The sequence below is a fragment of the Macrotis lagotis genome, chromosome 4 (assembly GCF_037893015.1).
Source record: "Macrotis lagotis isolate mMagLag1 chromosome 4, bilby.v1.9.chrom.fasta, whole genome shotgun sequence".
NCBI lineage: Eukaryota > Metazoa > Chordata > Mammalia > Peramelemorphia > Peramelidae > Macrotis > Macrotis lagotis.
Genome location: NC_133661.1, coordinates 142,395,026 through 142,467,114, shown reverse-complemented (window position 1 = coordinate 142,467,114; position 72,089 = coordinate 142,395,026). Strand labels below are relative to the sequence as shown.

At 37.7% G+C, this 72,089-nt stretch overlaps 1 long non-coding RNA gene across 1 annotated transcript; it reads right to left on the bottom strand.

Annotated features, from left to right (window-relative positions):
- Positions 1 to 13,964: 13,964 nt before the first annotated feature.
- Positions 13,965 to 62,415, bottom strand: LOC141520049 (uncharacterized). The gene is made up of 3 exons (XR_012477529.1): positions 62,345 to 62,415; positions 15,033 to 15,208; positions 13,965 to 14,056 (listed from the first exon to the last, which is right to left on the bottom strand). It is a non-coding gene; the product is annotated as an uncharacterized LOC141520049 (long non-coding RNA).
- Between the last annotated feature and the right edge of the window lie 9,674 nt (positions 62,416 to 72,089).

Sequence of the window (72,089 nt, the reverse complement as noted above, 5' to 3'; positions counted from 1 at the left end):
TTGTGTGAGGAACTAGGCCATCTGAGCAGTGTAATAATGAAATATTTATTATTGAAATAAAAATGTAATGCTGATTTAGATTTCAGTTTCATATCTTGACTCCATTTAAATGGAGTGGGAAAACTGTGTGTGGGTTTTATTATTTGTATTTATTTTCCCTGTTCCAAATATATGAACTAAGTAAAGAAAAATGTTGAGGGGCATTAAACATTTCTGCTTAAATGCCTTTCTAACCTCACAAGAGAAATCTGACTGATTTTCAAAGGCTTTTGTGTCTACCATTGATCTATCCATTGTTAAGTCAAAGGTAAGGAAAGGTATGAGGGAAGCAGAAGGAGAAAGTAATAGAGGTGTCAAAGGCTCTGGGTTCAAATACTAGACTCATTTTCTTACTAAATATATGATCTTAGGAGCCAAAGATCTTTTCAGGCAAGACCTTGAGAGTTGAAGGATTGAGCTAGATTTGTGATCCATAATTCTTTTTGTGTTGTAGATTCCTTTGGCAGTCTGGTGAAGGCTCTGAATCCCTTCTCAGATTAATATTTTTGATTGCATAAAATAGTAATTACTAACATTTAAATAGCACTTACTATGTGTCAGACACTGACTGCACTTTACAATCATTATCTCATTTGATCCTCACAATTCTGGGAAGTTGGTGCTTTTATTTTCCCCATTTACAAATCTTGAGGCACACAGAGGTTAAGTGACTTGCCCAAAGTCACTAGCTTCTAAGCATCTGTGGCCAGATTTGAACCCAGGTTTTTCCTGACTCCTAGTCCAGTACTCTATCCACTATATCCCCTAGCTCCTCTATATTTTGGATTATAAAGGATAATAATACTAAAATAATTATTAATTAAATATTATATTAATTATATTAAATAATTATTTAAAACTGTTTCTTAAACTAAACTATATTTTAATATACATATTTATATGTACACAAATAGTATACATTTTATATAAAATATTTTAAATAATAATATAATATATTTAAATATAGTTTTCAAAATTCTTAAGTTTCAAATTCATGGATTTCAGCTTTAAAGACCTCCCTGGCCTACATAATCTATAAGGTCCATTCCAGTTCTAAATCTATGATTTTATTCTCTTGAAGCCTAGCCTTACCACATGAGGGACATTATTGCAGAATTCTTTGGATGTTGGGGGGGGGGAGGTCCAACATTTTTGGCAGGAGAAATTATTTTGCTAACTCTCAGTGGCCCACTCAGCTCTCAGACTGAACTTATAACTGCTAATTGCTCTGGCTTAAAGCTCTCAAAAAACCAGCTGTTGAACATAGCAAATGGTATACTTCCCAGGTGTTCGCAAATTTTGTGCCCCCACCCAAATGAATCGATGCTATATTACAATTAACATGCTTGTAAAAGCCTTGGCTCCTGGGCTGTAGAACTCCTGGTTCCCTGCCATGTTGACATTTGTGATGAAAACTCACCAAAGACCTTCATTAACAAAGTTCAAGTTTCAAGTAGACCTCCTGGTCAAGTCAAAAGTAATTTGATTTATGGCAGGCTACCTTTTTCTTTAAAGTGCACGTTGGAGTTTAAGTACAAACTGGTTTTGTTCAAACATATCTATTTGTGTGAGTAAATCTGAAAATATGCAACCAAAATTTCACCCTCTGTTCAACATCAAATTGATTACTCTATCAAACATTCCAGTTATTAATGTTATATATAGGGAATGTCATGTATTGCTTCACTCTCAGGAATCTGCCAACACTACATACTAAAATGAAAGACTTCAAAGAGTCACACTTTATGACAAAGAATAATCAAGGCTTTAGAGATAGCAAACACCACAGTTTGCTGCAAATAAGAGAAACTGGACTCTGATTAATTTTTTCTTGAAGGGCTTTGACAATCAATAAATCATAGAACTTCAAAGTTAGGAGAGACCCAGAGGCCATTTAATTCAACTCATTCCTAGGCAAAAATCCCCTTTCCTATATCTATCAATCAATCAACAAGCACTTAGCACCCACTGTATCACTGTAGAGACCTGGCTTTTAGAATCAGAAACTGAATTCAAGGTAGGGAGTTGCTGGAACCAGATGACACGGGAGAGAGAGAGCACATTGTTAAATTTCAGCACAAGTATCTACTTCTCAGAGATGGGCAAACACTACAAATCAGGTCATGATTTATTATTCTGTTGATTGTCTAGACTTTAGAAAATGATGGAAAAATATTTATAACATAGATTAAATTTTTATGGTGTGTTGTGTGAAATTTTTTTTTTGAGAGGCTGTCTGTCCCCTGATTCAAGTTCTTCCTATGCTTTATACTAGTTGTACAACACTTGACAAGTCACTTAACCTCTTAGTTTCCTAAGAAACTAAGACAAGCAACTGTATAAAAAACTACAAATGGCAGAGAAGGTTCCCATCTGCATTTCTAGAGGAAGCCTCTCATTAAGTACTCCTTCCAAAGATGACATTACATCATGACATTAGATCTGGTCCAAAAAAAAAAAGATAAGTGCCTGCCACTAGAAATATAAAGACAAAAATGGAACACTCTCATCTGCCCTCAAGGAACTACTTCCCAACCCATGGTCGTTCAGCTTCTATTTGCAGACCTTTAGTGAGATAGAATCTCCCTGGTGCCTGAGGAATCTCATTCCCTTTTTCTGACACAGAGTATGAGGAGCATTTTCATTTCTAGGGTTCCCTAATTTGTTTGCCTCTCTGCACATTCTACTACTAATCTTTGTATTTTCCTTTGGAGCCAAGTAGAGTAAATCTAAATTTCTTCTGTATCCAAGTCTTTCTCATACTGAAAGACAGCTATTGAGTTTTCCCAAGTCTTATCATCCAGACTAATCATTCCAAGTCCCTGTCAACAAACTTATTATCTTCAATTGAACAATAATTTATTAAATGCCTACTGAGTACATTGTACTAGCTAAGTACTGAAGATATAAAGAGAGGAACAAAACATTCCCTGCACTCAAGGAATTTATATTTTCTAAGAAAAGGGGGGGAAAGATAGAAAACATGAAAAATGAGGAAACTGCTGAAAGGCATGGAAGGGGATAGAGAAGAAAAAGCATTTTATCTCATATTTCAGGAGTTTGAATCTTCTTGCCATCCTAGTCAACCTACTCTGTATCTTGTTCATGTCCTTCATAAAACAGGATGATCAGGTCTGGCTAGGGCAGAATACAATGAAATTGTCAATTCTTTCATTCTTAACACTGAACACTAGGATATTAGGGGTTTTGGTTCCTATATCACACTGTTGAGCCATTAAAACAGTTCTGAAACTTACTTGTACTATCATTTAGCCCATACCTCTCCATCTTTTCCCCCTGAGAAGAGTGTGAAAGCCTTTGTTAAATGCTTTGCCAAAAATCTTAGTAAATATGTCTACAGCAGTTCTCTGATATTTTTTGTTAAAAAAAAAAGAAAGAAAATGAAATTAGGGGGCGGAGCCAAGATGGTGATAATAAAGGATCAAGTCTTAGGCACTCTCTGATAAAACTCATAAGCTAAGGACTCTAACTAAACTTTCCAGAGACAGAACCCACAGAGGGACCCAATGAGGCAGTTCTCCTACTCAAGGTAACCTGGAAAAGAGCAGAAAGGCTCTGCTTCCCAGGTCGGAGGGGTAGCCTGCCAGAGGGGTGGCCCACCAGAGCAAAAGAACCTCAGCCTCCCGGAGGCAGCCCCAGGATGCTAGGAGCTGTGGCTCGCAGCAGCGGGGGAGTCTCCTGAGCTGCACCCCAGGGAGCAGCAGGCACAAAGTGGGGAAACAGTGGGAGACCTCTGCCAGAGCGAGCACATGGAGCCCAGCCTTCAGGGCACACAGCAAGCAACTTGGTCTTTCAGCAGCCCAGATCCAGGAAACAAAAGCAGGCGGAGCTGGTAAGCAGGAGCCCCCAGGGCATGAGCCCATTGAGCTGAGGGAGGGGAGTGAAGAGAGAGAGACTGCAGAGCTTTGTCCTTAGCCCCAGGAACAGGACTCTGGGGCTCTGACCACATTCAGATCCTGATTGCAGTCTAGGCCCCCGCGGAAGAGCAGCAGGCCCCCCCCCCCACCTCAGCCCCGTGGCAGAGGGGGACGCATATGGTCGTTCACAGACCAGGAGGGAGGACAGAGTCACACACACTGAGACCCTTGTGGGAGTGTCCCAAAAGATCAGGAAGCACCCCAAAACAGGTGCAAGCTGGGAAAAATGAGCAAGCAGAGAAAAAAAGAGGAACACAATTGAGAAATATTTTGCAAATGAGCCCAAGAAGGATCAAAATACTCAGTCTGAAGATGAGGAAGCACAAGCTCCTGCATGTAAAGACTCCAAGAAAAATAGAAATTGGGCTTAGGCTATGACAGAGCTCAAAAAAGACTTTGAAAATCAAATGAGGGAGTTGGAAGAAAAACTGGGAAAAGAAAGGAGAGAGATGCAGGAAAAACATGAAAATGAAGTCAGCAGCCTAGTCAAGGAAATCAAAAAATATGCTGAAGAAAATAGCAAGCTAAAAACCAGCTTAGGTCAAATGGATAAAACAGTTCAAAAAGTTATGGAAGAGAAGAAAGCTTTAAAAAGCAGAATGGGCCAGATGGAAAAAGAGATAAGAAAACTCTCTGAGGAGAACAAATCCTTCAGACAAAGAATAGAATTCAGGGAGATTGATGAATTTACCAGAAATCAGGAATCAATACTTCAAAATTAAAAAAATGAAAAATTAGAAGAAAATGTGAAATATCTCATTGAAAAAACAACTGATATGGAAAACAGACTTAGGAAAGATAATTTAAAAATTATTGGAATACCTGAAAGTCATGATCAGGAAAAGAGCCTTGACATCATTTTCAAAGAATTACTACAGGAAAATTGCCCTGATATCCTAGAAGCAGAGGGCAAAATAGAAATGGAGAGAATCCACCGATCCCCTCCCCCCCCCCGAGAAAGAGATCCCAAAAAACCAACCCCTAGGAATATCATAGCCAAGTTCCAGAACTCCCAAGTCAAAGAGAAAATATTACAAGCAGCCAGAAGGACACAATTCAAATACCGTGGAGCTTCAGTCAGGATCACACAGGACTTAGCAGCAACTACATTGGAAGCTCTTAGGGCTTGGAATACAATATACCGGAAGGCAAAAGAGCTTAGAATGCAGCCAAGAATGAACTACCCAGCAAGGCTGAATTTCCTCTTCCAGGGAAAAAGATGGTCTTTCAATGAAGCAGGGGAATTTCAAATGTTCCTTTTGGAATGGCCAGAGCTGAACAGAAGGTTTGATCTTCAGATACAGGACTCAGGTGAAGCATAGAGATTGGGGGAGAAGGGGAAAAATATGAGGGACTTAATGATGATGAACAGCATGTATTCCTGTATAGAAAAATGACACTGATAATAATCATATGAACCTTCTCAGCTAATAGAACAGGTAGAGGGAGCTTTTATAGTTGAAGCACAGGAGAAAGCTGAATTCGAAGATAAAATATGGTGTAAAAATGTAGTTAATGGAAAAAAAAGGGAAATGTAATGGGAGAAAGAAAAAGGAGAGGGGGAATAGGCCAAGATATTTCATATAATAAGACTTTTCTTTATTATAATGAGCTATTGCAATGATATGGAAGGGGGGAAGGCAAGGGAGAATGAGGGAAACTTCGCTCTCATCAGAGGTAGCTAGGAGAGGAAACAGCATATATACTCAGTGGGGTATAGGCATTTGGAGTAAGGAGAGGGGATGTGAGTGATGGAGGAGAGGATGGACCATGGCGGGGAGAGTGTTCAGATATAACACATTTTCTTTTTTATTTATTGCAAGGGGCTGGGATTGGATGGCCTGTCCAGGACCACAGGGCCAGGTGGGTTCTGGGCCTAAGGGGTGGTATGGGGACTGGGGGCTTCTTGGCCCCAGGGCCAGGGATCTGTCTGCTGCACCACTCAACTACCCTACAGCAGAGTCAGAGTGAAAGGAGAGAGAAAATATAGTACATGGTAGTGGAGAAATACCAAAGGACTGACTTGCGATCAGCAATGGCACATTGGAAAAATATGGAAGTAACTTTTGCCATGGACTAATCATAAAGAATGTGATCCACGCACAACAGAGTTATTGGTGTTAGAACAAAGACTGAAGCACATTTTTTAATATTATTATTATTTTGGGGGGGGGTGCAGGGCAAATGGGACTGGGTGGCCTGCCTGGGGCCGCATAGCAGGGTGATCCTTGGGTGTCTGAGACCAGATTGGGACCTGGGTGCTCCTGGCTCAAGGGCCAATGCTCTGTCCACCACCCAGCCACCCCTACTATTATTACTATTTTATTTTATTTTGGGTCTTTTTATTTCTTTTTTTTGTTTCTGCAGGGCAGTGGGGATCAGGTGGCTTGCATGTCACACGGCTGGGTGATTGTTGGGTGTACGGGGCTGGATGTGGGCTCTGGTGCTCGTGGTTCCAGGGCTGGTGCTCCGTTCATTGCGCCACCTGGCCATACCTACAATTATTACTATTATTTTTTTATTTTAATTTTTTTTCTCTCCCCTTTATTGCTGAAGCAAGTCTATATTTATGGGGGGAGGGGGTATCTCATTTACTCTTAAACAAGAATATTTTACTAATGTAAAAATAACATTAATTGTACAAAATGAGAATAAATATTAAATTTAAAAAAAAGAAAATGAAATTAGTGTGGTACGACTTGTTCATGAGTTTTAAAAATTCAGTTTTATTTCATTTTTAACCCCAAATCTATCCCTTTCTATCCCTTTCACCCTACCCTCCTACTGAGAGCAAGAAAAACAGAACCCATTGCAACCATGTATGGCCAAGCAAAACAAATTTCCATATTAGTTATGTCTAAAAAAAAAAGTGTCTTCATCTACATTCTAGGCAGCATGTTTCATCCTGAGTGTTCTGGAAGTGTAGTAGTCATTATATTGATCAGTGTTCCTAAGCATTTCACAGTTGCTTGTCTTTACAATATTGTCATTGTTCAAATAAATTGTTCTCCTGGATCTGTTTATTAAATTTTCATCTGTCAATCGATGTAATTTTCCAGGTTTTTTTTTTCTAAAACCATTCCCTTCACCATTTCTTACAATGTATTAGTATTATATCACATTCCTATATCATAACTGCCTAGTTATTCATTCTCCAATTGAGTCACTGTTTCTGATTCTTAGCCTCCTCAAAAAGTGTTGCTGCAAATTTGTTTACATGATCACCAATAGGTGATAAATCCATTGGACTCTTAGTGACTAATGCCTTTATTTGTAGATGTTTATAATCCAACCCTTTTGTAATATGTCCTAAAAGTTTTCCAGGAATTGAAATCAAGCTCATTGGATGTGGGGTCCAGTATATGTGAGGCATCTAGTTGTACAGTGGACAGAGTACCAGGCCTGGAGTCAGGTAGACCTGAGTCCAAATTTTTGCATCATTTGTCTCATCTATAAAATGAGTTGGAGGGCATGGGGGTGGAGCCAAGATGGCGACATGAATGGATCGAGTCTTAGGAGCTCTCTGATAAAAACTCATAAGCTAAGGACTCTAACTAAACTTTTGAGAGACAGAACCCACAAAGGGACCCAGTGAGGCAGTTCTCCTACTCAAGGTAACCTGGAAAAGAGCAGAAAGGCTCTGCTCCCCGGGGTTGGAGGGGCAGCCCGCCAGAGCGAAAGAACTTCAGCTTCCTGGAGGCAGCACCAGGGTGCTGGGAGCCGTGGCTCACAGCAGTGGGGGAGTATCCTGAGCTGCACCCCAGGGAGGACCGGCACAAAGTGGGGGAACAGCGGGGGACCTCTGCCAGAGCGAGCACATGGAGCCCAGTCCTCAGGGCACACAGGGAGCAGCTTGGTTTTTCTGCAGCCCAGACCAGGAAACAGAAGCAGGGGAGCTGGTAAGCAGGAGCCCCCAGGGCATGAGCCCATTGAGCTGAGGGAGGGGAGTGAAGAGAAACTGCTAGCTCTGTCCTCTGCCTCTGGAACAGGACTCTGGGGCTCTGAACACATTCAGATCCTGATTGCAGTCTAGGACCCCCTGTAGAACATCAGGGGCCCCCCACTTCGGCCCCGTGGCAGAGGGGGGGCGCTTATGGTCATTCACAGACCAGGAGGGAGGACAGAGCTTCACACACTGAGACCCTTGTGGGAGTGTTCCAAAAGTTCAGGAAGCACCCCAAAACCAGGCTTAGGCTGGGAAAATGAGCAAGCTCAGAAAGAAGACCATTGAGAAATATTTTGCAAATGAGCCCAAGAAGGATCAAAATACTCAGTCTGAAGATGAGGAAGCACAAGCTCCTGCATGTAAAGACTCCAAGAAAAATAGAAATTGGGCTTAGGCTATGACAGAGCTCAAAAAAGACTTTGAAAATCAAATGAGGGAGTTGGAAGAAAAACTGGGAAAAGAAAGGAGAGAGATGCAGGAAAAACATGAAAATTAAGTCAGCAGCCTAGTCAAGGAAATAAAAAAAAATGCTAAAGAAAATAGCATGCTAAAAACCAGCTTAGGTCAAATAGATAAAACAGTTCAAAAAGTTATTGAGGAGAAGAATGCTTTAAAAAGCAAAATTGTCCAGATTGGAAAAGAGATAAGAAAACTCTCTGAGGAGAACAAATCCTTCAGACAAAGAATAGAATTCAGGGAGATTGATGAATTTACCAGAAATCAGGAATCAATACTTCAAAACTAAAAAAATGAAAAATTAGAAGAAAATGTGAAATATCTCATTGAAAAAACAACTGATATGGAAAACAGACTTAGGAAAGATAATTTAAAAATTATTGGAATACCTGAAAGTCATGATCAGGAAAAGAGCCTTGACATCATTTTCAAAGAATTACTACAGGAAAATTGCCCTGATATCCTAGAAGCAGAGGGCAAAATAGAAATGGAGAGAATCCACCGATCCCCCCTCCCCCCCCCCCAGAAAGAGATCCCAAAAAAACAACCCCCAGGAATATTATAGCCAAGTTCCAGAACTCCCAAGTCAAAGAGAAAATATTATAAGCAGCCAGAAGGACACAGTTCAAATATCATGGAGCTTCAGTCAGGATCACACAGGACTTAGCAGCAACTACATTGGAAGCTCGTAGGGTTTGGAATACAATATACAGGAAGGCAAAAGAGCTTAGAATGCAGCCAAGAATGAACTACCCAGGAAGGCTGAATGTCCTCTTCCAGGGAAAAAGATGGACTTTCAATGAACCAGGGGAATTTCAAATGTTCCTTTTGGAATGGCCAGAGCTGAACAGAAGGTTTGATCTTCAGGTACAGGACTCAGGTGAAGCATGGAGATTGGAGGAGAGAGGGGCAATATGAGGGACTGAATGAGGATGAACTGCATGTATAGAAAAATGACACTGACAATATTCATATGAACCATCTCAGTTAATAGGACAGGAGAAAGCTGAATTCAAAGATAAAATATGGTGTAAAAATTGAGTCAATAGAAAAAAGGGAAATGTAATGGGAGAAAGAAAAAGGAGAGGGGGGAATAGTCCAAGATATTTCACATAATAAGATTTTTTTATTACAATGAGCTATTGCAATGATATGGAAGGGGGGAGGCAAGGGGGAATGAGGGAACCTTTGCTCTCATCAGAGATGGCTAGGAGAGGAAACAGCAAATATACTCAATGGGGTATAGCCATCTGGAGTAAGAAGGAGGGGGGAGCAGGGGGAAGGGGTGGGGATGTGAATAAAGGAGGAGAGGATGGACCATGGGGGGAGAATGGTCAGATATAACACATTTTCTTTTTTACTTCTTGCAAAGGGCTGGGATTGGATGACCTGCCCAGGACCATAGGGCCAGGTGGATTCTGGGCCTAAGGGGTGGTATGGGGGCTCAGGGCTTCTTGTCCCCAGGACCAGGGATCTGTCTGCTGCACCACTCAGCGACCCTACAGCAGAGTCAGAGTGAAAGGAGAGAGAAAATATAGTATATGGTAGTGGAGAAATAAGAAAGGAAGGAGTTGCGATCAGCAATGGCAACATTGGAAAAATATGGAAGTAACTTTTGTGATGGACTTATCATAAAGAATGAGATCCACCCATGACAGAGTTGTTGGTGTTGGAACAAAGACTGAAGCACATTTTTTGTTATTATTATTTGGGGGAGGGTGCAGGGCAAGTGGGGCTGGGTGGCCTGCCTGGGGCCACATAGCAGGGTGATCTTTGGGTGTCTGGGGCCGGATTCGGACCCAGGTGCTCCTGGCTCAAGGGCCAATGCTCTGTCTGCCACCCAGCCACCCCTACTATTATTACTATTTTATTTTGGGTCTTTTGTTTTTTTCTTCTTTTTGGTTTTTGCAGGGCAGTGGGGATCGGGTGGCTTGCATGTCACATGGCTGGGTGATTGTTGGGTTTACGAGGCTGGATATGGACTCAGGTGCTCATGGCTCCAGGGCTGGTGCTTTGTCCATTGCGCCACCTGGCCATACCTACAATTATTACTATTATTTTTTTATTTTAATTTTTTTCTCTCCCCTTTACTTTTTTCACCCAAACAAGTCTATCTATATTCATGGGGGGAGGGGTATTTTGTTTACTTGTAAACAAGAATATTTTATTAATGTAAAAAAACATTTGTACAAAATGAGAATAAAAAATAAATTAAAAAAATAAAATAAAATGAGTTGGAGAAAGAAAGGCAAACCATTCCAGTATCTTGACTAAGAAAAACCCAAATGGGTCACAAAGAGTCAGACATGACAGAAATAACTCAATAACAAGTATGTGAACATATGGATATTTTGATATTCTGACAACCTTTCTTGTGTTACTCTAGGGTAGATAAATCTGTCCACCTTTCTTAAGGGTTAGTCTGAACTTTACCCAACTGTATCACAGCTAAACCCTTGATGGCTGGCCTAGCTTCAAATTAGCCCTACTTTTGAGAAGAGTCCTTATGCCTCAGTCCATAACCATACCAGATCTTGCATGTATGAACAAATATACAGAATACTTAAAATTATAGAATCCTGGATGAGATCTAGCAGGTTATTTAGTCCAGCTTCTTCAATCAATAGTTTTCCTGACAGAAGAGACTTCTTATTATTTAGTCATGTCTAACTCTTCATGACCCCCTTTGGAGTTTTCTTGGCAAAGAGATTGGAATAGTTTGACATTTCCTTCTCCAGCTCATTTTATGAATGAGGAACCAAAGCAGAGTTAAATGACTTGTCCAGGGTCATACAGCTAATATGTATCAGAGGTTGAATTTTAACTTAGATCTTACTGAGTCCAAGCCTGGCCACCCTATCCACTGCTTTACCTAACAGCTCTTAGACTTCGACTTCTTAAATAAAATAGCCTTCTTAAATGCTTCCAATACCAGAGATCTCACCACTGTTATACAAATACCTATAATTGTTATAAAAAAATTTTTAATGTTAAATTTAAATCAGCTTTTTTAGCTACATCCAGTTGATTCTGGTTCTTTCCTCTTGACCACAAACAATAAGTCCCCTATTGACTTCAGATGGCAAACCACTCCATTATTTTTTTTCCAAAAAAACCCAAAAGGGGTCACAGAGTCAGACACAACTAAAGTAACTAAGTAACAATAAAAGGGTTGAGAGAAATTAAAATTTAAATTTCCATATTGGCAGATTTATGTATGTATATCTTCCATTGCTGTCATAGGTAAGTAATGCCATATCTCAAAAGGGATGAAGAAGGGGAAGAAATAAACAATTCCCACTGTGCCTATTATCTGTTGGGTACTGGGTAAATGCTTTATAAATATTTCATTTGATCTTCACAACAACCCTGTGAGGTAGGTGCTATAATTACCTTTATTTTTATAATTGAGGAAACTGAGGCAGACAAAGGTTAAGTGTCTTGCTCAGGAATAGACAGCCAAGTGTCTAAGGCTAGAATTGGACGCTGGTCTTCCTAACTCCAGGTCTAGCATTCTTTTCACTGTGCCACTCAAAAAAATCCCCACATAAACAATAGCAACTCTCATCATCCAGCCATGATCCATAATTGTCTTCTACCTACCTTAAAAATTATATTAACCTTCCAGCAATAATAGAAATGGGAAAATCCCAGAACTTAATTTCCCTTTATGACTGGGATCTTAACTCATTGGAGAAAATTTCCATGCCTTTCCCAGAAGGCTGTATGGTTTGCTACAGAAGGGGTAGGTGCTTCACTAGACAAGGTTTCTGATTAGTAGAGTTATTTCTATAAGGAAGATTTTTTTTAATAAATGGAGCTGCTAGAAGAGCCCATAGAGGGTCAATCAGAGATAAGAAGACTATAGGCTACAGAAAAAGTAAAAGTGTAGGTAAATGTAGTGAAAATGTCCTGATATTCCCAGCAACCCAATATTGCCTGTAGAATACTAATGATCTCACTGCCAAGGTGAGAAGCTTTTAGCCTTCCTTGAGATTTCAATTATTCTCCAGCCACCCCAAGATCCTTGAGGCAGACCGTACTGAATGAATCCTAAGTTTTTGTCACTATATAGAAATTATAAAACGACTTTGCTGAACAATTATTATAATGATTAAGCTATAATGCCTCTGGACCATATAGTGTATAGCCCCTTAGTGTATAGCTGTAGAGAAAAATTCCTCTATTTGATGCCATATTGTTATTTAAATTGATCTTATGCTTTAAATGCTTTTGCTACTGTTTTTTTGTAATTGGCATGCTCTATAAATAGAGATTATAGCATCAGTTGGGAATTACAGTTGGGGAATATAAACCTGATTCCTCAAAATAGACCATATTGAGAAAAGAAACAAGGGACTTCAGACCAGACAGAGTTTTGCTTCTGTGAGAAAAATATCTTTTTATTGACATATTTTGTTTCTTCTTTATTTTAATTTCCAAATATGTCCTTTTCTTTACCCAGTGAGTTATCCTTTATTTAGAAAAAGAATAGGAAAAACTCAAATTATTATGCTAGACAGTATATGCAATATTCTATCCAATTGCCCACTTTTGTAAATGAGCAAGAAAGGTAGATTTTCTTAGCTCTTTTCTAGGCAGATTGGATCATTGTAAATATGAAGAATTCTGTTTCCTTTTTTTCTTCTTTCCATTTATTTGCATTCATTGTATACATTGTTTTCCTTTCATCACCTCCTTCTGCATCAGTTCATAAAGGAGGCAACATGATATAATGGAGTGAGAGAACTCAGTGAGATTTAATACTTTCTTTGTAACCTCTTTGGTCCTATAATTTAAGGGGATTGGACTGAACAAATTCTGTTCAGTTCTTTGTCTATAATCCTAGGTCTTCCCAAGCTTTCCTAAATGCTTCCTATTCATTATTTCTTATAGTGTGGTAATACTCTGTAACATTCTTGTGCCACAATTGGCTTAGCCATTCCCCAAATATGTTGTTTCTAATTCTTTGTTACCACAAAACATGCTGCTTTGAATATTTTGGTGCAGATGGGACTTTTCCTTCTATTTTTGTTTGACCTTCTTGGGATTGCTGTCTGGTAGCAGGATCTCTGGGTCAAAGGGTATACATAAAAAAACTTTCTTGATGAACATATTGTATAGTAGATAATGCACTGTAAGGGTCTCTAATGCATCCTCTTTCCCTGGAAGATAGCCAGTCTCAACCCTAGTCTGTGCAGCTATCCATCAACTTTCAGATAGCCATAACCAAAATGGAAAGAGTACCAGACCTGGAGTCAGGAAAACTTATCTTCCTGAGTTCAAATCAGTCCTCAGACATTTATGAGCTTGGCAACCCTGATTGCCTCAGTTTCTTCATTGGTAAATGAGGTGGCAAACATCTCCAGTAACTTTGCCAAGGAAAACCCAAATTCACAAAAATCTAATACAACTTAAAAAAAATTGAACAAGAAGAGGAAAAGGCTCAAAGGCAAAATCATTGGTCAAGATTTATTACACAATTCTCCTTACCTGAATGAGGGTATAAAATTTGTCAGAAGCTTGGAAGAAGAGAGATCCAGGTTGCCTGGCTTCCAGCTTTGAGAGAGAAGTTCTCTCTTATTTTTATTAACATATTTTGTTTCTCCATTATTTTAATTCCAAATGTGTCCTTTTCTCTAGATTTTCTTCAGGGGCCTGAAGAGAGAGAAAGACTCTAGGAAGAAGTAAGAATGTAGAGAAATCAGTGCCTCAATCATGTCCCTAACCCCTCAGATTACCATGGTAGAAATTTTGGGGAATTTCCCCTTGGTGAGATCTGTCTCTCTGTCTCTGTATATCTGTCTATCTGTCTTTCTTTCTCACAGCACCAAAGGGAAAGCTCATTTAGTCTCCATTGCCTAGTATATTTCTATTTGCTATCAAAATGGATAATTGGAATCATTTCCTATTTGCTTTGTGTATTCTTTGTATAATTGATAAGTCAAGTCTTAGATATAAAACTTGGCTTACTCCTTTTCCATCAAGGAACAGTGATCTTGAGCTCAGTTCAAACCTAAAATTTATTTTCCTTATACTAATAATAGTTATGGGGGCTACGTAATATAATTCTAGGCTCTAATGAGAAGAAAATAGGCAGCCTTTGATTCTATCCTCCTGTTTTTCTGACAGGGATAAGTTTCTTCCTTGGAGAAGGGAGAATTGAGGATGCTCTAGAGATATATAATCATACCTCTTTGCAAGCCACATCTAGATAAATTCATGTGGACACATATAACCCACACAGACATCAGACATCTCATTTTTTCTGTTGTTGTTGAGTCATTTTTTCAGTCTTGTGTGACTCTGTGACCCCATTTGGGGTTTTGTTGCCAGAGATCCTGGAGTAGTTTGCCATTTCCTCTTCTAGCTCATTTTTACAGATGAAAAAACAGAGGCCAACAAGGTTAAGTGACTTGCCCAGGATCACATATGTGTCTGAGGTCAGATTTGAATTCAGGAAGATAAGTCTTCCTTACTCTAGACATGCTCTTTCTACTGTACCACCTAGTTGCCCACACATACCCTCATACAACAATGAAATGGCAGAAAACAGCCATCCCAGACCACAAGTGACACCTGATTCTGTTCTCATTACATTTCACCTAAAAAGAGCAATCACAACACTAGATGGGAAGGGGTTGCTTTCTCACCAGATAATAGAATGAAATTCCAAGAGACTTGTTTGTGATAGAGGCAATGAGAGACAGCAGTGGAATTCTTCAGAAGTCGTTTGTTTTCTTAGTTCCCCCTGACTATTTGGACCAACAATTGTTTTTGAAGATGCCTCGTGGTGAGGATCATGAGGGTTGTCTTGGGACTTCATTCCCTGAAAACCAAAAGAAAGGGATCATTTAAGAAGAGCAAGGAAAAAGGATAATTTTGGGGAGCTGTAAAAGAAAGTGAAAAATAAATTGAAAGCAAATATTCCTTGAAAAAATGATGTTGACAAGTCATGTTATTTGGGAGACCTACAGGGATACAGAGCATGGTCTATGTTGAGTTCCTTCTATGTCTTTTGAGGACTGCTTTTTACAGATAACAGCAGCTGGGAGCCATGATCTGAGCCTGCTCTAGGATCTGAGGCCCCATCAGTCCCTCCACACCCTCCAGGGAGGCTTCCTTCACAACAGAAGAACAATGCGAGTTATTGTTCCTCTTTTTGCATCCTCTGGTTTTCAATGTTTTTTGAATTTCTTTCAGTCTCCCTCTTCTCTCACAAAGTATAAAATAGACAGTCATGTTCTAATACATTCAAGATAAGAAAAAAAAGCATCATAGCCAAATGTGGGTGCACTCGTTCAACAACCATTTATTGAGTATCTACTGTGTGTATTGAATTATTTCAAGGTCTAAGAGGGATGCAAAAAAAGTATGACATATAGTTCCTGGTCTTAAGGAATTTGCACTTTGACTGAGAAGACAAACCCCCAAAATAGAAACAGATCTGGAAGGGATCTCAAAGGTCTAACCATCTCCCTTATTTTCTGGCCATTTTTGTATCATGGATCCCTTTGTCAATCTGGTAATGCTTCTTTGAGCAACACCCTACCCAACCCCCCCCCTTCTAAGAATAAAAATTGTAGATGCATACAATAAAATAAATTAGATTACAAAGAAAAACATACTAAAATTCAATTGTCAAAATATTTTAAAAAATAAAGTTTATGGACCTCAGGTCAAGGGCCCCTACTTATTAGTCAAGTTATAGATTTATTTTATATATTCACTGGAGAAAAACAAAAGGGGCTTACTATTGCAAATGATGATGTAAATAAGATTCAAGAAGAGAATTTAATTAAGAGGATAAATTGCTTTAAATCACTTTGGAAGTATCTAATTACATGCAAAAAAATGTAACAGTAAGAGGCTTGATTTTATATTGTAAAAGTTGGTCTCATTCTCAGGACCTGGGGTTCAAGTTCAGCCTATATATTCTAGTTGCATGTCCCTGAGCAAGTCACTTAACTTCCTGGTGCCCTAGGTAACTTTCTAAGATGATTTAATGGCTACAGTAGGTGATCTGCACCTATAGAGAAAATTCCCTCACTGGGAGTTCTCCACATTAGCAATTCTCTAAGTGTGATCCATAACACTCTTTGGGGTGAGCAGGGAGAAGGAAGGGGGTTCATAAAATGTAAACTCTTTTTATAATAATGCTATGATGTTTTAATTTCTAATATCATATATATTGATCAATATAACCCACATAAACAAAAGTTTTGGGGTTCCTCAATTTTAAGAGTAAAAAGGGGTTCTGAGACTTCATTTGAGAACAATTGATTTATAACAATGAAATCAGAGTTGGGGGAAAATTATTCTGCTAGATTACATTTAATACACCAATTTAATATCTGGTTATTTCAGCAGAATTAATAGAAGAAAATGGTTGGCTTAAGCAGTGTTTCTTATCTCTGTTTAATCCCCCTACTAGCTTGTAAATCCCTTGAAGGCAAACTGTTTGGTATAACTTTGTTTCTCTCTATGCAGATTTATACAAATTAAGAACACAAAAACTGTTTGTTTGCCTTAGATTTATGCTTTAGGGTTTGAGGCTCTGCCTGGAGGACACCTTCCAGGCTCTTTTATAACAAGTTGTTTCCCATCCAAACCTCAAGATCATCCAAGATTCCTTGAAAGACATATCAATAGAAATGGCCCAACTCAATGACAACAGCAGGTGAGGCATGGAACAAGAAATCTATGCCTAAAGTGAGGAAGACCTGAGTTCAAATCCAGACTCAGATACTTACTAGCTATAGTTACTTTAAAAAAATCACTGTTTGCCTTGATTTGCTCAGATGTAAATTAGGGACAAGAACAGTACCTACCTTCCAGGGCTGTTTCGAGGTTCAAATGAGATAATAATTGTATATACTTAGCAAAGGGCCTGGAATAAAATAGACACTATAAAAATACTTATCCCCTTTCCTTTCTTCTTTGAAGAGGGATTCCCTCTGGAGAAAATGCAATATCTTTGATGTGCTGATTGCATCAAGTTCCAGAACATTGCAGAACCTCCTAGAAAAAATCTGTAATCTTCCTAAGGAACCTGGCCTGCCTAGACACATAGAAAAGACAGAGTGGACAAAGAATATTTACATATATTTGTATGGATCTTTGTTTAGGGTATGTCCATATGTGTATATATTTATATACATATGTGTTATATCATATATGCATGTCCCACATAGTATATGTATGTATCAGACAATAAACAAGTGGATAGAGAGTTGGGCCTAGAGTTAAATTAGAGGAAGAGAATAGCCTGGAATACTTCAATTAATTTACAAAGGGTTTTTACTAACATCAAGATTCCCATGAAATAAAAGTAGTGTCTTTTCAATTTTAGTATTTTACTGGTATTATTCTGTGACTGAAAAACATGGAACACTACTTCCTCTGAAGAACTAAGAAATGAATACCATAGAGTGGAATGGAGAGATATATAATAAGGATGATCAGATTGTAACAAATAATCAGTGAGGAGCTCCAAAAAATGATAGGTATAAAATATGTCAGCAAGACATTGAAAGGATAGGAAGGGAAGATGGGCTGATCATGTAGGAAAATGAAGACTTGAAAGTCAGAGTATTCCACTGGTACTTTTATAATGTTAGAAGAAAGCAAGGAAGACCCCCAGGGCAATGGGGTGAACCCACTTTGGCAAATCTTTTAGGTTGAAGAGGATGAGAATCACACTGGGGTAGCAGACTTGGCTGGGTTGCAGTCTGCATTGTCCAGGGGAAATACTAGTTTGATAAGATCACAAGTATTTCAGTGTGGAGGAAAGAAAAGACAAGGGGAAAGACTGAAATGAGGTTAAATTAGGAGAGTAGACAATGAAGGCCTCTACCACATAAATGAATGTGTGAGTAGAAGAAAGGGGCAGAGCCAAGAAATATTACAGTGGTAGAGTTGACAAGGCTTGGCAACTATTTGGATGTGTGGGAGGTGAGGGAAATTCTGGAATTGAGGATGACTGTAGATGCATCATAGGGAGTTGACTGAAACACTGAAGGGTCAAGTTATCTCCCCAAGATTACATATCTGGTAAGAGTCAGAGGCACAATTTGAACCCAAATCTTGACTCCAAGTTCAGTTCTTAATCTTTGTTGCCTTATAATTTATTCTCAAGAATTTAGGTTGTAAAATTCCTAATTTGGTAGAGCTGTGGGGCTATGAATAGGTCACTGTAACCTTTCTGAAAGATCTGGGGCCTGGTGGGTCATGATTATTATTTTTTATAGCAAAGTCAGGGCAAAAAAGTATGGGGGCTGCCAAGTCAGAAACAATAGCTATTAATCAGGCCTGTGTAAAGAAATCTACAAAGTATCTGTTAAATGACCTGTAAAATTCAGAACCAGAGTGTGTATTTCCAATTAATCACCTTAGTCAGGATAAAGGGCATGGAGAACCTAGCCCCCACCCCCAGTTCTGTACAGTGAAGGACAGTAGAAACAATACCAGACTGGTGGTCAATAGATGGGGGTTTTACTTTTGACTTTGCAGCTAAGTGACTGAACTTCCACAAATAAGTTACCTAGCATTCTGGGCATAGGCTTATTATTTAAAAAGTTAGAGAGATAGACTGCCTGTATATCCTTGGACAAGTTACTTCTCTCTGGGCCTCAGTTTACTCATCTAGAAAATAAGAAAAATGGAGCTGATGACCTCCGAGATCCCTTGCAGTTTAACCTTGATCCTTCATAATCATCCTGCAGCATTTATCACTGTTAACCACTTTCTCCTCTCTGGGTTTTCATGACACTGATCTCTTGGTTCTCTTTTTTCCTCTCTGACCACTCCTCATTACATTACCTAAATGTGAGTCTGTCTGTCTGTCTCTCTCTGTCTCTTTGTCTGTCTCTCGCTTTCTCTTTCACACACACACACACACACACACACACACACACACACACACACACACACACAGTGTTTCTGTCTCACACCCTCTTCATAAGCACCATGGTTTTGTTCTGAACTGGACCTGACTCATGCCAGACCCTTAGTACTTTTAGAAAAAAAATAGGACACTTGCAAGTCATTCAATAGTCAAAAGATTTACTTAGGTATTGCAGGAAAAGATATTCAATAAGTATAGACACCGAGGACTCTCTGAATTGATTTAGCTGCGTGAAGGTTCCTTTCCTGAATCATCCATCATGATCTGTCAGCTACCGATCCATCAGAATGTCCTTGGTCCTCCTTAGGATTTTGTACTCAGGTGATAAAGAGTTAGTGTCAGCAGCAATTTTTGAAAAATAATATTTTATTTTTGCCCATTGCATGTTAAAACAAATTTTTAAACATCTTTTTAAAGTTTGAGTTCCAAATTCCATTTTCCCCTCCCTTCCATCTTTCCTCGCTGATACGGTTATGCTTGTACAATCATGTAAAACATGGTGTCAGCAATCTTGAGGAAGGTCTCAAATCCTGTTTAAAAAATTAGGCTAACTTGTATGGAGGGAAGGATTAAGATATTGTTCCTATAACCTCTTCCTTGTTGGTAGGTCCTTAAGGCCTCACAGAGGATCTTCCACCACTTTAAATAACTTTAGGGTTATTATTGGTCAATCCTAACCTCTGTTATTTGAGAATTCTGATATAGACAGCTTTGAAGGAAGGTGATAAAAATATAAAAAACAAAAGGAACAATTATGATATTTCCCCTGAAGGAATAACAGAATCTGGGAGAGTCTAGGTCTAAATAATCTCTTCTATGTGGATGATATCAGTTCTTTGTAGTTCATAAGGAGTCTCTCAATGTAAAAAAGGTGACCATAAGCAAGAGCAGCATGAGGAGTATCAGGGTTTCAGCAAAGATGTTGACATTGATTCTCATAAAAGATCAGAGAAAACTGTCTTATATCAATACTCCATCCACTCAATTAGTATTTCTTGGACCACTTGTCGTGACCTTCATGTAAGGGAGGAGAATCTTCGGGATAACTGCTCCCCTTTTTCCCCAAGGATTAGTTAGAAAATTTCACCTCAGGAGTAGAGTCAAGATGAAGCAGGAGGCAGGAATTCCCAGAAGTTCTTCTCAAAAAAACTCTAAATGCCTTAAAATGACTCTAACCAAATTCTAGAGGGGCAGAACTGACAGAAAGACTGGGTTAAACAAATTTCCAGCCCAAGACAACTTGGTAGATTCTCAGATAAGATCTATTCCACCAGCACTGGGGTTGGCAAGAGCAGCCTGGGGTCATAGCCTTGCTTCAGCAAACCAGTTCCAACCTTCTAGTAATAGCCTGAGGGTGCCTGGTCTCTAGGATCACCTGGGTCTGTGGCAATAGGAGCAATTTCCAGACCTCTCAGCCCAGGGATTGCTGAGGATGGTTTGGAAGGTTAGCCAAAGAACTCTGCCACACCAGAGTGAGCAGGACCTTTGGAGCCACCTAGCAGCTGCTTTCAGACTGCTCAGCCCACAGATGGTAGGAGAATGGGGAGAGACCCCCCAAAAAACTCCCAGAACTCCCAAGTCAAAGAGAAAATTTTATATATATATATATATATATATACATATATATATATATATATATATATATACATATATATATATGAAGGGCTCATAGGGCCTAGAATATGATATTCTGGAAGGTAAAAGAGCTTGGATTACAACCAAGAACTACCCAGAAAACCAAACACCCTATTTCAGGGGAAAAGATGGAAATTAAATAGGAGACATTCAAACTTTCCTTTTGAACTGACTAGAGCTGAACAGAAAGTTTGATCTTCAAACAGGGCTCAGGTGAAACTTAGAGAGGGTGGACAGGATGGGCAAATTATGAGCGAATTAATGATGTTGAACTGCTTGTATTCCTGTATGGGAAGATGATACTGATAACTCATATGAACCTTCTCATTTATTAGAGCAATTAGAAGGAGCATATATAGACAAGGAACAGGAGGAAGTTGAATGTAATGGTATAATATAAAGATGGAGTAAATGGGTGAAAAAGGAATGTACTGGGAGAAAGGGAAAGGAAAGGAAGAATGGGCTAAGATATTTTATGTAAAGGAAAAAGAAAAAGCTTTTTCAATGGAGTAGAAGTAGGGGAAGGTGAGGGGGAGTGAGTGAGTGAGCCTTCATTCTCATTGGAAATGGCTCAGACAGGAAATATGCATTCAATAGGTAATAGAAATCTAGCTTGCCCTAGAGAAAAAAATGAGAGGAAAGGGAGAGGAGAAAGGAGACAGGGGAAGAGGAGGGGGAAGGTGTAGATGATAGAAAAAAAGAGATCCTGGGAGAGGATAGTCAGATACACAGGGTGAAAGGAGAGAGAATGAGAGAGAGAGAGCAGTGTAAATGGAAGTGGGGAGGAACAGAATGGAGAGAAATAGCAACTGTGAGAAAAAGAATACTGAAGCAACTTCTCTGATGGATTTAGCATAAAGAATGCAACCCATCCCAGAGACAGCTGATGGCATCTGCACATAGATTAAAGAATATTTTTTCTCTTACTTTATTTCTCTTGAAGTCTCTTTAACTTTTTAGGGGGAAGGGCATTTATGTTTATTTTTCACAGCAAGATTATTGGAGTAATGTGAAAGTAAATAAATCATGAAAAAAAAAGAAAATTTCACCTTCCCCCATTGCCATAAAGCAAATCCTTTCCCAACAATTCCACCTCGATATCCCAAACTCTACCCTAGGAGGTGAAACTGTATGATGTTTTGTAGTAGAAAAAATTGAGAGACCAATTTTTTATGACAGTAAATGATGAACTACATTGGTCTTCCTTTTATACTGTACTTGCCAGGGCTCCCTCTTTTACTACTGCTAGGAGCTGAACTGCTATCTAATGAGGGGGAGGGGAGGTTGGGCTACATCTGCACCATTGTCCCCTGCCCAGCCCTGTTGGAGCTCACATCTGTGCCTGCTGTCCACTCAACCAGCATCAACTACTAACAGCACAGCTGAACCTGTCTGACCATGCCCCATTATATAGAAGAACTGTGGCTGCCGCTATCTTCTTATGCTCTGTAGAGACACTGGGGGCTGTTATTGTTGGGGTTTGATTCTGGCCTCCTGTTGAGGGAAAGCCGTGAACCAAAAACTCCACTAGGCTCAGTTCATGCGCTCTATTTCTTCCTATATGCAAACAATATTTGTTGCTGCTGGGGCTGTGGAAGAAAGGAAAACAGACAGAAACACAGAGAATGAGAATGACAGTTCAGGGCTCATGGCTGGATGTAAAAGTAGAAACTTTTTAAACACATGCAGCACTACTGCCTATCCTCACCTAATTAAATGAGGGCATAACTGGCATTTTTGTACATATTCCCAATTCCAGAAATGTCTCTGAGCTCCCAGGGAGAATTTAGCATTGTCCTTTCAAGGGTTTCTTCCAGTGGCTTGCACCAAAGAATCACCACAAAATCCTTGTGGCAAAATTGTGGTTGGTCTCTCAAATTCCAAATTAAAATAAACAAAATTGGAATAGTTTCTCCAGCAGTTGTTAGACAATCCTAAAATTCAAGGGATTTGCCTTGCTTTCTCTCATTGTTGAGGACTGCGGATTGCTGGTTCAGCTACATTTTCATTTCAAAAAAAATTCAAAATCAAACAGTTCACACAAATATGACTTTCTTAAAGCTTATTTTTTGGTGGTCTCTTCCTATTATTAGGTGATAATGATTGTTAGAATATAAAGGCACTGGTTCCAACTAGTATGTGTATGTGTATATAAGTATGAATACATAAATTTATGTGTTTATAGGAATATGTATAGATTTGTATGTACAAATACATTTATAAACATATTCTTTGTATTCCCAGTGTCTGTTACTCAGTGTTTGTTGATTGATTGGCCCTATTATCATTGTTGAACTCAAACTCAAATGTTCTTTTTGCTTTTGTGTTTCATCTGTTTGCACTACAACTATTATGAAATCTTTCCAATCATTTGTTATAGTACTCATAGATCTAGAGCCTGAGGATCCTTAAATATCATCTCATCCAACTTCTTCATTTTTAGAGTTGGGAAAACCAAGTTTTCCTAGTAACATTAAGTGACTTGATTAAGGTCACATAGATAGTAAAGAGCAGAGCTACATCTTTGGCTCCAAACCTGATGTTCCTGAAAGGGGATGGAGACATAGATTTGAGAAGTATTTGTATAAGCTTTTTGAATAGATATAATAGCTAAAGCTATGAAAGTCAATGAAATTTAAACAAGTTTAGTATTCTTTCTGGTTTGCCACAATGTCTTATTGGATCTAAACAAAAACTGTACAATAGAACTTGGGGTTTGGGGGCCTACAGAAAGGGACTATTACAAGCAGCCAGATTACTGGCCATGTCCTTGGACTGATTGATTGCTAGGTTTAACTCTCAAAGCTATGATTCTATTTCCTATCCATTAGCACTGATATAATGTTTTGGTACTTTATAGGACAGACAGCTGGTCACAGTTCTGCCTTAGATACACCTTCCCAAGCTGAGATTGCTCTCTTACAGACTTATGCCTTGCACTACATTTGGCTGCAACCTTTTTCCATGGTCTTTCTTAAAAGGAGGCAGGAGGAGAAGGAATTCCTTGTTGAAATCTGTTGCAATTTAAAATGCTGACATTTGGAGCTTCTTTGTCACCAATTTTCTCCCTTCCCCCTCATTTGTATTCATTTGATGCCTTTGGAGAAGAGAAAAAAATCAACACACCCAGAAGTTTTTCAACAACTGAGTTTTTCACATTGAAAGGTAGAGATACCAACTCCCAAAGGGGAAAAAAAAAACTAAGCATGAAAAAATAGAATTCCAAGTTGGACTTGCAGAAGAACTTTTGTCTATGAAACCAGCTGTGGGGCTCTGAGAAGTCTTGGGCTCATATCCACCTTGTTTTAGAAGTACTCCTTGCTTCATTCACTTTGTTCCTTCTTCACCAGGAGACTAGAGCTCAAAGTGTTGTTTGTTAAGGCTTCAAGAAGCCTTGGAAGGTTGGAAAGCTCCTCCCGACAAAAAAAAAAAAGTTTTCCAGGTGTTTTTGTAAAATCACTTTCAAAAAATATTTATTTTAAAAAATTATTTTGACCTAACTTTCTCCAGTCCTACACTACACCTTTTATTTCCAAAGGGCCATCCTTGGTGTGAAATCGGTCCCAGGAGAGCAATCGTTCAGGGTAACATTCCCATTTCCTGGCATCCTCAAAGCTGCTTTACATCAATAAAGGTAACGGTATACTTAACCTACTGTAAGTGATCACATACTCTTCCATGAACCATCCAACTCTTAGTAATATTTGTTTTCAAATAGAGAGGAATGGCAGAAGAATTTGGTCAGTTATTTGATAGACACTGCTGTACTTGAGTATTTCAAGTGCTGAGTGTACTATCCACAAACCCCTTCTTACTGGGAGGGGGGAAGCTCTCTTTAATCAGGTATGGTGGAGAGAGTCAGGAGATTTCAACTCAAGTCCCAGGATCTCTCATCATTTAATTGGGTGTTGGGCAAGTCAAGTAACCTCTCTAGATCTGTTTCTTTAACCATAAAAAAAGGAAATATTCAAGGTAGCTCTCAAAATTGTTTCAGAAATGGATATCTTCTTTGTCTGAAGGGGCTCAGATCATAAATATATTAATTCTGTGCACATTTCAGGAACAAGACAATGGCTCTCAGAATACTTGCTTATAATTTCTTTCCCCAATTTTAGCCGGATGTATATAGTTCTTCATTATTTGACATGCTGAGTTGCAATTTCAGTCTTGGTTTGCTCAGTACAATCTCTGTGTGTACATATGATTTGTCTCAGTTAACAGTTAAGCTTCTTTCAATTGTCTGGTTATCCTTTAATGATCATTCATTCAATCTCTTAATAACTATCAAGTAACATTGTTTAAGATATTGTGCTAAGTACAATGAAGGCTACAAAGGTATAAAAAATATAAAACACTTCTCTTCCTCCCACAAGGGAGGAGTTTAAATGATTATTGTAATATGATTCTGCTAAAAAGAGTACATTACTGGAATCATATTTTTCATTCTGGAAAAACTAGAGTTGCTACCCATGTTTTGGCAGTGCATTCACAAGTGAAGTGCTTTAGAAGTAGGAAGAAGACAAGAAAGACATTACATATTCTCTGACAACAAGCACATTAAGTCTCTTGGTTTAGGAACATAAATGGTAGAACCTAAAAGATAGGGTTTAGTTTTTGTTTCCCATATGATTTTACTGGGCCTACTTGTTCAGTTGTGCCTGACTCTTCATGAACCCATTTGTTTTTTTTTTTTTTTAATTTTTGAAAAATATACTGGAAAAAAAAGAAAAAGATACTATAGTAGTGTTCCATTTTCTTTTCCACCTCATTTTACAGATGAGAAAACTGAGGCAAATGGGGATTAAGTGACTTGCCCAGGGTCATATAACTAGTAAATATCTGAGGTCAGATTTGAAGTCAGAAAGAGGATAAAATGAGATAATATTTGCAAAGCATTTCATAAACCTTAAAGTGCCATATAAATGTTCAGTAGCTAGACCCACCTTATATTTTTCCATCTCTTGTTTCCTTTGGTTCTCAGGGGTGTGTGTTTGTGTGTGTCTGTGTCTCTGTGTGTCAGAGTCAGAGACTGAGACAGAGAGAGAGAGACAGAGAGATAGACAGACAGAGACAGAGAGAGAGACATAGACAGAGAGACAAAGACAGAGAGAGAGAGAGAGAGAGAGAGAGAGAGAGAGAGAGAGAGAGAGAGAGAGAGATTTTACTTTGGTTGGTTGGATATGAGATAAGAGTAATTTAGTGAGCAAAGCAGCTAGAAGATAGGCCTCAGGCTCTGGACAATCTGTGTTCAAGTCTCCACCTTGCGCACAGACACATACCACATGATTCTGGATAAATTAGTGCCCCCAGGAAATTCTAATACTAAAAGTGGCAGAACAGTTGCCTGGATCTGCATTAATTGAGAGAGTTTTTTCACCTGAGATTCTCTACACCAATTAAATCACAAATGTGTTTTCCTCACCCCCTACCACCAAAAATCAACAATAATTTTTTTTGAGCTCTTACTGAATGCAAAAGCACTGTACTGCTCTGGAATATCCGAAGTGATACTAAGCATGGTGCCTCAAGTTTTGTTGTTTTTTTTTTTCTTAGTTGGAGAAGTAGGCCAAATGGAGGAGAAGTTAATTAATAGAATAAGGTAGTGGGTGATAATTGTGTGATCTGAGCTATACAGATAATAAATTGTAGGAGGCAGAAAAGCTGTTGGCTATCAAGTAAAACCTTATTAATTCAGACGACTAATTTGGGCTGGTTTGTCTTTTCATTGCTTGTAAAAAAAAAGATTTTGCTAGAGCAAATTGAGTGTAAAAAATATAGCTTTGTAAATCTTTAAGCTCCTTGGGAAGTTTTCCAACATTTTAGAAGCATCTATTTTGCTTAATAATTGACAGACTAATCGCTAATTGCTAATCATTCATTAAATTTAGTTCCTTAAGGATTTCTATGAGATAACTCAATTTAAAATTTTAGATTATAGAATTCAAAACTGGAAGGGAGCTCAGTTTATTTTGTCAAATCCTTCACTTTTTATGTGAATATATAGTATATATTTTTACTGAGTCCCAAGGAATTATACAATCATAACTTTAGAACAGATGAGACCATGAGACAATCTAGTTAAGAGACTTGCTCAAGGTCACAAATGTATTAAGTTAAAGAGCTAAAATTTCCAAATTTTATCTACTTAAAATATCTCTAAATTCAACACTAATTCCTCTATGCCATGCTGCCTCATGGGAATTTATTAAATTCCTTTTATGTGATAGTAACTGTGCTAAGCAGTCTACAAATAGTAGCTCATTTGAGATTCATAATAACCCTACAAAGTAGGTGTCATTTTATAGTTGGGAAAACTGAAGCAAATAGGTTAAATGAACAACTTATCAAGGGGGTCAAGCAAGCTAGTAAATATCTGAGGCTGAATTTGAAGTCTTCTTCACTTTGGGAATGGAATAGAAGGTAGAGGCTAGGTGATGAAATATAAAGGCAAAAAATGAAAATCCTTGACCTTCAGTAATTTAGATTCTAAGTTGGCCTTAGAGAAATATGCCAGGTTTATGGAAGAAGTGACTCGCCTTGACCACAGTCATTCAGATGATCACTAGGAGTCAGGATCTGATTTTGTAGATAGTTCTTTTTTGGTCTTCACCATTGGACAAATATTTACTGTTGTTGATGTCTTTGCTGTTGTGTCATTTCAGTTGTTTCTGACTCTTCAGGACCCCTATTGGGGTTTTCTTGGCAGAGAGAGATACTGGAGTGGTTTGCCATTTTCTTCTCCATATCATTTTATAGATAAATAACCAAGACAAACAGAGTTAAGAACTTGTCCAGGGTCACATAGCTAGCAAGTATCTGAGATCACATTTGTACTCAGGTCCTCCTAGCTCTAAAACAGGCACTTTAATATATTCATATGCAAATCATTATATTAGGCACTGAAGCTCATAGATAAAACAGGACCTAGCAGCAATCTCCCAGGAGTTTATAATCTTATAGCAGGGGTAAGAAAAATATATAAACAAAAATAGTCTAAAAATTATACAATCATGCATAAATAGAAAAAATAAAAATGGAACTGTGAGAGATTTAGAAAGGAAGAGATCACATATGGCTGAGATAATTAATGGAGTTTCTGTGGAGGAGGTTCCATGGAGAAGGCTCCCATGAAGTGAGCAGTAAAGAGGTTTTTGGCAGGTGGAAAAAAGGTCATCCTCAGCATGGGGGAAGGAATGAATATTAGCTTGGGGACCAAAAAGAAAAAAGGCAGATTAATGTAAATGATCTTGCTTGGCTGGACAAAAGGGTAAACAAAGAGGAATATATTAACATGTCATAAACCTGGAAAGGTAAATTGGATCCAGATTTAGGAGAAGTGATTGAATACAAGTCTGAGTAGTTTGGTATGCCATGGGAGCCACCTAAGGGCTTTGGGGTGGGAGCACCATGGGTAGTTATATGGTCAGTTCTTTACAGTAAAAAGATACTTTTTACAATGCTGCATAGGAATTTGGCCTTGCTTATTTTAAAAATATTTTATAACTGTATTTTAATATTATTGACTTCCTTTTTTATTTAGTGTATTTTTATTTTTTGCAATTGCAAACTTTATTCTGGTGGAGCCAAGATGGTGGAGTGAAGCTAGGAAGTTGCCTGAGCTCTCCCCAATTTCCCTCAGACAATGTTAAATCAAGCCCCTAAAGAATTCTGAAAATCCACATAATCCACAAAATCCACAGAATCCACAAAAAAGAAGAAAAGAAACAATTTTCTAGCCCAAGATGACTGAGAAGGACTTCAGGAAAGGTCTGTCTCATTTGGGTATAAGGACACCACACAGGTGGTATCCAGGCAAGCCAGCAGGATACTCTTGGCCACAGCTCAGATTAGCAACTAAGACTCCTAGTTCCCAGCTCAACAGGCCAGTGGCACAGCAGGCCAGTTGTGAGGCTCCTGCCCCATCACAGCAGGCAATCTGCCAGTGCTGGAACCCAGGGTGCTACTAGACTGGACCACAGAAGTGACCTAGCACAGTGGGCATATTGCCAGTCCCAGAGGCCCTGGTGCAGAAAGCCAGTGACCAGACTACTGACCCCCTCCAATGCAAGAAGTTTGGAACAGTGCCCTCTGTAACCCAGGAGCAGAGCTCACTCTTAAAAAATGAGCAAAAATCAAAACAGAGCCCTGATCATAAGAAGCTACTATGGTGACAGGGAAGCTCAAAACACAAACTCAGAAGAGGATCATGCCTCAAAGGGGAATATGAATTGGTCTCAAGTTCAAAAGGTCCTCTTGGAAGAGGAGAATAAGAGAAGTAGAAGAAAAATTGGGAAAATAAATAGGTGCTATGTAAAAATGATTATGAAAATACTTGAAAATGATATAAAAAACTGATTCAAGATAACTCCTTAGATTTCTTAATAAACAGCATTGGCCAAATGAAAAAGAAGGTACAAAAACTAATTGTAGAAATTCCTGACAGGGGCAGCTAGGTGGCACATAGCTAGAGCACTAGCCCTGGAGTCAGGAGGAGCTGAGTTCAAATCCCGCCTCAGACATTTAATAATTACCTAGCTGTGTGACCTTGGGCAAGTCACTTAACCCCATTGTCTTGCAAAAATAAAAACCAAAAAAAAAATTAAGACTGACCAAATGGAAGCTAATGACATTATGAGACATCAAGAATCAGTCAAACAAAATTTTAAAAAATGAAAAAATAAAAGACAATGTAAAATACCTCATTGACAAAAATAACTGACCTGGAAAATAGATCAAGGAAAACTAATTTAAGAATTATTGGACTACTTGAAAGCCATGATCAAAAAGGGGCCTGGATAATAGGTTTCAAGGAATTATTAAGGAAATCTGTCCTGATAACCTGGAACCACAGGGTAAAATAAGTCATTGAAAGAAACTACCAATCACCACCTAAAAGAGATCCCCAAAATGAAAATTCCAAGTGAATATTGTAATCAAATTCCAGAACTATCAGTCAAGGAAAATTACTGCAAGTTGTCAAAAAGAAATAATTCCAATATCAAGGAGTCACAGTCAGGATTCCACTGGATTTAACAGCTTCTGCAATAAAGGATCAGATTATGATACTGGAATATGATATTCCAGAAAACAAAGGATTATAACCAAGAGTCAACTACTCAACAAAAGTGAGCATAATCTTTCAGGGGAAAAGATGAGCATTCAATGAAATAGCAGACTTTCAAATTTTCCTAATGAAAAGACCAGCACTGAATAGAAAATTTAATCTTCAAGTGGGATAGTGGGAAATACACAGGTAGTAGTCATAACTGTGAATGTGAATGAGATGAACTCTCACATAAAGCAGAATTGGATAGCATAATGAATTAAAAACCAGAATCCTACATATGCTAGTAAAAGAAATCATTTAAAGCAGAGAGAGACATGAGCAGAGTAGCAGTAAAGACTGGAGTAGAACATATTATGCTTCAACTGAAGCTGAAAAAAAAGGGCAAGGGTAGCAATCTTGATCTCAGAAAATACAAAAATAAAAATAGATCTTAATTGAAATAAACAAGAAAGAAAACTACATATTGCTAAAGGTACCATAGACAATGAAATAATATCAATACTGAACATATATACACTAAGTGATATAGAACCCAAATTTGTAGAAGAGAAGTTAAGTGAGTTATAGGAAGAAATAAGCAATGAAACTATCCTAGTGGGAAATCTCAGAACTAGATAAATATAATCACAAAATAAAAAAGAAATAAGTTAAGAAGGTGACTAGAATTTTAAAAAAGTTAGACATGATAAACTTCTGGAGAAAATTGAAGGGGGAAAGAAAGTACTATATGTTTTTCTCAATGGTACATGGAACCTACACAAAATTTTGCCATGAATTATGGCATAAAATTCTCGCAATCAAATACAGAAAGAAAAATATTTACTCAATTTTTTTCAACCCATTATGCAATAAAAATTACAGAAATAGGTTAAAGATTAATTGGAAATTAAATAATCCAATCCTAAAAAATGAGTTGGTCAAGCAGCATATCATAGAAATAATCACTAATTTCATCAAAGAGAATTACAATAATGAAACAACATAACAAAATTTATGTGATGTATCCAATGCAGTAATTTTATATCTCTAAATGCTTATAAGAATAAAATATAAAAAGGAGAGAACAATGAATTGAGAATGTATTTTTAAAAGCTGGAAAAAATTAAAACCATCCAATTAAATACCAAATTAGAAATTCTGAAACTCAAAGGATAGATTAATAAAATTGAATGTAAGAAAACTTTTGAACTAACAAATACAATTAAATGCTGGTTTTATGAAAAAAAACAATAAAATTGATAAACCTTTGCATAATTTGATTAAAAATTATTTGCAAAAATATAAATTCTTCAGATTAACAGGAGAGAAAATAAAATGCTTAAATAATCCCATTTTAGAAAAAAATATTCTTTTAATGTGATAAACATGGTGCTGATACCCAAACCAGAAAGATGTAAAACAGAGAAAAAAATATTACACACTTTTCTTAATGAATATTGATGCAAATCTTAAAAATAAAACACTAGCAAAGAGATTATGGCAATTTATTGAAAAACATTACGGAGTACAGGAATAAAAGGAAACTTTCCTTAAAATGAAAAGCAATATCTATCTGAAATCATCAACAAGCATTATATGTAATCAGTAAACATTATATGTGAAGCCTTCCCAAAGATCTAGGGTGAAGCAAGGATGCCCCTTATCACCACTATTATTCAACATTTTACTTAAAATATAACTTTAGCCATAAGAGAAGAAAAAGAAATTGAAAGAATTAGAATAGGCAGTGAGGAAACAAATTATCACTCTTTGCAGATGATATGATGATATCCTTAGAGAATCATAGAAAACCAACTAAAAAGTCTTGAAATAATTAACAACTTTAGTAAAATTACAGAATATAAAATAAACCTAAATCATCAACATTTCTATATATTACCAATAAAGCCCATCAGCATGAGATAACTGAAGATAGGGGTGGCTAGGTGGTGCAGTGGATAGAGCACCGGCCCTGGAGTTCAAATCCAGCCTCAGACACTCAATAATTACCTAGCTGTGTGGCCTTGGGCAAGCCACTTAACCCCATTTGCCTTGCAAAAACCTATAAAATAATTGCTGAAGATAACATAAAATATTTGGGAGTGTACCTGCTGAGACAGATCCAGAAGCTATATGAACACAATTATAAAAAGCTTTTTGTACAAATAAAGCCAGATACAAACAATTAGAAAATATAAATTGCTCCTGGATAGACTGCTAATATAATAAAAATGATAATTCTACCTAAATTATTTTACTTATTCAGTGTCACATCTATCAAACTACCAAAAATTATTTTATAAAGTCAGAAAAAATAATAATAATAATTCATATTAAAAACAAAGAATCAAGAATATCAAGGGAATTAATGGAAAAATGCAAAAAATGTGTCCCAGATGATCGGTATTTAAAACTATATTATAAAGAGGCAATCATCAAAACTGCCTGGTACTGGTTAAAAAATAAGAGTGGTGGATCAATGGAATAGATAATATACAAAAGAAACAATAGTAAAGAATTATAGAAATTTACTTTGGGTTTGATAAAACCAAAGACTTTAGATTCTGGGATATGGACTGACTATTTGACAAAAATTTCTGGGAAAACTGGAAAATAGTATGGCAGAAACTAGTAATAGACCCAAATCTCACACTCTATACCAAGATGAGGTCAAAATGGATATAGGATTTAGATTTAAGGGTGATACCATACACCAATTAGAACAAGAAATTATCTATTAGATCTATTAGTGAGTTTATGACTGAACATGAGAAAGATTACATTATAAATTGCAAAATAGATTATTTCAACTTCATTAAATTAAAAAGGTTTTGCACAAATAAAACTAATACAATCAAGATTAGAAAGAAAGAAGAAAACTGGGAAAAATTTTACAGCCCGTGCTTCTGATAAAGTTCTCATTTCTCAAATAGAGAACTGAGTCAAATTTGTAAGAGTACAAGTCATTTCCCAATTGATAAATGGTCAAAGGATGAAGTTTTCAGATGAAGAAATTAAAGCTATATTCATATAGAAATGTTCTAAATCACTATTGATCAGAGAAATGCAAATTAAAACAAATCTGAGGTACTACCTCATATGTATCAGATTGGCTCATATGGTAGAAAAGAAAAATGAGAAATATTGGAGAAGATTTAAGAAAATTGGCATGCTAATGCATTGATGGTGGAATTGTGATGTGATCCAACCATTCTGGAGAACAATTTGGATCTATGCTCAAAGAGTAATCATACTGTGCATACTCTTTGATCCAGTAATACCATTACTAGGTCTGTATCCCAAAGAGAACATTAAAAAAGGGAAAAGGAGCCATATGTACAAAAATATTTATAGCAGTTCTTTTTGTGTTGGCAAAGAATTGAGGAAAGGCTGAACAAGCATGGTATATGAATGTTATGGAATACTGTTGTTCTAGAAGAACATGATGATCCTGAGTATTTCAGAAAAATCAGGAAAGATTTATATGAATTGATGCTGAGTAAAATAAGTGGAACCAGGAGAACATCATACACAACCATAGCAACATTATGTGATAATCAATATGATTGACTTAAGTCTTCTCAGCAATACAGTGATCTAAGATGATTCCTGGACTCATGAGAGAAAATGCTAACCACATCTAGAGAAAGAACCATGGAATCTTAGTGAAAATTAAAGCATATTATTTTCTTTTTTTGTTTGTTTTTTGCTTTTTCTGGCTTTTTCCCTTTTGTTCTATTTCCTTTTTCACAGTATGACTAATGTGGAAACATGTTCCATAATTATACATGTATAACTGATATTAGACTGTTTGCTGTCTTGGGGAGGAGGAAGAGAAAGATGTTTGAATTCATAATTTTATAAAATTAATATTGAACACTATCTTTATATGTTGGAAAAATTAAAATACTATATTGAAAAAAAGAATAGTAATAAAGACTGTACATCTATAACCCATATCAAGTTTCTTGCCTTCTCAATAAGGGTGAAGAGAACAGAGGGAATTTGTAATTCAAAAATCAAAAAAGGTTGTTAAAATAGTTTTTACATTTTATTGGAAAAAATGAAATATTAAGAATAATTAAAATAATTAAAATAATTAAAATACATTCAATAAAACAATACTCTGAGAACTGTTGCTTAGATTTCACCAAATTGTTTGTGAGAAACAAACAAGGGCGGTTTGAGTGAACAACAGAGAGCTGGAGGAAGAGTAATGTGCCACAATGCTGGGAAAGATAGCTGGGAATCAGGTTATATAGGGTTTAAAAAACTAGACCACTGAGTTTATTTTTTATCCTAATGCAGAGGCTAGTTCTATATTAGGAAAACAATTGGCATAATTAACCACATCAATAACAAAACTAACGGAAATCATATGATTATCTCAATAGATGGGGGAAAATCTTTTGACAAAATATAGCAACCATTCCTTAAAACAATATTCAGTATCTATCTAAAGCCATCAGCAAGCATTTTATGTAATGAGGATATGTAAGAAGCCTTTCCAATAACAGTGTGAAACAAGGTTGTCTGTTATCACCACTATTATTCATTTGCTTTAGAAATATTAGTTTTAAGAAAAAGAAAATGGAATTATAATAGGCAATGAGGAAACAAAACTCTCACTTTTTGCACCCCAAAGTATCAACCAGACACTACCCAACCTTTGCACTATACCCTGTAGAATGCCTGTCCATTGACAACAGACTTCCCTTCATCTGAAATCTTTTTCTCTTCCACTCCTTCCATCTTCTATTTACTGAAACCTGGCACCCCACCCTTAACTCTTCCCCCATTGCTGGCACACTTCCTAGAACTGGCTGCATCTTCCTCATTCCCTTCTGTTTGATTGGTTGAAGTAAGGGAGTTGGAATACTTCTTGCCAGGTTTTTTAACTACCTCAATCACACAGTAACATCTCTTCCTTTGAGGTTCATGCCATGATTCATATCCACCACTCAATCAAAATCCTTGTAGCTGTTTCTATAGATCTCTAAGTCACTCCCCTGCCTTCTCAATAAATTCAGCACATGATTCCTGATTTTTCTCACCTCCCTAATTCCTGCCCTCATATTAGGGGACTTCAAAATACATATTAACTCTCTACCTCAAATATTCTAACCACACTCAGTTTCTCAAAATACTGATTTCCCATGAACTACTCCTATACTCCACTTCTACCAAACACAAAGATGATCATACCCTTCATACATCTTATTTTCACAAATATTGCCTAACTATTTTCATACATATTAGTATCTATTTGCAAGTATGTGTGTATATATGCACACACACACACACACACACACACAAAGTAGTTAAATGCAAAGAATTTGGGGAGGAAATATACTACCAGCATTTGAAGGGATCAGGGATCATGTAAAAAGGTCATGCTTTAAGTTATACTTTGGAGTGCATCCAGGAATGGGGAATGCTCAGAACAAAGACACAGAGATGAGAGATTGAGTATACCACCTCCATATTCAAGAATTCTTTGGTTTTTCACCTTTCCCTCTACCTTTCCTTACAAACCCTACTGTTCATTTGTACCATGATGTCCAGTCTCTTGACCCCTCAATATTATACCAGATCATTTTCCTTGTGCTATTACTCTACTCTGTTCTGCATCTTGACTGTTTGCTAAACTAATTAAGCGCTATACTGTCCTTCTCTCTTGAAATCCTAACCTCCCCCTTATCATTTAGCTTTATCCACCCTCCTAAGCCTCAGTCTTCAATTATTCTTACCATTTACCATTTTCATTCCTATACATGTACTGCAAAGATGAAGAGAATCAGGCAACTGTTCTGTTACATATTCTAAACTAGGTCTTCACTGCTGCTAAAGAATCCTATTCTAACTCTCTTATCAACTCATCTCAGATATCCCATGGTTCTTCCTCCTTTCACCCTCTCAAATGAGTTAATATTTTAAAGGGGATCACCCTGTTCTCTCTTTTTTTCCATCTTTTATCACTCCCAGTGCTGTCAACCACTATCTCTTCCTTCACCCCTAACTCACATGATGATGAGAGGGCTTTACTTCTCAAGCCATCCCATTTCTTCCTATCTCCTCCAACAGATTGCTCCCTCTGTAATTCTCTTCTCTATCACTTATTTTTAATTTCTCTCTGATTCATTCTCTACTACCTACAAACTTGCCCATGTTTCCCCCATTCTGAAAAAACCCTTCATTTGATCCTTCCATCCTCAACTATCAAATTATATCTCTTCTATTTTTTGTGGTTGAATTCCTCGAAATTCCTAATCATATCACCAAAACTGGTCTCTCCAAAGTTACCAGAGATTTCTTAGTTGCCAAATTTGAAGGCCTTTTTTTAGGTTTTTGCAAGGCAATGGGGTCAAGTGACTTGCCCAAGGTCACACAGCTAGGTAATTATTAATAATTCAGGTCTTCCTGACTCCAGGGTCAGGCACTCTGCACCAGCTAGGTGCCCCCTGAAGGTCTTTTCTTAACCCATATTTTCCTTTGACAATGTTGATCACTCTCTCCTTTTTGATTCTTTCTTTTCTTAGATTTTCAGGATGCTATTCTCTCCTGGTTCCCCTCCTACCTATCTAACCTCTCCTTAGTCTTTTGTGCTGGATCTTCATCCAGATCATGCCCTTTAATCATAGGTATCCTACAGGGTGCTGTCCTGGACCCCTCTTCCTTTCTTCCTTTAAACTGCTTTACTTGGTGATCTCATCAGTTCTCATGGTTATTATCTCTATGCTGACTATTCTCAACTCTATCCTGCCCTAACTTCTCAACTGACTTCCTATTACACATCTACAACTACTTTTCAGACATCTCCAACTGAATGTCCAGTACACATCTTAAGCTCAATGTATCCAAAATGGAACCCACTATCATTCCTTTTCAAATCTCCTCTCTACTTCTTTATAATTGTAAAAGGTAACACCATCCTCCAAGTCTCTCAGGCTAGAAACTTGGGAGTCATCTCGGAGTTTTCATTATCTTTTAATGCCTTTATCCAATCTTTATTCCAGGGTCTTTTGATTTTGCCTTTGTAAAATCTTTTGAATAAATTATCTTCTCTCCTTTATTACTGCCACTTCTCTAGTGCAGGTCTTCATCATCTCCCACCTGGACTATTACAATAGTTTGCTGGTAGGTCTGCCTACATTTCTCCTATATCTTTCCCCAGTCCAACTCATTCTACATTCAGCCATCAAAATGATTTTTCTAAAGTGTGTTCTTCTCTAGTCAGCTCTAATAGCTCCCAGTCATCTCCAGGATCAAATATAAAATCCTGTGCCTAGTGTTCAAAGCCTTTCATATGGTAGCTCCTTCCTACCTTTCCACTTTTCTTACACCTTACTCCCCAGTGTGCCCTTTTCAATGTAGCAACTCTGACCTCCTGGCTATTCCATGAACAAGATGCTCTATCTCTTAGCTTTGGACATTTTCTCTGGCAATCCCCCATGCCTGGAAAACTCTCCTTCCTCATCTCTGTCTCTTGCCTTCCCTGACTTCCTTTAAATCCTAGCTAAAAAATAATATTTTCTACAGGAAGTCTTTTCCAACCCTTTAATTCAAGTGCCTTCCATCTCAATTATTTCTCATTTATCCCATATATATATATATATATATATATATATATATATATATATATATGATATATACAAATAAGCCATATATATGGCTTATTTGTATATGTTTGTTTCTTTTGTTCCTCATTAAATTGTAATCTCCTTGGGGGCAGAGACTATCTTTTACCTCTTCTTATAACCCCAAGACTTAGCATAGGGTCTGATATATAGTAGGAACTTAATAAATATTTATTGTTTTATTGAATTTAGTGATTTTGGGGTATGGTTCCAAATTGGTTCTCAAACATTGGAATTCATAGTTCCACATGTATTATATTCTATTAGATGAAAACATGATGGTGCATTTGGTTTTAAAACTGTTGAATTTGAAATGCCAGGAATATCTTTATCAAGTAGAAATAACCAACAGGCATTTCAAAATATAGTACTAGAACTTCTGGGAAAGCTTCATGAAATTTGGAGGTGGGAGGGGCGGCTAGGTGGTACAGTGAATAGAGCGCCGGCCTTGGAGTCAGGAGTACCTGGGTTCAAATCCAACCTCAGACACTTAATAATTACCTAGCTGTGTGGCCTTGGGCAAGCCACTTAACCCCATTGCCTTGAAAAATCTAAAAAAAAATTTGGAGGTGGGGAGCAGATTGGTGGTGCAGTGGATAGAGCACTAACCCTGGGGTCAAGGAGAACCTGAGTTCAAACATTAGCTCAGACACTTAATAATTACCTAGTTGTGTTAATTTGAGCAAGTCACTAAACCCCACTGCTTTGCAAAACAAACAAAAAACAACAACAAAAAAAGAAATTTGGAGGTGAAATATTTTGAAGGGGCTTAGAGTTAATGTAGTTCAACCTCCTCATCTCTGAGATGAACCTGAGGAGGTTTCAGAGAGATTATATCTTGTTCACAGACATAGATGTATTAAGTGAGATAGAGACAACTAGTTGACAGAGTGAATAAATAGAGTGCCAGACTCAGAATCAGGAAGATTATAGATAGAGGAAGATATGTACTAGAAATGTGAGGCCCGTCATTTCATCTTTGTCTGCCTCAGTTTTCTCATCTGTAACAAGGAGACTAACATCTCAAAGATATGAAGATAAAATAAGATGTTATTTGTAAAGGACTTTACAAACCTTCAAGCAGTATTATAATTGTTAGCTATAACATATGACAACATACTAAAAAAGCAGAGACATCATCTTGAAGACAAAGGTCCATATAGTAAAAACGATTATTTTTCTAGTAGCAACATATGTGGCTGGGATAGTTTAACTAAAGGAAAAGTGAGAGCTGCAGAATCAACACTTTTGTGTTGTGATGCTAGAGAAGACTTTTGAGAATCACTTGGACAATTAGAAGATCAATTAAAGAAATTAATTCAGGCTATTCACTTGGAAGGTCAAAAGTGAGTTTAAACACTTTGACCACAAAATGAGAGGACAGAATTCTTTGGAAAAGAGCCTGATGTTTGGAAAGATTAAAGGCAATAGGACAAGGGAATGGCAGAGGATGAGATGAATAGAGAGTGTCTTGGAAACAAGGAAAAATGAATTTAGACAGACTCCTGAGATAGTGAAAGATAGAAGGGCCTATGTTCCATGGGGTCACAAGAATCAGAAATGATTGAACTAATGAACAACCAATGACATAATATGGAATTACAATAGCTATTATTAGCTATCATTTATAAGATATTATATAAACTATAAATATATACAAATATGCATATGTGATATTTATGATGATGATGAGAACCAGAACTGGATCTCAGGTCCTCTGACCTCTCAACTTGTGGTCTTGACCAGGGGCAGAAATAGTGATCTGGGAGGAGTCATCTGCATAAATTTGTATTGAATAGAAGTAATAAATGAAATTATGAAAACCATAGAGATGATTAAGGAGAAAGAATAAAAGGAAAAAAAAGGAAAATAGGGACAAAACCCCAAGTACACCCATGTTTAAAAAGAAAGAATGGTCAGAGAAGTAGGAGGAGTACACCGTAGGAACATCATAACATGAAAATCAAAGGGAACAGAGTATCAAGAAAAAGAAAATGACCCATAGTATGCACTGTCACTTGAGAGTCTAAGGAGAATAAGAACAGGAAAAAGGCTTGTTGGATTTGGTAGACTTTATGTCATTAATGACTCAATTGAGTGGTGAGGACAGAAGCCAGAATGGTTCTGTCTGCTACTTCTAGACTACTCTCTCTAGAAGGCTTGTCAATGAAGGAGGGGAAAGGGAAAGACTGAGATTAAACTTTTTTCAGATTATGGAGACATAAGTACATGTTCATAAATTGAAGGGAAGAACTTAGGGAATGAAGGAAAAAGGGAGTTTGTGAGAGAAGGGATGATTGATGGAGGAAGGTCTGGAAAGGAATGGTATTACAGTTAAGGGTGGAGTGGAACTTTTTGGAAAGGATGAGTAGCATCTCTTTTTTGAGACTGAAGGAAAGAAGAAGAGAAAATGGGTTAGAATACTGAAAGATTTAGAGTAAGAGGAGAAATGAAGGATTTTTCATTGGATGGTGTCAATCTTTCTTAGGAAGGTGAGGTCATCAGCTGAGAGCAAGGGAGAGGAAAGATAGTTGGAGGTTTTAAATAACTATTAGGGAGCATGGAGTAGAGAGTTAATAAAAGATAAAAAAGATACAAAAAAGACAGTGGTGTGACAGTGAAGGTCCAGCTGAGGCTAAATAACATAATTTTGTACTGGATTCAGAGCATGACTTCATAATTTCCTGAGTTCTTTTTCAGTTGTTTTCCTTTACATTCTTGTGATCATAACACAATTTACTCTTCAATTCCTTCTCATTTCACTCTGTGGAGTTCATGAAAGACTTTTCAAGTTTCTCTGAATTTTTCATATTCATTGCTTCTCATAGGACAAAAATATTTCATCACATTTAGATACCCCCCAATTTATCCATCTGTTCCCAAATCAGTGGGTACTTTTCTTTCCAATGGGAAATTTCCTTTTCAATTATTTTGCTGTAACAAAAAAGTGCTTATATAAATATTTTTAAAGGTCCCTAACCTTAGCATTCCACCACTTGGGAGTAAAAGTGAAAGTAATAAATGGTAGGATTTATCCAAGGTTAAAGACTAACAAGTCAAATCAGTATCAATCATTTAAACAGATTCCATCTACCAGATGCTCTGTTAAGCATGGGGATATAAAGAAAAACAAAAAATTAGTCTTTGTTCTCAAAGGACTATTGGTTGAGAAAAAAAATCCCCAAACGTCAAAACATTTTTAAGTCATTTGGGAGAAAAGAGCTAGAAAAAGATGTCTCCCTCCTGATCTCTGTTAAAGTTTAAATTATATAGAGTTCAAGCAAGGGTGAAAACTGAGTAACCTGTATCCACACCTGCTAAGTCACTTGAGATATATAACAGCATGTAAGTATAAAGAGTCAACAAAATTTGGACAAAGTCAAAAGCTTTGGAAGTGTTTTGGGTGGACTCTGTACCTAGGTTTGATTTAAGTTTTCTTTGCAGTCATCTCTGGCTTCCCTGGAGGGTCTCTGAGGTCACCATGACTTCTACAGTAAGCTTTGGGTCAAAGGATTTCTAGCCACATACTGCTAGATTCAACCAATATCAATAAATAATAAAACATTTTGTCCACAGTCCAATGGGGCAGACAACATGGAAACAACTCTGGGATGTAGACAAGAAAAATTGTAAATAGAGGAAAGAAACTAACATTAAAAAGTGTCAGGAAAGACTTTTTGAAGAAGATAGATTTTTAGCTAGGAACTGAAAGAAGTCAGAGAAGATTGAAATAAGGAGATAGAGAATTCCTGGCTTGGGGGACAGCCAGTTAATCTGCCTAGAGTAGGGAGATGGAGAATAGCAAGGGAGGCCATGCCATCAAATAAAAGCATCCTTGAAGGGGAAGAGATTTGAAAGAAAGAAAGGTAAGGCCAGAAGAGAGTTGACAGGTTGGGGTTATAAAGAGAATGGAGGCACTCATGGTTAATATGAGTAGGTATGGAAAGAGTAAGGGAGAGTGAGAGATTGGGAGTACAGAATATGTGAAAGAGAAATTTTGGCAATTTTAATTTTTGAAATCGAATGGTTTTAAGTAGTGGTAAGTTTTATGATGAGACCAAATCGTGGATAGTTAATATTGAGTGGAGGAGGAGGTTACAGGATTTTAGAAGTTGAGGACATTTGAGAAGTTGAGGACAAGTTGTAACATCAGGTGTGTGTGTTTGTGTGGGTGGGTGGATATATATATATATATATATATATATATATATTATATATATATATCTGGCATTTTACATATATGAGTATAAACATACATTATATGTTTATATGTATCTGTGTTTGTATATGTATGCTGTATTTGCATATATATGTGTTGTTGATCATTCATTTCAGTCACATTCAATAATTTTGGGGGGTTTTCTTGACAAAGATAATGTAGTGTCTTGCCATTTCCTTCTCTAGCTCATTTTTACAGATGAGCAAATGAGGCAAACAGGGTTAAGTGACTTGCCCAGAGTCACACAGCTGTTATCTTTCTGAGGTCAGATTTGAACTTATGAAGATGAATCTTCTTGACTCTAGGTCCAGGACCCTTCTCTACTGGTTGCTGTTCTTCATTCTTGAAGAGGACTATATTGTCCTCTTCAAATGACGTCACTATGCTGAGGTCAAGCTACATTGTAGCTGTGACTGATCAGACCTCCATGAGCTGGGAAGGTTCTAACATAGGTCAGGCACAAATATTCCATATGGATATTTGGAGCAGAGACATCTCTTTTTGTACATCTCACATTTCTTCTAAGTTTTAGAAATTCTGCTTTGCTTATAGCACCTTCTTTGATGCCAGCATACCATCCATGCTGGGCAGTTCTATGCCAGTATCTCCCATGTCTCACAATCAAAATTTTTTCTCTCCTGATTCAATCATTCTATAAAGCAACTGGATCTCTGCCCCAAAGGCTATAAAACCATGCATGTCCTTTGATCTAGTAATGCCACTACTAGGTCTGTATCCCAGAAGAGATGAAAAACAAAAAGGAAAAGGACCTATATGTACAAGAATATTTGTGGCAGCTCTTTTCTGGTAGCAAGGAATTGGCAATTAAGGGGATGCTCATCAGTTGGGGAATAGTTAAACAAACTATGGCCTGATTATGATGGAATGCTATACTGCAATAATAAATGTAGAGCAGTCCTTCTCAGAAAAACCTGGAGAGACTGACATGAGCTAATACAAAGTAAAATGTGTTGTATAGAAAGTACATTTTGTTTGAAGTACTGTAGGATGATCAGCTGTGAATGACTTATTCTCAGCAAAGCAATGATCCAAGACAACTCTGGAGTTCTTATGAAAGATGCTCTTCATCCTCAGGAAAGAATTGCTGACGTCTGAACATAGATTGAAACTTTTTTCTTTTATTTTTCTTGAGTTTTTAACTATTTTCTTTTACATGACTATTATGTTCTAACCACATATGTATAATCTACATTGAATTACTTGCTTTTTCAGTGAAGGGGTGAGGAGGAAGAAGGGAAAGAATTCGGAATTTGGAACTGAAACATTTAAAAACAAATGTTAAAAATTCTTTTTACATATAACTGGGGGAAAATAAAATACTAAATAGATAAATTTTAAAAAGCCCTAAAAAATTGCTTTCTCTCTCTCCCCCTTGCTCTGTCTTTCTTCACACACATATATATAAATACAGGTGTGTAAACACACACATGTATTGTGTAACTTAAATTTCTGAGGATGATGACAAAGGAAGGAGTAAAAAGTAACACAGTAAGCTAGGTGCCAAAATTATAAAGCAAAATAAGAAAATAACAAGGAAGTCAAAATAACAATGAAGATAAAGTGATTTGGTCAAGCAATAAGAATAAAAAGAGCTAGGGCAACAATAGAATGAATATCAGGAAGAAGGCTGATCCTATCAATCCTGTGAGAACTAGAGAATGGACAAAAAGGCTTCCCATCACTGGAGGTCAGTGAGGGGAAAGTCAGGTTTCAGTTACTTTCAGAAAGTGGAATTAATGAAAAAGTTATCCAAGAAGGAAAGTTTTTAAAGCAAAGATTTGAATGTTCCCCATCTCCAAAACGTCTTGTAACTTCCCACTGCCAATAAGATACTGTTAAAATGGTGAAAGAGGTGGTTTTTTTCCCTAAGATAAAGTGTTAATAATAGTAGCTAAGCTGTTTAACTGCCATTTGAAGACTTAGAAACATAACCTTTGTCTCCCTGGCCATTGCCTAGTGAGAAATACCATAGAGAAGCCAGACCCCAAGAATAGGTTCCATCTAAAAATATACCAATTTGGTGACTTTTTTGAGCTTGGCATTGCCTTCTGGGAAGAAGAACTGGGGATCTTTTGTGGGAAGATGGAACTCAGATTAGTGACTCAAGCCCCTTCATTAAAGAAACTGAGGCCAGAGAAAGTGTTATTTATCTAATGTCACATAACTAGTAAGGAAGATCACCAGGATTCAAGGCCAGGTCCTCTTCAAAGCTAGTAGTCTTTCTAGTGCATCACATCCTGTTTTCTCTTACCCCCTTAGTTGTGAGGAATGGTTTGTAGCTGATGAGCAGCAAAAAACTGGTGAGTGAAGCAGACTCCACAAAGCCCTTTCTCCTCCCCTTTTGTTCTGTAATCTTGGCCTGGAGATCTTGTTCCCTATCCAAGACGTAATTTTAAGTTTGAAAAAAAAATTGCCAGTTCTCTATGTGTTGAACTAAACTAAATAATCCAATGTCCAGTTCCAAAGGGGTATGTGTGTGTGTGTGTGTGTGTGTGTGTGTGTGTGTCTGTCTGTCTGTCTGTCTATCTGAATATATACATTGCCTTGAAATGGGGGTATAACTGTAAGCCTATACTATAAACTTCTAACTGGGTGAGTGAGGGCAGAGGGTACAATAGCAGGGGCCCAGATCAATTTTTCTACAGCTGTTCCATTTCCTTTCCTAAGTTGACTTGCCAATGCCTTATTTCCTTTAAATGAGGCTCTGGGCTCTCCACAGGGGTCAAGAAATGGTACGTTATTTAGTAATATCAGCTAGAAATGCAGAACTTCTGAATTTATTTGTTTACTAAACAGGCATCTTAGTCTTTCCCAACCAAACCCGGAGGTCTGACAGCTTTGAAGTCACTGGTTTATTGTTACAAATTCACTTAAAACCTCCAGTTGAGCCAATTCCTTTTTAATGCAGGGAAAGGCCTTTATTGACTGCAATTACTAGACTGTTGTTGTAAAAAATCAATTTGACAGCCATATATCAAAGTTTAATTACCTCCAGTTCTGGGACCCGCTAGATAACAATCGCCAATGACAAATAGCCCCAGATTAGGGAAGCCAGGAGAAGGCCTTGAGCCTGAAAGGAAACAATTACACTGACAAAAGAGCCCAATTTAAATACCCAGAAACTGGTGCTATGATTCCAAACTAAACCAGTCAAATTGTTTAAAGACAAAGGGAAAAAAAAGTCCTGGGTCTCCTTGAGGGGGACATTCTGTTTTTTTTTTCCTTTTAGCCTTATTTTTTCTTTTAAATATAACACAGGCTCTAATAAAGTATCCTAAGCCCCTTTATTCAAACTTCCTGGGGTCTTGAATTTTAAACTATTCCCAGTTGGGCCTGGCCTCTTCCAGAGAACACAAAATGAAGAGCAAGGGGGTCTAAATTAGAAAACTTGAGTAAATGTCTTGGGCCCTTGGGCAGTTCCTCTCCTTACCCAGCAGCATTTTGATGAGTTGAGTGTAAAGAATTAGAAACATATGGGGAATAGTGTTCCTTACAAATGCAGATGGGGTCAGAAATTAAGCAGAGAAAGACCTCAGTTCAGCTGCTGTGACTGTGCCAAACCCATAGCACTGGGGAGGAGGGGGGAGGGAAGCAGAGATTTTTGTCAACTCTTAAATGTCTCCTGGTTCTCTCCAGAGCCAAAGGAATCTCAGCTGGGATGGGAGGAGGTGTAGAGGAGGTTTGGTCCAAAATCTGTGAATGAGCACTATCTTCAAGTGAGCCAAATGAAGGGCAGGGAGATCTATAATGCAAGCAAGCACTACCTTCCAGTAAGCTTCACTGCCTGCCCTTTCTTGAGGGCCTGGGATGCTATTCATTCATTCAGGTTATTTGCTGAACTGGTGGGGAATGGAAGGACTGAGAGGCCACCACAGCTATGGAATAATGGGGAGCTGAAGGGAGTCAGGTTTATCACAGTATATGCCCATTACCCCAATTTCCCTATAAATGAATTCAATTTAAATGAGCATCAAGGGCAGTTCTGAAGGGAGGAAATGGGCCCCAAAGAAGTAAAGGAAGCAGAAAAGCAGAGGATTAATATAGTTGCCCTGTTATGATAGAAGCCATTCACATCTTATGAGGATGTTGACTTCTGACCTAATTTTTGTTTTTTAATTTGTTTTGTTTGGATTTTTGGTAACCTCAGCCTACAATAATACCTGTCCCCTCTTGCAACAGTTGAGTCCAACAGCAACTTCAGGGGTGGTACAAGATGTTCCAGCAGCTTGGGGCCTGATCAGAAAACATATCACTCAAAGGGAAACTGGTATGTTAGAGAAACCGCAAACCTCAGTTTCCTCTCTTATGTCCCTGGCTCCTCAGCTTCCATAAAGGAAGAGAAGAGGTACTCGTCTCTGAGGTTGAAAAGAAGAGAGCTGAGTTTTCTGACCTCTTTCACTTACCTTCTCTAGCAGCTAAGAAGTAGGAAGAGAGCAGCCCATGGGGGTGCTGGAAAGACTTGTGCAAAAGCCATTTTTGTGGGGGGAAGGGAAAGCTAGAGTGTGGATAGGAATAAGATCTGTGGGAGAAGCATGTGAGCTTCCCAGGAGTTTGAGATTTTGGTAAAAAAGGGAGGAGGAGAAATGAAGCAGCCTAAGAAATGGATTGGTCCTGGGTTGTACCCCTATAGAGCAAGGTTAGAAGGAAGCCAGGCAAAGAAGTATCTTCAAATTAACATAAAAAAAACATTTTTACTGCTGATCAATTTTTTTTTTAAACAGACCTGTGATTTCATCGACACAAAGAATTTCCTGTGAAAAATTTCCCTATATCAGTCAAAGCTCCCACACTGTGGAGGGAACTTTAGAATCATAAAGGCAATCAAGGAATTTACCTAGAAACATGTGGGAAGAACTACATTAGAAAGGAGTCCATAATTTTCCTATCTTCCTGATTCCAAAATCATTGCTCCTACTTCAGCTTCTGATCTGGAACTCAAGTTTCCTCCCTTGAACCCTAGGTATCTGTGTGTGTGTGTGTATGTACATATATATACATATATGTATATATGTATGTATGAATACATACAATATATATGTATAAATACAATTATTTATCTAGCCTGAGCCCAAATCTACCACTCACTTCCCAGCCATTGTCAAGTGCCAGGCTTTGGTGTTCTAGCCTCCAGCTCCTATTCCAAATTCAAGTTTCCAACTAAGGGTCCTGCGCATCTGATGGATGAGCATTCACCACATCTAAACTGGATCCAGTTTTGGACAATACTTCCTGGCCATCTTCATGCTGATCTAGATCTTCTCTTCCCTCTAAGACAGCTAGGATAGAATGCAAGACCCAGAGTAAGGAAGACCTGAATTCAAATCTCTCCTGAGATCCTGACTGTGGTAACTCATTTAACCTCCATTAGTCTCAGTTTCCCCAATTGTAAGATGGAGATAAGAAGAGCATCCAACCTTGCAGAAGAATAAAATGAGGTGAGCCTAGGGAACTCATTCAACCCCCATTTGTCTGTAAGATGAAGATAATAAAACATCCAATTACAGAAGAGTAAAATGAGATGATATTTGTAAAGTATTTAATGTAGTCCCTGATTTGTTCCTTTTTCCCTCTGATTCTAGCTCTGAGAGTAGTAATCAGATCATTACTATCATTCCTGGAGAGGGGCATGTCAATCAATTTCCCCGTGACTGCAGTGACTGTCCTTGTGACTTCCTTGACCAAAATTCTCCTCCATAACTGCCTTATTTGTGTCATATTCTTCTACTGGACTGTCAAGCTCCTTGAGGGCAGAGGCTGTCTTGACTGCTTATGTTTGTATCACTGGTGCTTAGCCCAAGGTTTATATATAGCATGATTCTAGATTTATTCTCCTAATCCAACATAGCTGGCAATATTTCCCACTTCAGGATTCTAGGTGCTGAGTTGGATCCTACAGGCTCCATGGATCTGTGCTCTTCATTAGGGTATTGTTTGTCCTTCATTCTTGAAGACCATGACATCAGGGAGGTGTTGCCATGACAAGCACATGAATTGGATTTTTTTTGGGGGGGGGAGGGGTTTGTACTAAATCACCAGACTCACTTTCTCCTCTGGAGTCATCTGGGTCCAGTGACCAGATATGAATCAGGACAACTGGAGATGACCATGGATGTGATTTGCCTAAGGTCACACAGCTAGTAAGTATCAAATATCTGAGGTCAAATTTGAATTCAGGTCCTCCAGACTCCAGGGTTGGTGCTCTATTCATTGTACCACCTAGCTACCCTTCACTAGGACAGACATCTTGGTATGGATTCCAATCTTTGAAGGGTTTGGCCTAACCCAGTCCATCCTCAATATTCATGAAACAGAGCTGTTAATATGTTCACAAGCCACATAGTGACCCTGCCTGGGGGTTCACATCAAGAAATAGAACTTGATTTGACCTGTTAGTACTTTCTATATAATCTTCTTCATTCGGTATATTCACAAGAGACAATCACAGAATAATTTGGACATACTCTGAGTCGGGGATCAGGTTCTTCCATCACAGAAGTCATTACAGAGTTCTTCCTTTTATGTGGTTTGGAAGTAGGCATAGTACCTTAGAATGACCCTTAGTTAGGAACATGGTAAACACTTAATAAGGGGCACAGTGAATCAAGTGCCAGCCATAGAGTCAAGAAGACTCCTCTTCCTGAGTTCGAGTCTGGCTTCAGACACATTATCTGTGTGACCCAAAGCAAGTCACTTAACCCTATTTGCCTTAGTTTCTTCATCTGTAAAATGAGCTAGAGAAGGAAATGGCAAAATATTCCAGGATCTTTGCCAAGTAAATTCCAAATGGGGTAGCAGAGAGTCAAACATGACTAAAACTACTGAAAAATACCTTAAAACAACTAATAAATGCTTTTTATTTCATACATTTATTCATTCATTTTCCCAATGAAAGTCAATACTTCCTCTGTAACTTAGAGTCTTATAAAGTTAACTAGCATGAGACCAAGTAACTTGCTTAGAACTATAATATCAGTATATATCAATAGCAGGACATGAATTCAAGCCTTCCTAACTTAGAAGCTGGCTTTCTAGTCATTCCATACTTCCTCTTTCTATTCCATTTAAAATGTGCTTAAATACTCTTGTGGCAATGGAGGAGTTACTAGGTGACTATAACAACCTAAGATGAAGAAAAGTAAAATGGAATCTCCTCAAAAGGAATGTTTTTTTTTATCACATTTAGATCAGGTTTAGCAAATAATGTAAATGCAGGGATGAGATATTGCTAGAAAAGAGTCTTCATGTGCTTTGCTGTTCTGTATTGGACAGATATTATTGGTCTTAGTGTGTATTGCCTTCTTCACCTTGCTTTTTTTTTCTCTGTATTATTTCATATAAGTTTTCTCATATTTCTCAGGATTTCACATTTGACCGTCATTAGACACAATAATGTTCTATTACCTTCTTATGCCCAAATCTGCTCAGCCATTCCCCCCGTGAATGAATTTATATTTTTTAAAATTTTTTTTGTCTCTAAAATGTGTCACTGAATATTTTGATAAATAGGGAGTTTTTCTTTCTTTCTTTAACCTCCTTAAGAGATATGACACTGAGTCAAAGATTATAATCAATTTAATCTCTTTCTTGCATGATTTCCAATTATTTTTCAGAGCTGTTGGAGTGGTTCACAACTTTACCAACAGTGATTTAGTCTGCTTGTGTTCCCACAGGTAGTCCCTCCAGTGCTGACTTCTTTGACTTTTATCATACTGAGCAAGTATTGTTTGGCTAGATGAAGGAATTAGGAATGCTAATAAGCACCCGCATGTGGGTCCAAAAGAGATAACAACATGATTCTAACATTATATACAAGTCAACTGGTAGAACTGGAAAGTACCTTTGAGATCACTTTGTCCAACTTCCTCATTTTATAGGTGAGGAAACTGAGGTCTAAAGAAATTTAAGGGCCTCCTGACATGTAAAATCAAGTCCCAAGCATCTTTCTTGTGTTGAGTGCTAGATTCTAATGGCTAGTATATTATTTTTATAATATTTAAAACAAACAGATTTCAGATCAGTCCTCATGTTTGAGCAGACAAATATTAATGACAAGTAACTTAACCTCTCTAGGCCTCCTCAGTTTCTTCATCTAATAAAATGAAGGGATTAGAATCTTTAAAGTTTCTTCCAATTCTAAATCCTTTGATTCCTATGTGATGCTCTAGGTGGAAGATGATGAGATAAATTATAATAGTCATTTTCATAAGTCTACTCTCAAATGAAGATTAAACTGCAGTCAGGTTAACAAAAAAGCAAAAGAAAGACCAGACTGTAGAGTTTTATTAGAAGTTCCATAGATTTGGAACTAGAAGAGATTTCAAAGGTCATCTAGTCACATCTTCTTTATTTTCCAGAAGAGGAAACTGAGGTCTAGAGTACTGTAATGACTTGCTTAGGGTCACATTGTTAGTAAGTGGCCAAGCTAGGAATCAAATGCAAACCTTCTGCCTCTAAATATAGCACTTTTTCCACTGTACTAGTTGTTTTAGGTATTTCTTCATTTGAATTCATAGAAAATTTTTGCTTCTTTGAATAAAAATAGCCCCTAGGAAAATATTGAAATTATAGATCTTGGCATGAAAGAGACCCTACAGGCCTTCGAATCCAACCTCTTCATTTCATGGATGAAGGTAATAAGATCTAAATGACTAAGTGACTTGCTCAGTGTCCCACAGTTAATGATAAAATCAATAATAATCAGAGGTGGGATTTGAACCCAGGTCCTCTGTCTCCAGAACCAGTGCTCTTTCCATAAGGGACTGTATAAACTTTGTCAGTTATTAATTTATATGGGATGAATTCAACTGGATAAATATTTGTCCATCTAAGTGTATCTAAGCATCTAAGTGTAGTTTCTCTAGAATAAGATACTGTCTAGGAGACTGAGACACTCTTTGGGTTAAATATTTTAAAATAATATTTCCCCCCATTACAAATTTCCCAATGTAAAAATAATTTTAGCATTCATTTTTAAAAATTTTGAGTTCAAAATTATCTCCTTCCCTTCCCTGTGTCTTCCTTGATATTGTAAGCAATTTGATATAGGTTATATGTTGCAATCAGGCAAAACATATTTCCATTTAAGATATGTTGTGAAAGAAAACAAAATAAAAGAAAAAAAGTAAAAAAATAGTATGCTTTGATCTGCCTTCAGGCTCCAGGAGGTACATAACATTTTTCATCACAAGTCCTTTGGAATTAAACTTGGGCCATTCATTGTATTACTCATAATAGCTAAGTCATTCACAATCATACAATATTGCTATTATTAACATGCTCCTGGTTCTACTCACTTCATTTTACATTAGTGTAAAGTTCATGTGATTCTTTCCAGATTTTCTGAAATCATTCTGTTCATCATTTCTTATCACACAATTGTTTACTTCAGTTTGCTAAGTCATTTGATAAGCATTCCCTCAATTTCCAATTCTTTGCCACTCCAAAAAGAGCTGCTATGAATATTTTTTGTATATATAGGTCCTTCATTATCCCTCCCACCTTTTTTATTTCTTTGGTATGCAGATCTAGCAAGGAAAAGATATGCAGAGTTTTAAATTCCTTTAGGTATGGTTTCTAATTGAATTGCAGAATGATTGGATCAGTTCACAAGTTTACCAACCATGCATTAATGTCTCTGGGTAAAGTGTCAACAAGGAAAAGTAAAGATAGTGAGCAAGAGATGAGTTCTGGCAATGCTAGGAGAGACCAGCCTAGATGAAGAGGATGACACAGTGAATGGGAAGTCTTATGAGATTAAAAGTATGAGTATTCACCCATGGGCAGGTGGACCTTGGAAACAAATTTTACCTACTTTCACATTCCTACTGAGGATCTTAGGGCTATAGATGAGGTGAGACCTCTCCTAAAGATTTCAGTCTATGGCATAGTGGATAAAGCACTGGCCCTGGAGTCAGGAGTAGCTGGGTTCAAATCCGGTCTCAGACACTTAATAATTACCTAGCTGTGTGGCCTTGGGCAAGCCACTTAACCCCGTTTGCCTTGCAAAAACCAAAAAAAAAAAAAAAAAAAAAAAAAAAAGATTTCAGTCTAAGAAGAAATAGAGAGTTTTCAGACTAGGACAGTTTTCAGGAGTCCTAAGACTTCCAGATCTCTGACTATTTATGGGCAGGTAACATTAAATCAAAGGATGAATGCATTTCAGACCTTCCCTTGGGAGGAATTTTTTTAAGGGACCATCTAGTGCAAACCTATGTCCACAAGAATTCCTCTTGCAGTATAACTGAAAAATTTACCCAGTTCATCCTTTGCAGGAAGGTCCCCAGGGAGGGAGGAATACATAACATCTTGAGACATTCCATTCCTCTTTGGGGTAACTGATTATTGGGAATATTTTTATTAAATCAAGACTATATTTGCTTCTTTGCAATTTCTACCTATTCGAGTTCTGCTATCTTGAGACCAAGCAAAACAAGTTGAATGCCTCTATCAGGTAAGCTCCCTTAAGATACTTGAAGGTGGCTATCATTTCATCCCTAAATCTTAATTTTTCTAGACCTTCCTTCTTTTAGTTAATCCCCAAATGGCATGAACTAAAGGCTTTTAATATGGCATTGACCCAGACAGGAGAACCAGATGCTGGGTTGGCAGCCCTAAGCCTGAATTTTCTGACCTTCAGCTATTTCCAATTTCCTTTAAAACCTTATTTTAAAATGTCATTTTTCAGTTTGATAGTAAAATACGGCTGCCAAGGAAAGGATTTTTTTTTTAATAAAAAGAGGGAAATGCCACTGCTGACCTAACATCTGTTCAACCATGGTCTGGTAATCCTGGTAGACTCTTTGATGGTTCCTTCAGAATTTGTTGGAGTTAAGTCCCAGAAGGGAGTCTGCCTTTGGACTCAACTCTGTGGCTTTGTTTCTTAGTGGATGGTGCAACAGATGACTCAGGAAGTTATTCATAAGAAATGACTTAACCTTGAGATGGGAAATGAGAAATTTAGAATAATATCTCATATTTTTTCTTCCCATCCTATCTTGTCTTACCCTCTCAAGAATCCTGGGAAATTTGGTTAGACCCATTTTGCAGATGAAGAAACTGAGGCACAAAGAAGTTAAATAATTTCTAAGTTCATATAGCAAATTAGTGGCAGAAATAAAACATGGGTTTTCTTAATCTTAATCTGGTTCCTTTCCTGCTACACCAATTGGCATTGGTGGAACCACACCCTCCCTCCTTCAGGTAGAAATGTTCATGGAATAACCGACACATATGACTTCATACATTTCTTTTCTTTAAGACATATGGTCTAATTCTCAATGCCCAGGCTCTGTCACCTCTGGGGTTAGTATGAAACAATTGGTTTAATGGTTCCTGGCTGGGCTTTGTGAGTTCCCATCTATCCTGTGCTTGTTTACTTTCCAGTGCTTTTAATGGCAACATGGAGTGAAGCCTGAATTGGGTGGAAAACATATGAAACATTGGGGTCTGTGAGAATCAGATCTGTGAGTGCTGGAAGAATCCATGTGGCTTTCCAGGTAGTCTCTATTTTACTGGATCCTGAAAAGGACCCCTGTCCAACTTTGCTTTGTTGTCCCCTCTGACCATAATGCTAATGAGGTCAAAGGGTCTGATCCTTGTGTGGAGGAGGGAGATTTTCTCTCTTCTATGACCAAAGAGTGCACCTCTGAAAAGGGCCAGCTTTAGGCAGAATGATGAAAGTATAATAATAACTGATATTTTCACAATACTTTAAAGTTCAGAGAGAAGTCCTATAAAAACATTATCTCATTTGAACTGGAAAGTAAGTACTGTAGGTTATCTTATCTCTATGGGCTGAAGTTTGTCTTTGAAGTTCTTGCTATCTCCTGTGTCTGTGGTTTCTTTTCTTCTTGGGGCATTTCATATTCAAGATTCCAAGAAATGAAATTATAATATTAAAAAGACAGACAGGACAGTCAATGTAGCAGATTGTCCCTAATATACATGTACACTTAAAACACAGTGACTCACAAGGTCACTAATTTGCTCTAAGGAATTATCAAGGATTCTTTTCACTGATTACAAGGGAGCTTGGGCAGTATGATGTAAGTGGCTCAAATTTAATCCATCACTACTATTTGGAGAGTCACTCAGGGAGTATTCCCTTCTGATGGTAGGTTACTAGTACCATATTTCTAGTTGAAGGATACCATATTCCAATATTAATCCCAGTGAATGAACAGACTTCTCATTGGGAGGCAGACATATAGTTGAAAGGAATCCTGGAGACCTGGGTTCAAGAATACTAGGTTTGTAGCTAGGGTTACCCGACTTCCAGGGTACTTGATTGTTTAACACAAATCAACTTTATTCATTGCTCCTAGAAAGAATGTGCCACTTTATTCCCCCTATTTACTCACCAATTCCTATAACTTTTCAGTTCAAAATATACCATCCTGGCTACCCCCACCCATTACATTATAAGTTTGCAGACAAGGATTGACTTGACTTTTGTGTTTGCCTCCTTTTATTTATTTAGCATAGTGCAAGCACTTAACAAATGCTTTTTTATTCATTCATTTATTCATTCATTCATTTTCACTTGACTTTTTTGGACACCCATTATCTGATGTGTAAAATGAAAGTGCTGGACCAAATAATAATATTTAACAATAGTTTATCATTTTAAAACTTGCAAAGAACTTTATATTCAGCATCCCATTTGATTCTCACAAAAACTCTGGGAACTGCTATTATTAAACCCATTTTCCAGATTAAAAAAGCTAAGGTTCAGAGAGAGTGAGATTGCTCAGATTCACAAAACTAGTCAATGTCAGTAGGATCTGAATCTAGGTATTCCTGACTCCAAGTTGGTACAGATGAGAAACCTAAAGCTCACATAGAGTTCCATAGCTACCATATATCTGAGTTTGTTCTTGAGCCTGTCTGGGTCTTCAAGACTTCATCCATGCTACACTTTCCACCTCTATGAGTTAACAGCTATATGAATATCCAACTTATCTAAGGTCTGAGAAATCATTTAGTTTGGTGCTGCCAAGGCAACCACAGGGGGGACTTGAAATTCAACAAATCTAAGAGTATTTTTAGGGTTGAATTAATTAAATGTTTGACCAAGTATGGCCTGTGAAATATGTTATAAATATTCAAATGACCCTTGGCAGAAAAAAGGTCCTCTATCCCTGGTCTCCAGACTCCCTTTGACAGTGGACATATGGTATTCTACAATTCAATATTTATCTGCTCATTAAATGCTTGACATATACCAGACACTAGATACATAAAGATAAAAATAACCTTGCTGCCTTCAAGAATCTTCCATTAATGGTGACAAAGTGGAGTGGGGAGGAGTGATAAAGAAAAAGATTGTGATGCATACATATGTGTAGGGAGTGAGTAATGGTGAAAAAAGAGGGAACCATACATAATTGTTTAATGTATGTAATGAGCAAGTATAGAACACTTTCAACAAAAGGAATCAGGGGAGGCTCTGAGGAGGCAGTGACCCCTCAATGAAACTTGAAGGAAAATCAGAATTCTTAAAGGTGCAAGTAAGAGGAGGGAACATCCCAGGCATGGGAATGGATGAATAAATGAATATCCCGCAGTGTTTGGGATTAGCTAATAAGCCAGTTTGGCTGGAAAGTGGACTGTCTGAGGGGGGAGTAATGTAAATTCAGGCTGGGAAGATAGGGCTGAGCCAGATCGTGGAGGGCCTAAAAACAAGACTCAGGAGTTTACTATAGCCTTTAGAATGAAGTACAATGTTCCAGCATTTTCTTAGTGTAATCTTTGTTGTAAAACATGTGCTATTTCAGAGGCAGACGGCTTCATAGTTTGTTCTCAGCTCCAGTCTGCAGATTCCATCAGACTGTTGAGAGAATGTACTTGTCCTTTGGGAAGCTCTTTTAGCCTATAAAGAGCTAACTTTTTATAACTTAGAAGCATCTGGCCCTTCTTTCTGAATGAAGACTAATCCTCTTTCTTAAGCTGATGCTGAAGAGAACTTTGAGCCTTGCAAGGTTTATACATAACTCAGAAGACTTAGAGTTTCTATCAGGGCACTTGTGGGAAAGGTCCTTGGGAAACCTTAAGGCTTCATATAAATATGAACAATTGTTCATATGAAGTTCATATATAAGTCTGTATGTTCATATAAAGAAGAACAATTGTGTTTTCTATGTCCTGTGATCCTATACATCTCCAGAAGGGAGATGCCTCTTGGGGCTCAGACTACAAGTGGATGAGTTTAATGGGACAAATGTTTATTGGACATCTAGCTAAGTATAGAATAAGATACTCTCTGAGAGACTAAGGCTCTCTAGATAAAGTCTGACTCTGGGCAGGTACTTTCATCTTTCTGGGTCTCTAAGGGAATGGATTGGTTTTGCTGAACTTGAAAATGAGGGTTTAGTGACTCCTAAGATCCCTTGCAGCTTTAAATCTATATCCAAGACTCCATGATCCCAAGTAGAACTCTTCTCAAATCACTAAACTTGCATTTTCCCCAAGAATAATTTCCAAGTGCTTAACAAGGTTTCTGTTCATTCTCCTGCATAGCCATAGAAGCTGAAAAGCTCTTTCTTACTATCAGTGCAAAACATAGATGGACTTCTGTGATGCAACATCCTCCCGGAATGCCTCAAAACCACCATTTCCTGAAACTCAACAGCCAACTGATGCCTCATGAAAAATTTGAAAACTCTTCTCTTTTAGCAAAGGCCCTCCACTGGAGAGTCGATGCTTTGCTTGTCTCTCAGTAAACCCAGCCTAAACTGGCCATCTTGTAGAAGTGGAAAGAGATGGTGGCTGAAAGCAAACCATGTACTGGTTTGGATGGTGTCTCATATATTTGTGTGAGAGAAGATGCTGAGAAGGCAAATCCTGGAATGTTATTAACTACAGCCACCATACTTTCCAAACCCCAAATTGGGACACAGGGTCTGACAAAGGATATTCCTTTTGCAATATCTCATCAAAAGTACTTTTTTCTTTTTTTAGCATTATAGAATCATAGATTTAGAGTGGGAAAGGATCTTAGTAGCTATTTAGTCTTATTTCTTTATTTGACTAAGGAGGAAACTGAGTTCAGAGAGTTTAATAAGTTACCTGTGGTTACCCTGTAATACATAAAACTGGTATTCCCCTCTGGGTCCTCTGAGTTTTAACTTAGCACTCTTGAAAGTTGTTTCAAGAAAAGTCTTTTCCAAGAGGTGTTATCATCAAATCTAAAAATACCAACTCTCTAGCATATCAGTCTTGAAGTGGCCTTTACACTCAATTTTGTAAATAAAAGGACAAACTCAAGATTGAGCATTAGAAAGTTCTGGTTCAATGAACCAATGGACCCTGAATATAAGAATCTGCTCATTTAGTAGTAACTGCATTTCTTTTCTCCTTTTTTGCATTTTTTTTCTATGAAGAGACGATAATGTTAAGTTGCTAATGTTTGCATAGTACTTAAAAGTTTGCACATACTTTATATGTTATTTCATTTGAGAATGATATAGTGGAAAGAGTCAGAGGATTGGGTTCAAATCCTTCCTCTAAGATGTCTCATCTTGGACAAGTCATTTGACTTCCCTGGGCTTCAGTTTATGTATCTACAAAAGGAGGGGGCTTCTGAGATCCTTTCCAGTCTTTTCTATGGAGCTTATAACAAATCTGTGATGAAGTTGCTAAAAGTATTTTTCCTTTTAAAAATTTTTATTGGTGATTTTTTAACATTATTGTCACTATTCTCCTCACATTAGAACCTGACTATATAGGAGATAGGTATATTTGAGTAATACAAATGGACATGTCTGAAAATATGTACCTCATATGACTCTGACAATTCACTATTTTGAGGTGCTTTTCCATCAGTAAAGGCATAATTATCCTCATTTTACAGAAGAGGAAAACTTCTGTGAGCTCAGGGATTTTAAATAACTTGCCTAGTATCACTCAGCTGGCAAGTTTCTGAGGGGATTTATACCCAGGCTTTTTCTTGACTCTGAATACTGCATTTGTATCTCCTATTCTACATACTGCCAAAAATCCTATAGCTCTCTTGCTCATTTCCTCAGCATTTTTGAGTATGTCTGTTGAAGAATTCTACTTTTCAAAGGATCATAAAACATCAGAGCTGCTTTAGAGGTCACCTGATCCAATTCCCTAATGTTATTGTTGAGGAAACTGAGCCCCAGAGCCAGGGATGGAATCCAGGTTTCCTGACCCCCAGGGCAATGTGTCATGATGCTGGATTAAGTATCAGGGTTGTCCTTTGGAGGAAAAATTGTGAAGTTGGTGAAGTTGGTCTGTGTTCCCATCCTCTTTCTATACCATGGGCACCCTGACCTGCTTTCTGGGTCAATGTCTCCCCCACCCAAGTTCTCTATAGAAAGTCTGACTTCAGTCATTGGCATCTTTTAAAAAAAATTTGTCTTAGAAACTTAGGAGGTTTTGTTTGTTTATTGATGAGTCTCATATGATTCTTCCCTGATTTGGGGTTTTCTTGCCAAAGATTCCATAGTAGTCTGCCATTTCCTTCTCCAGCTCATTTTACAAATGAGAAAACTGAGGCAAAAAGGGTTTAATAGCTTGCCCATTAACCACACAGCTAGTATGTTGTCATTTTAAAAAAATTAGAAGAAACAAAATTTTATAATAAATCAGTTCATAAAATCCTAACACCCACACTATTTTCAGATATTAAAAAAGATAAAAACCTAAAAAAATGTCAACTTGTTTGCTTCTATGTCTCTTTCTAACCACTTTTTCATTTGTCTAGTCAGATTTGATGGCTATTTTTCTCTATTGGGAAAATGATTTTGGTTATTTTTAACTTCAGTGGGAATGATTTTCAGTGGGTGTGTTACCTCTCCTAGGGATATCTGAATTTTAATCTTCATTTTTAATTGTGAAATGAGAGGATAAATCCCCCCCCACAAAAGAAGTCTTCCTAATACCCTTTAAGTCAGACCAACTTTATGAATAATCCTCAAGTTCTCAGGGACTCCTGTTTCCAAGGACTGTCCCTTTTAAATTCCCTTAAAAACTCTCTTACTAAGCAGGAAGAATCTAGGTTTTTTAAATCTTTGGATGAGTCCTGAAGATTAAGGTGAAGCTTCTTAGGGGGCTGCTCCTAGTGCCTGTGAGTTAGCCTGTTGCCCTGCCTTAGCCTGTGTCCCTGCCTTCTGTTCCCTAGGTCTAAAGCCTTCAGCCCACACAGGATAGCATCCAGACAGAAAAGATGAGTCACTGATTGAACTGTCAGAAGAAAAAAGGTAAATTGCTAGATCGGAGTTTATCTGTGACTTTATTATAATGAGGAAACTCCCTATGTGGAAATGTGTCAGAGCCCTTAATCATGGACCAACTCAATGAGATAGAACATTTCCCAGGTGAGAAACTGAGGCAGGGAAGCTTCAGGAAGTCAATCATCAAAGGTAATAGAACAGGGCAACTAGGTGCGCAGTGGATAGAACACCAGCCCTGGAGTCAGGAGTACCTGAGTTCAAATCCAGCCTCAGATACTTAATAATTACCTAGCTGTGTGGCTCTGGGAAAGCCTTGCAAAAAAAAAAAAAAAGGTAATAGAACAAGTTGGGGAATTCAATTGCACCAACATTCATTAAAGACCTACTGTGTGTAGTAGATGAGAGTAAATATTGGGAATAAAAGACCCTACTAAAATGAAATCCTACCTGCCTTCAAAGAGCTTTCATTTAATGGTTCCCCAATACCTTCCCTCAATTTGAGAGAGAAAGGGGGGAATATAATGTATATGAAGAAAATAACCCAAGAATAAGAGACTTCCTAGAGGAACAGGCAGTGGTTAGAGGTCAGGGTCTGGACTCAGGAAGACTTATCTTCCTAAATTCAAATCTGGCCTCAGACATTTACTAATTCTGTCATCTTGGGCAAGTCACTTAACCCTGTTAGCCTCAGTTGCTCATCTGTAAAATGAGCTGAAAAAGTAAATGACAATCCGTTCCAGTTCTTAGACAAGAAAATACCAAATGTGATCTTGAAGAACTGGACAAATGAAATGACTGACCAACAGTATACCAGAGGAAATACCTTATTTGGGGGGGGGGCGAAAAAAGATAAGGATTCTAAACAGAAGATACAAGGGGGAAACAGCTTCACAGGTTGGAGGATGGCTTGTGTCCATTTACTGAGGTGAGAGAGATGAAATGTTGAGGATCATGAACAGTGACTAGTCAAGATTAACTAAAGCAATGTGAAATAATTAATCTTGTTGGTACTATTCCTTTTCTAGAAAGGAGAGTAGAGCCTTTTTTGTAAGATTTTAAATGTCAGGGGGTGGCTAGGTGGCACAGTGGATAAAGCACTGGCCCTGGAGTCAGACGGACCTGGGTTCAAATCTGATCTCAGACACTTAATAATCACCTATCTGTGTGGCCTTGGGCAAGCTACTTAACCCTGTTTGCCTTGGGAAAAAAAAAACCTAAAAAAAAAAGATTTTAAATGTCAGGCTGAGAAGTTTGTATTTTATCCTACAGGGGCAATAGGGAGCAACTGAAAGTTTTTGAGGAAAGGATGGCAGGATTAGATCTGTACTTTAGGAAGATTATTTTGCTAGCTATGTGAAGAATAGATCAGATAGGAGAAGGCCTGGACCCAAGGAAATAAACTAGGAGATATTGATGGTAATCAAGGCCAGAGAGAATGAGATCCCCATCTAGACTGGAGCTTGTATGAGAGGAGAGATGGGGGTGGAGGGGAGGGAGAAGGGGAAAAGGGGGAGAAATTGTGGAGATGTTTGAGGATGAGAACGGGAATCAAGTAGAATTCTCAGAGGTATCTGGTCATATAATGACCCGGCCTCCGAAGGCTAAGAGTCTTTGTTCAAGCTTCAAGTAATAAGGAAAATGCTTTTTAAAAATAAGCAACTTCTGAAAAATCTTCTAAATTAGATAAAGGTTGCATTGAGCTGGATCAAGTTAAGGAAACAGAAGAAAATCTCGAAGTGGAAATATCCATTTAACCAGATCCCCTTCTGGCTCCTTTATAAGACCATAGATTTAGAGGGCAAAGAAAAACTTAGAGGTTATTTAGTCTAATTCCTCACTATTCGGATAAAGAGTACGAGGCCCAGGAAATTTTTGTGACAGTCATACATATAATGACTAGCACAGTCAGGAATTCAACCAAGATTTGTATTCACAGCCACCATTTTAGTTCAGGCCCTTATGATCTCTCACCTAGATAATTTCATTGATAGCCCACCTAATTGGTTGGAAAAGTCCTTAACAACTTGCCCCCAACCTATCTTGTTAGACATTATTTCCCTTCCCACAATCCAGCCCCAGTGGCCCTCTTTATATTCCTCCCACATGATACTTCCTCTCCCATCTCTCTTCAGCCCTTATGCCTGAAGCCTCCCCACTCCTCAACTCTGCCCCACAGAATTCCTCATTCACTTTCTTCAAAATGTGTTTTAAGAACCTTCTGCATACTTTCTGAATCCCTCCTACTCACAAATGCTATTGTTCTCTCTCTATAATTGCTTTATATTTAACTATCTTGTATAGTCTATATTTACTCATATGCAGGCTTGTTCTCTCCCCACAAAAATATAAGCAAGTTCCTTGAGAGTAGAAACTGTTAAATTAAATTTTTTTTTGTTTTAGTATCTTTGGAGTTCAATACAGTGCCTGAAACATGAGACCAATATACATAGCAAATGCTTATTGATTAACTGATCTAAAGCCAGTCTTCTTGCCATCACACCATACCTCGAAGGCCAGGAGGTAGCATGAACATTCATCTTATGATTCCTACTTTGAATTTGTTTGTGTTCCCTAACATTAGTAGGCCCAGGTTTGCTTAGCAGCCTGGGATGACTGAAGCATACCAATGACCCTGATAAGATAGACTGAAGCATTCTTAAATGGGAGCTTTACAGGAAGAAATCATTCTGGGAAGAGATTTTTTCCTCTTTTATTCTCTTGTTTTTTTGATAAGTGATGCTTTATCAGACAACCAGGAAGTAGAGATTGATGAGTTAATTTTTTAAAAAATCCTTAACAGAATCTTCTCTAATAAGGTATCTCTCAAAGCTAAGAAACCAGAGTTCTATCCTCTCTCCTTTCCTCTGCTACCCTCCCCTACTCCTGTTCTCTAGAGTGAAGGGTGGAGGAGGCTGAGTGCCAAGAATTATTATTGTCCCTGGGGGGTTGAAGGAGACAGAATGATTCAGATGCCTCCTCTTTGGCTAGCCCAGCAGCACAATTGTGGTGTTTAAATATTTATTTTTAGTGATTCTTGGTCAAATCTCAGCCTATATTTTAGTGGGGGCAACTCTAAGAAAGAAGAAATTAGATCCTCATCTTAAATCAGTAAATGCCAACAGCAGCAGATGATTCACTCACTGTAGGCTTAGGTGGCCTCCCACTCAGCATATTGTTTTTTTTTTTCTCAACCTACAACCCCAGTTGAGTCACCAAGGCACCTGGGACATATATCATGATGAAGGGCATTTAAGACATGGTATCCTGAGCCAAGGGTGGAAAGAGGATGGATGCAAAACTCACAACTCAGTCTTGTCTCTCTACAGTTAGATTGCAGTTCGTTGGATGGGGCTCATACTCCTTCATTCAGTTTCTCCAAGGCAGAGATTATACTTTCTTCCTCATCTGTAAGATAGTCATAACAATATTAACATTTATGTAGTATATACTATGCAGGAAGCATTGTACTAATAATTTCATTTAATCCTCATAATAACCATAGGAGAGAGGTGCTATTATTATTATTATTCTCATTTTACAAATGAGGAAAATGAGGCAAAGAGAGGGTTTTTTTGGTTGTTTTTAGGTGACTTTCCCATGCTCATATAGCTAATGAGTGTATGAGGTATGATTTGAACTAACTCATGATTTGACTAAGCATTCTATCTACTGTGCCACCCAGCTGCCAGTAACACCTACCTCTCTCAAGGTTGATGTGAAGATCAAATTAATTACTTGTCAAGTGTACTATGTGGATGCTGGTTACTATTATAGTGATGTCATTTTGGTCTTCAAAAACTGAAGGACAAGAATCAATCAATTATTATTATTATTATTATTAATTATTACCCAAAAGACAATAAATGATGAATGACTATAAAATTAGTCAATTTTGTTTCAAATTTTTGTAGGGGACATTGTTTCCTCTATAATTTGATTCTATTAATTCAGGCAGGGAAGCTTAACAAAAGACTAGATCAAGGGTTTTTTTTTTCTGTTTTTTTTTTGTTTTTTAGATCAAGGTTTACTAGAAAGAGGACAAGATGCTCCAGATCACCTGAGTAACAAGATGGCAGACAAGAAATTTTCTTTAATTTCTCTAACTTCTTTAAAACATACGTTATACATCAAATACAAAGCACTTTAAGCTGTTTCTATAATCTGGAACACTCAGAAGATTTTAAAAATAATCCCCCCAAACTCAGGAACTGATTCTGAGCTCACTCCTCGTCCCAAGCTACTGGTACTGAGGCAAACCTAAGGATATGCAAAATACTGAATTGGCACCTCTGCCCTATCTGAATAATGTCCTTTAGATTCCTGTCTTCTGGCAAGCCTAATGGAGGTTAGGTTCATCCTCCTCTTGGTGATCATTTCCAGTGAAGAAATGCCCTTTTCTTGCCAGTCAGATTTGATGGAGTAACCCAGGAGCTTCTACTTTTCAAACTGACCAGATTACTTCCACGGCTGGAAGTGTCTGTCTCTAGATTACTGTGCTCAGAAAAGAAACACAAAAAGAAAAGGAAACCAGGTCCCTACAACCCAGACTTAGCTTGCCCTTACTTTAGTTTCCATGTGCTTTCAGATGCTGTGTTTTGATGGTAAGGATAAGGGTGCCTTCTCTCTCCTAGAGCTCACAGAAAATGCTGCAGGGAGATTTTAAAAACTGAGACATTCATCATGGAGAGAGGATAAGGAGAAAGAGACACAGAGAGGAGAAGAAAGAAGAAGAGAAGAAGAAGAAGAAGAAGAAGAAGAAGAAGAAGAAGAAGAAGAAGAAGAAGAAAGAAGGAGAAAAAGAAAGGAAGAAGGAAGAGGAAGACAAGGAGGAGGAAGATAAGGAGAAAAAGAAAGGAAAGGAGAAAGAGAGAGAGACAGAGACAGAGAGACAGAGAAGACATCAGCAGAGGATAGAGTTACTCTCTAAAGTCACTGAGTAGGCCACTTTTCCTGGTTTAGTGGCAAAAGTAATGGCATCCCCCAAAAAGTGTCATCTTAAAGCAATGAGGCCATTAGCAGCAAACTAGATATATACTTTTCTAGAAATAGCCAGGGAAGAGACTCAGCAATCTATGGAGTAAGCACTAGCACTAGCCAAAGAACAGCAGAGGGCTGTTATTTACCCCTTCCCCTTTAAACTTGTCTTCAGAATAATGCTTTGGATTCGATGATCTCCAAGGCCCCTTCCATCTTTAAATACTGTGATCCCTGTGAATGGGGTTGATGGCTAATAAGATAGGAAGATATAGGGAAAAGAAACTAGAACTAGCTAATGATTGATTTTTTTTTGTTTTTTGCAAGGCAAATGGGGTTAAGTGGCTTGCCCAAGGCCACACAGCTATGTAATTATTAAGTGTCTGAGATCAGATTTGAACCCAGGTACTCCTGACTCCAGGGCCAGTGCTCTATCCACTGCGCCACCTAGCTACCCCTAATGATTGAAATTTTATAGTTAAAAGCTGACTGTAGTGCTACAGACAACATGAGACTGGAGAGAATCCAATCTTTAAAACAGCAGTTTCCCTTCCCCTTCAGTTCTCCCTTATTTTCCAGATGAATTTTATATTATTGCCTAGACTAGGGAGTCATTGCATCCTATAACACTTCCTTCTATAAGTCCTCAACTTAACTTCCTTGAGTTTCCAAAACTCTCATCCTAGACATCTTAATTCATTTATTCCCATTATTCATTATTTTGTACTTAGATCTATCTCTTAGAATTTCTTGTTTCCATCAAAACTGCTGAAGAGCCACCTTCCACATAAAGTCTTTCCTAATTCTCTACAGCTATTAGGATCTACCATCCCCCCAATCAACTTTGTTTGTATGTTGTATTTGCCTATGGTCTGTAATATTATTTCCTCCTGATAAAATGTGAGGTCCTTGAGACTGTTTCATTTTCTATTTTTATTTCTATTTTTATCCCAGTGTCTGGCAAGGTGTCTGGGCACATAGTAGATACTCAGTCAGTACATGTTGATTGATTGATTTGATCTCCTGAAAATGTGCTGGCCAGGTGAGGGCTTACTTTCAGAATCAGTCTCTTTTAAGTTGATGAGTAGCTACCTACAGTTTTGGCTTGAAGAATGCTTCTTAAGTGCCCTTGACCAAACATATCTTCCTTATGTTCTCATTAGGTCTCCAAATTTCTACCCCAGGAGATTCCTTCCTTTTTGAGTTATTTCAGTTCAACAAGCAATTTAATAAGCAGCTACCATATGCTTATAAGTGGTGAGCATTTTTTCTCTAGAATAGGAACTCCCTGCTAGAATATTCTGAAAAATGTAAGACATTATTAACCATTATCAATCTAGGCAACTAGATTGTAGAACCCAGAGAAATTATCACAGATCAAATGGGGAAGGGGGACAAGGAGATGGAAATGGGTAGGGATACCCTAAGTCTATTCAGGAGGGCAGGGAGAAGAGGTCTTCATGGTAAGGAATCATGAATGTTTTGAAGATGTGTAAAAGCACCAGACTGAGGGCTGAAGCTCTGAGTGTGCCTAGAGAAGAAAAGGATACTGAGGACAAACTTGCCACTTATTTATAAATTGTGACCTCCATGCTCCTACCCACTGATCCAGCTATACCACCACTAGCTCTGTACCCCAAAGAGACTGAAGAGGAAAAGAATCTATGCATAAAAAAAGTATTTATTGCAGTTCTTTTGTGGTAGCAAAACATATAAACTGAGAGGGTGGCCAACAGTTACAGAATGGCTAAACATTTTGGTATATGAATGTGATGAAGTACTGTTGTGCTATAAGAAATGATAAAGAGAATGGTTTCATAGAAACCTGTAAACATTTGTACCAACTAATGAAGACCAGAAACAATTTATACAATAACAAAATCATAAAGGCAATTTCAAAAAATCTGGTCAACATGATGACCAACCACAATTCTAGAGAACTCATGATGAAACATGCTATTCATTTCCTGACAGAAGTGACGAACTCAGAGTACAGATTGAGTCTTTCTTTTCTTTTTTTTTTGGACAAGACCAATGTAAGAATTTAGTTTTGTTTGATTTTATGTGATTATTCCAGAGGTTTTGTTTTTCTTGCATTCTGAAGGAGTGGGGAATGGGCAACCCTATTGGTGAGAGGAGGCAGAATCTCATTTTTAAAAAAAATTAATTAAAAAATAGAATGTATGTGCTTGAGATAAGGCACTGAACTTTTGCCTTCTTTTATACTCCCAGAGCTTAGTACAAAGGTTGGCTTAAAATAAACTTTAAAAATGCTTGTTAATTGATTAATAGTTCTGAAAAGGATGGTTGTTGCTGCGAAAAGTCCTTCCCAAGATAGATGCTTTAGAAAAAAAATCTCTTGGGGAGCAAGCATGATACTTGACTGATATTCTTCTCCTGCAGCTCACTAGTTACCTGCCACTATATTTAAGGACGATTTTGTCCTTGAAAATGAAGAGGAAGAGATTTGTTAGATCTCTTCAGCAGCTGTGGGTCATCCCCTCAAACTCTTGTTTTGTTGTGATTATGAAAGTTTTCCTGTTTGCTGGCTGTTCTACTCTGACACCAGATGGAGAAACAAAGCACCATAAACAAAACCCTGTCATGGCTCTGTGAGCAGATTCAGGAAGGGAAGACGATAGCTTCTCTCTGGGAAGCCTGCAAAGCTCAGCATCTCAGCTAAGCCCTTTGGAGTGAGGGAGGTCCCAAAGCCAATTTCCTTGACCAAGGATCTTCCAGGGTGTATTTGCTGGAACTAGGCAGCATTGGCTCCTCACATGACATCAGACTTGCAAGGGAAGTCATATGTGAACATGTGTAAATAGATGGAGAGAGAGCCAGGCAGCTTTTGCTGTTTATCCAGTTTTATTCAGTAGTCAGAGCTGTGAGTCTGACTCTCCCACAGGGAGGCTAGTCTCATACTCTAATGGATGAATAGCCAGTGGAAGGTCAGGAGACAGAGAAGCTCAATTGTGGGAAAAGGAGCCTGCTAGCAGAGGGGGAGTGGGGGAGTGAATGGGGAGAAATTTTTGCCAAGTGTAAGTTAGGACTGGATAATTTCCTTCAAGGATGTTATGCAAATTCCTATATTGCCAAGTAGAACTGGCCTCTAGAAAAAAATATATTGAGTTATATTCTATTCTATTCATCAACTCTTCCTACCCCCCCCATACATACACACACACACACACACACACACACACACATATATATATATATATATATATATATATATATATATATATACATACACATTTGTAGTCCTTCAATTACCCAGCTCTTATGTGGTTCATAGGGTCTGACTTTATTACTTTAGTAAAATATATATATATATATATATATATATTCATAAAAATCGTACATTTCTCTAGAAGCATCATATATTTTTTAAAATTTTGTGAGAAACCCAATGAGAAATTCATTTAATATACAATATATATACCTTCACAATACTGAAAAAGAAGAAAATGTAACCCAATTATAAAGACATATTTATTAATAAATAGGTATTAGTTATTTTAGAACTATACAAATAAGAATTATTTGAAAAGGTATGCTTAAATGATCTTAATGAAGATCCAAAATATTTTGCTCCTGAAAGGCAATTTCTCCAGTTGGTTAAGGAGATTAGTTCAAAATAATTTTCTGTTCTGTTTTTTGTCTCAGCTGAAGAGAAATTCATACTTCATATGTGACTCAAATTTGACCAAAATAAGGTTTTCCTACTTCCCTTCTTTACAAACTGGGCTATCTATGGTATAAAATGAATGAAATTACCAGTTAATTCTTGGCAAAGAGTAAAATTAGTAAGGTAAAAGCATTGTTGTCACTTTTATGAACCTGATTTTTGAGGTTAAAATCTAGTATGAAAGATAAGTAAGATACATATATTAACAAGTTTGATCTCATGTTTTTCTGTCCTTGATCTTGTTATAAAATGCCTTATTCAGAATTCTTCCCAATTCCTTTCAGAAGTGAGAAGATGCATATCAGTAGACAACGCACTTACCTTCTGGGCCTTCTTGGCAAACAGATCCATCTTAATATCAGGTTAAGGAGTAGTAGAAACCATAGATTCATCTTCCTCATTGATCTCAAAAAATCCATGCCACTCCATTGGGTAAATATCATTTGTATTCTAGAATAGTTCTAGCCTGGCAAAACTTGGGGGGGGGGGGTAGTGTAAGGGAACTGAGGAATCTCCCATTTCTGTAGAATGAAAATCACTTTAATTTTTCTTTTAAAAAAAGTAAGTTATGCAGTGTTGTTGGAATTCCTTTTAAAAGATTTTTTGTTTATGGGGAATGTACTAGCTGCTATTAAGAATGCAAAGGAAACAAATATAAGAAATGTCTTCTATCTCCCAGGATAAACTGCTGGCTTCCATTCCTTCCTCAAGTAAGAACATCTTTTACGATTATGAGATCGAGTTGAGGATCTCAAAGGACACCACGAGAATTGACCCTAACATCACTGGTTGTAGGTTGACTAGGTCAAGGGCATCAGGGAACAAACCTTAAGGCCAGGGCTGCAGGGCTTTGGCTCTTTCTATGATCTGCTTTTCCTTTACTGTGTGTAAAATAATAATTACTTCAGTTTATGACTAGGAGCAGTCAGTTTATGACTGGTAGGCTTTAAGATTGAATTTACATTGAGGGAGAAAAAATGAGAATTGAACTTATGAAATGAAGGGTGGTGGGAAATGTTTTAGGAATTTTCTCCTCTTTTTACATATATACATATTTATAGATAGAGAGATAGATAGATATAGTATTTCCATCAGATCAATAGAATATGACTATGTCTAGGTAGGAGACAAGCGAAGGTGAGTGTGAATTAGAAACATGGTGAAGGAAGGATCTAATTAAAACTGGAAATGGAGGTATAGGAGAACCAATGTGGTGGTCCTTAGAAAAACAAATTAATTTACTTTTGTTTGACTATCCAAGGGACTTTTCTAAGAAAAAAGTAAAGAAAGATTTTTTTCAGAATTCTAGAGTGAATATTTGTCTAGTGGAAAGAGCAGGGAATAACAGCAAAGTAAAAAAAAAGCATCAATAAAACTTTTTTTAAAAGAAAAAAAGAACTTTGAAGTCATTTAATCCAATCCTCTCATTTTTTTTTTAGGCTTTTGCAAGGCAGATAGGGTTAAGTGGCTTGCCCAAGGCCACACAGCTAGGTAATTATTAAGTGTCTGAGACTGGATTTGAACCCAGGTACTCCTGACTCCAGGGCCAGTGCTTTATCCACTGAGCCACCTAGCCACCCTGATCCTCTCATTTTTGCAGAGAAGGAAACTCAAGCTAAGAATTTAAGTGATTTGTCTAAAAAGTAATGGCAGAGACAGGATTTGAACTCTGGTCTTTTGGCTTTTTTATGTAGCTCCATGTGCTACTTTACTTAGGGAATTGAGTTTCAGTCCTTGTTGCTATTCAGTTGATTTCAGTTGTGTTCAACTCTTCAAGACCCCATCGGGGGTTTTCTTGGCAAAAGATACTGGAATGGGTTACCATTTCCTTCTCTTACTCACTTTACAGATAAGGTAACTGAAGTAAAACAGGGTTAAGTGACTTGTCCAGGATCACTGAGACCAAATTTGAACTCATAAATATGAGACTTTCTGACTCTAAGTTTGATTCTCTATCCACTAAGCCACTTAGTTGCCCACCTGGTCCTTTACCTTAGAAAAATCACTTTACCGATTTGGAGCTATGCCCAAAGGGTATCCTTTGGCTTAGTGGTGCCACTGCTAGATATGTATTCCAAAAGAGAAGAAATATGGGAAGAAAAGAATCTACATGTATAGGGATATTATAGTAGCTCTTTTCTGGTGGCAGGGAGCTGGAGACTGAGGGGATGCTCATCAGTTGGGGAATGACAGAACAAATTGTGGCATGTGATTGAGATGAAATGCTGTTCTGTTAAGGGAAATAATCAATAGGATACTCTCAATAAAAAGTTTACATGACCAGATGCAATGGGAAATGTGCTGTATATAAAGTAACAACAATATTGTAGGATGATCAACTGCATAATCTACCTTTTCTCAGAAATGCTGTGACCCAAGAGACCTCTGAAGGACTTACAATAAAGCATATTATCCATCACAACGACAGAGCTGATGATGTCTGAATACAGATTGAAGCATATTTTTTCACTTTATTTTTGGGGGTTATGTTTACTTTTACATCAAAACTTATGTGGTAATTTTTTTTATGATTACACATTTTTAACCCATATCAAGTAACTTGCTTTCTCTGTGAGGGAGAGCAGGGGTGGGAGGAAGGGAGAGAATTTGGAACTCAAAATTTTGGAAGTAAATGTTGAAACAGGGTTTTTAACATGGAACTGGGTGGGTGGGGAATAAAATAATAATTAATTTAAAAAAGAAAAGTCACTTCACCTTTTATCTCTTAGATAAGGGAAATCTGCCCAGACTAACTTTTTTTTTAATGAGGAATAATTAAGACCATAGCTGTGAAAGTGCCCTGAAAAAGTTAAAGTACTATTATTATGGAATTATTATTCCTCAGTGTTCTGGGTATCATATATACCCAGTGTGTCTGTGCACATACTTGTGTTGTTCATGCTTTCATATTTACACATATGTGTATACATAGGCAAGCAAATATAAACATATATGTACATACTCTAAGTATATATGATGCCCAAAGCAGTAAGAATTGAAAGAGTATGTGTCTATGTATTATATGTACATTTTATATATGTGTGTGTGTGTGTGTGTATTTTTTCCCTTTTCTCCAATTCTGCCTGTCCCTAAGTCATTCTTCCTTTTGCCCTGAAAAAGAGTAGTGCTTTGCATTCTCTATTGGCCTTTATTCCCATAAGACTAGTAATGGGATAGAGACATTTTTGATTTCCAATATTACTGAGCCCAAGAGCAACAAGAAAGATTAAAAAGAATGTGAACCTTCTTAGGGACTTTCCATAAACTAAGAGGACCAGTTCTCTTTCTGATAGGTCCCCTGTATTTGTCACTTCTAATTCCCCTATCCCCATCTGGAGTCCTTGAAGAAAAAGTTCTTATGGTAGAAGTTTTAATTTGGGTTCCATGGATAGATTTCAAGGGGTTCATAATTTAGGGGGAAAATTACATTCTCATTTTTGGGGTTCCCTTGTGATTTTATTTTGTGTATTTAAAAGCATTCTGTGAAAGGACTAAAGGGGTCTGTGCTACAAAAAAAAAAGCTTAAGAATCCCATCCTTAGAGAAACTTGCAATGATGTAAGTGAATAAGTGGGGGATTGAGGAGAGGATGAGGAATAGATCATCTTCTTTCCAGTTTTTGATGGTAGAGAAATGACTTGTTCCTCATTATGAGTTTGACTTCTTGTAAATGGAAAAAAAAAGAGGAAAAAAATACTTTAGTGTCATATTTTATTATCCACCCGTCTCGGTACAGTCAGAATTGAGGAGACTGATGTACTAACAGTTGGTGCTGGCACCCTTATGATACCACAGTGACTACAGTGGTAAAGTTGGACTGAAGCCTGAGCTCTCTCTGTACAGTCCTAAGGAACTTGGCACAGGAGAAGTTTTCAAAATAAAGTGGTTTTTATTTTATATTCACAAGAGAGGTTACAAAATATAATTGGGGTTGCTGTTCCACATATTATTTATGCATGCTCCCCCACACTCCCTTTGCCCCCCCAATACCAAGCCACAAAGGGGCCTTTGTCTTCCCAAGAGTTCAAAGTTAGCTCCCTCTAACAGGAAAATTATTGGCAATTAAAAGGAGGAGGCTCAATTTTACAACCGTTGGCTGTCAGACGAGAAATATGGTACCCATCAGTTTTTCGGCAGGAGCACTAAAATGTGTGGTTTTCGAGCTTGCAAGGCTTGATTTGAATGGTTTTTCAGTATGAGAGAAGGGTAATGTGAGCCAGTGGATAAAAGGAAGGATCTCAGGGAAAAGAAGTCTAGCTTTGAGGATCCTCATGCCAGCTTTCCTCATGCTGTGCAACTATGAGCAAGGCAAATAGCCTTTCTGGGCCTCAACTTACACTTCTGTAAATAGGAATGAGAGCCTGCCTGGGACATTGAAACCAGACCA